This window comes from Saccostrea echinata, unplaced genomic scaffold, assembly GCF_033153115.1.
Source record: "Saccostrea echinata isolate AGI-Se365-2 ecotype Australia unplaced genomic scaffold, CSIRO_AGI_Sech_v1 ptg000057l, whole genome shotgun sequence".
Taxonomy (NCBI): Eukaryota; Metazoa; Mollusca; class Bivalvia; order Ostreida; family Ostreidae; genus Saccostrea; species Saccostrea echinata.
The window spans coordinates 4,912,931-4,980,000 of NW_026889806.1; the positions used below are offsets into that span (position 1 = coordinate 4,912,931).

Here is a 67,070-nt window from a genome sequence, read left to right on the forward strand (position 1 = left end):
ACTTGGAATAATTGTTCTTTGTGATGATCTGTACAGTGCATGGCGGCTACCAAAAGAACCGATGATATATCAGCATTAGGGACAACTGTTTTTTGTGATTACATGTATCTCAGCAGTGGCGGGTACATTAATAACGATGATATATCTTCATTAGGGACGCTTTATTTCTACTAGGGATGGGTATCGGCAAAAATTTTGTATCGTGATATATCACGATTTTCCCCCAAAAATATCACGATAAATCGTGATATTTTTACACGCAATATACACTACAAATTTATATGAATTTCCGTAACATTTCTTAAAAATATGCTATAAAAACATAACTTTACTTTTTAAATTTTCATTTATTTAATATAAAGCATGTTTTGATGCCATTGTTTAATTGTTTTCAACATTTTTTACACTTCCTGTAATTGCCATTCAATAGTTTGAACAAATAAATGAATAATTTCCGGAATCTATAGTTATGTACCAAATACCGGTATTTTAGTCTCCGTATCACGATACGTATCACGCAATAAAAAATCGCGATATACCGGTATACCGATAAAATCGCGCATCCCTAATTTCTACAGTGGTAGTTATGATGTTTTATGATTTTTTTTTTTCCATTATTGTCGACCATCTTTAGTTATGATTTTGTAGAGTGAAGGGTACAATGATAATTGATGATATATTATGATATATCAATATCGTATATGGTGATGTCTTAAACGATGATTTTTACGGTAGTAGGTACAAATATAGTCGATGATATATCATGGTAAATCATCTTTAGTGACACATGTTTTTAGCAATGATTTCTACGCTTGTAGTTACGATGATAATCGATGATATATCATCACTTAACGATTGCTTTTAGTAATGACTTCTACAGTAGTGAGTTGAACGATGACTGATGATATATTATCATTAATAAGTGATGATTTGTACAATGATGAGTACAATGATTACCGATAATTGATATGCTACTATTAAGCATATGCTATCCCCCACTAAGCTTAGCATTGTTATTAACTTGTTAATGTTTACAGAAATCTGGCGTGCAAAAAATACTTCTCTCTTATTGTGATAACAATTTATTTTCATTAGCTAAAAATAATTTCATTTTATGAATTTGGTTACTTTTATTTAGAAATGAAATCATTAAATGGTTTGTACATTCATTTATGATGCCAAAAATAATGAGTATTAATTAGCAACGGCCAAGTGATCATTCTTGAATAAAGTGTACAGTATTTTTCCATGGTTTCTTTTTTCATATATATATATATAGAGAGAGAGAGAGAGAGAGAGAGAGAGAGAGAGCTTGCCCAGACCTAAAATAAAGCATCTTATTAAAATCCCTTATAATAAAATCATATGTTCTCTTAAATAGAACTTTAAGTGCCGCAGCCTTTCTGCATCTGTACTTTTTATAATTATCAATTATGTAAACAATTTTACATTAAGTATTTGAATCACATATAAAAGTGCACCTACCTGAGGGACTAGCTATCCTTCTGACTGAAGTATTCCACTTTTTCCAGTAAACTTTATAATTTATAATTTAACGTTTAAAGCCTTGGTTGTTTAGAATTACTTTTCAGTACACAAAACGATTTTTTAAAATAAAAAACCAACATGATTAATACGACAGTCTTTAGATTTTGAGCCCCCCTCCATTATAGTGTTTCCATTATATCAACCTTATGAGGAGGTACATTTAACTGACAGCTTTTATCCGGCTGATTTTAGCTTATATCAACATTGATTAACCTCCCGTTATTAATGATCCCTGGCTATTTTTCTAAGTGTACTTACATCTGTTACGTAATCCAACAATTTCAAGGATCCCTTTTAAAATCTAAAAGTTGTATCGCAAATATTGTTGCTTTCAGTATAATGTAGCTGATATTTGCTTTAAATCGTATTTTTTGAAATTCTATGCCATGACAGTTAATTAACAATGGTTTTAACAATATAGTTAAATTTCACTAGGTGTCGATTTTCACCGTGTATATTGTTCTGTGAGGTTAACATTTAATGGTTTATCATTCGTAACAAGTACAGGCCTTTAAAAGCGTAGTTAGTGAACCATTTATTACCACGGGGAACAACTGTTAAACTACTCATAATTTTATACAGCACATCGATTATCTTTCATTTATACTGGCAGTCTGGCACTCATTATTTCCAGATAATGGTTTGAATTTTACAATTTACATAAATTGTTTCAAGATCAATTACGTAAAATTTATAAATTCTAAATAAAGGATACTTCGTTAAGATTCCTTTTTTATTATCAGACCTATTTTTGCATTCATATGAAGCAGAATTTATTTTTTTAAAATTCTACATGAAAAGAAGAAGTCTAAATTTCCAATCAATTTTGTTGTATGAACCTGTAACTATATGATGTATTATTATGTATAATTTAAATGAACCTTGTACCTGTGGAGAGGGTTTATATAGGATATGCCTGCTGCCCAGTCCATTTATGTTTCAGTACATAATAAAATATGCTCAAATCAATCAAGAAGTTTCTTGTTGTGGCCTTTCAATTCAACATTTACATACATCGACGACGTTTTATCAATTAACAATATTCATTTTCATTCCTACTTTGATTTGTACGGAAGCCGGTTGGTGCCAGGTAGAAAAGTATTTTATCTGGCGGCCGCCAGATAAAATATTTTTTCTACCTGGCACCAACCGGCTTCCGTAGATTTGATATATCCCTTTGAACTCGAAATAAAAGGCACCACAGAGTCTAGCACATATGTTTCATATTTGGATATTTTACTAGAAAAATGGTAACTTTATAAAACTTTATGATAAACATGATGACTTCAACTTTTCTATCGCCAACTTTCCTTATTTAAGTAGCAGTATACCATTATCACCTGCATGTGGGGTTTATGTCTACCAGTTGAGTTGATGAGCAAGAGCATGGTCTACCTACGAACATTTTCTAAAACGAGGCAAGCCATTGACAAATAAGTTGATGAAACAAGAATATCAACAGTATCGTATGGAGTCAACATTTTGCAAATTTTATGTTCGATTCAATGAACTTGTAAGCAAATTTAATCTATCATTAAGTTGAATGTTGACTGACTTTTTTCATACAAATTGTTAGGCCATCATTTTCACACTGAATTATTGTCTGATTTTTCCGTTTTCCCGATCATGACAGGAGCACACGGCGGGTGTGGCCGGTCGACACAGGATACTTACTCCTCCATGACACCTGATCCCACCTCTAGTGATTTTAGATGTCAGTGTTTGCTCTGCACCAAATTTTTATTGTTTCAATGGACTTTTGAGCTTGATAACTGTTTGTTATCTTTATATTTCATGCAATTAAAATCAATTAAGGATTTTATTTCAATTAAAAATAAGTTTATTTTATAGCTTTAATGAAGATCAAGAAAATATACAATCTGTAAATGCTGCAAGACAAACACTGTTTTACTTTGCATTCATGTCATACAAAACATTGTTTAGCTATATATTCATGTCACAGAAAACAATATTTAGCTATGTATCTATGCCATACAAATCAAACAAATTGAGAAGAGGGCCAAAACACGTACCCTTTGAAAACCGAAGTTAAAATCAGGTGCCTAGGAGGAGTTAGCGTTCCCCGTCGACTGTCACACCCGCTGTGTCACACCCGCTGTGAGTCCTATGTATTGATCAAGTAATCTGAATACTACGGAGTCTAAATCACCTTGAAAACAATGTCCTAAGAATTGGTATGCAGGATGTTAATTAAACTTCCACCCAACAATAGGTTGCATGTTATGACCATAATTAAATATGCAAAATGCATGTAATATAAAAGATGTTATTGCTGACTAACAATTAATGTCAGAAAGAAATAAAACCCGCATTACTATCAATTAATGTCATATCAAAAATAATGATTTACTTTAAATTCACATTATATAAAACTATCATTTCATGTCAGATAAAACATTGTTTAACTATCAGTTTATATTATATTAAACATCGTTAAATTTATTTTATATTATATAAAACATTGTTAAAGGAGGTTGGATCCTGCTATCAAAACAAAAAAAATGAGGGTCGATAGGCTTCTTTAAGGCTATGTTGCATTTATTATGACTTTTTTGTAATGTAATTGTGTCTTACACATCAATCACTTTCCGAAGTTCTTCCTCCAATATCTTTTATCCAAATAAATCATGGGACCAAATAGTCTTATTCTACCTTGAATAGAAACGTTAAATTTGTGACATGCATAACCAATTATTTGACCTATCTGCACTCACAAAATGTCATTTTTCTGGCATTAAGAATTTAACAAGCAATAAAATTATTTTAAAATCTTAAGCTTTTACTAAGCAGAATGGTAAAAGTTATCTTCTATATTCAAAAAAGAAAATTATCTTCTATATTCAAAAAAGAAAATTAAAAGTGGGTTTCTATGATATATTTTTTTTTATATATTACTAAAAACGTGTGGATTTTCACAATTTTAATTTTGTCACACTATGATGATAGAATTCATAATAATTAATTTGATGTATAATTTTGGACCAGCATAAAACATTTAACTGCACAAAATTACTCTGTGTACAGCCTGTGTGAAAAAATAGGAATCCAAACTTTGCAGTACTATAAAAGCTTCGAAAGACAAAACTTTGTCATTTTCTTCTTTAAATAAAACCTTCCATTACAAATTATAGTTACTAACTTAAAGTTTTTAATATGGAATTTAATCATGAGTTTTTAATTAAATATAGTTTTATTAGCATTGTAGATTCAAAATTTATTGTAAAAACTAAAATATGATAGAGAATTTTAAAAATATAGGTTCAGACAAAAATCTGCTCAAAAGCTCAGGATCGAACCTTCTTAAATATCAATTCGGCTCACGACGGATGTGACCGGTCAACAGGGGATGCTTACTCCTCCTAGGCACCTGATCCCACCTCAAGAATTTCCAGTAGTCCGTGTTTCTGCCCTGTTCACAGATTTGTATTGTTTGAAGTTTTTATGAGATCGATCACTGTTCGTTATCTTTACCCTTTTCCATTGACTACTTGTATTATTTCATATCTAAAACACTCCCTTACTATGAATTAATGTCAAATGAAAACCCTGCTTTACTAGCAATTAATGTCATATGAAAACCCTGCTTTACTAACAATTCATTGCATATCAAAAATACTGCTTAATATCTATCACTTTATGTGAGAACACTACTTTATCATCCATTATTGACATACAAAAACACTGTTTTACTATCAATTCATGTCATGTTCAAAGAACATCGCTTTATTAAAATCTATTCATAAAAAAACCGCTTTAATCAATTTATATCATATAAAACAATTCTTGATAAGCTTTGCGTTGAGTACTACACTCGAATTTGAATTAAAATTATATCGTCGATTTTTATCGTTCCAAAGCGTCACATAAATGAACATTGTTAAATCTTTAACATCAGCGAGGTTCAATGTTATCAATAGAGGTTTAACCGATGCCAAGCTCCTATAGATTTTACTCCAGAAGGTGTTCAGATCATATCAAGTCAGTCATTTCTTTTACAATATATAGAAGCTAAGAATTGGTTACTAGTGTTAAAATTATCCAGAATACTCTTTTCGTCTGTTTTATTGTAGTGAATTGACGTCTATTCATCTTTATATACAGCAGTAATAGTCAGTGCTGATTTTCGTATCTAGGATTTGAAGTTGATGTTGACAGAAATCTCGTGTATCTTGTTCAGCTCTCATGGACCGTCACCATTGTGAAGTACAGCATTATCTATTGTTTGTATTTGACATAACTGTGTCATCGCTCCGTCGTGAAGAATGGTTCCCTGGCAGCTCTAGGAGGAGAGGGTCGTATCCATTTGCCTACAGAGCACGACCTCTGGTATAACAAGACCAGATCGAGGCTAATTCAGGTAACACTGTGCATGAAAACACAGGAATGAGGCTCTGTCGTGCCCAACCAACATCTACAGCCGGAAAAATCTTTATAGTGTTTTGTCCTGTACAAATATTTACGCTTTCAAGACTTTACAAGAATGATCACATGGCCAATATTTTAAATTATTGATTAAGTTACTGTTAGGTCATAAATAAAAAGAAATCAACTATAATAAGCAAGATTTTATGAATTTGCCATCATAATTCATGGATCGTTTTATGTTTGATTACGTTAAAAATTGAATTTTTAAACATTTTGTATTTGTACACGGTTGAAACTCTTCAAATGTGTTGGAAGGGAGCTTATTATATGTTTGAATTCTAAATTTATTATATTATTTCACTTCAAATATACAGGAGAGACGATCATTACAAAAACCAAATTTTATTTGGTCAAAATCTAAGAATTAAATTCAGAAATTTTTTTCTCTATCTGGTAATCTTGCTAACTAATGTGAATATTTACATGCTTCAATGACATACGAAACTTATCTTTCTTGTCCGGAACCGTCTATGGAGAAAAGTATCCTTTAGGGTAGAGTGGGGTAATTTCGACCTCTTCTGCTGATTACCCTGACTTACCCTATAGTCGTCATTTTCTTTAGAATATTGAAAACATTTTGTCTCTTTGGCTTCTAGAAATATACAGAATATATTTTTTAACACATACTTTAATTCTAAAGTCTTTGGTCCCACCCTTCACAAAACAAGACAACGTCAACTTTTGTCCCCATTTACGAAAACATGTTGAACCAGATTTTGTTGAAGTGATTCGGGCCAGAGAAGAAGACAAATAATAAAGGTCTCCGGAGGGATTGAAGCTCACAATCTGAAAGAAGTAACATGTACTGGAGTTATAATTGCTTAATTTAAATATGGACAAACAAAAACTTTGAACATATTTTTAAAATGATTTTAGTTTTAATTATTTTAGTTGTAATATGTATATGTTCAGATAGAAATGTGATTGCAATGTATTTTAATAGATGTATGCATATGTGTACTGCAAAAGGAACAATTTCGACACTAGATTAAAAAAATGAAGAGATGTTTGTCAGTATGTAGAAAAGCAGAAACATGGCATATCAATGCCGTGCAAAAATTAATATAGTTAATTATAGTACATACTTTAATACTTTGATTTAGAAGTGATAAAATATGGAGATAACGAACAGTATTCAAGCTTAAAGTCCATTTAGACAATACAAATCGAGACCAGAGAAAACACGGACCTCCAAAAAAATCAAAGGGATCAGGTGCCATGTAGGAATGAGCATCTCCTGCCGACCGGTCACACCCGTTGTGTGCTCCTTGTCATGATAGGGAAGACGGAAAATCCGTAGATCATTCAGTGTGTAAATAATGGCCTAACAATTAGTATGAAAAACGTCAGTCAGCATTTGACTTAATGATAGGTTGCATTTGCTGACAAGGTCATTGTATCGACCATAAAACTTGCCAAATAATGACTTCAAACGAGACTGTTGTAACCTTGTTTCATCAACTTGTTTGTCGATAGCTTTCCTCGTTTGAGAAATTGTTCATACGTAGAGCATACTCTTGCGTATCGAATCAACTGGGAGACAAAAACCTCATATGCAGGTGATAAGGGATATTGCTTCATATGTAAGGGAGGTTGACGATTGAAAAATTGAAGTCATCACGTTTATCATAAAGCTTTGTTGTTAGGTTACTATTAAAGTTTTTTTTTCTAGTAAAATATCCATATATGAAACAGAAGTATCAGACTCTATGGTATCTTTTATTTCAAGCTCACTAGGATACAGCGAGTCGACATATGAATGAAAGTAACTATTGTTAATTGATAATACGTCGTCAATATATCGAAATGTCGAGTTGAAGGCAACAGCAAGTGTTTTCGTCTTCTCATGTAGAAGTTTTTGAATAAATTCTGTTTCATATGAATACAAAAATAGGTCTGCAAACAAGGGGGCGCAATTGGTACCCATGGGTATTCCAACAGATTGTTGAAAGACCTGATCTCCATAAACTACATAGATATTGTCAATCAGAAACTCAAGCATCTTTTTTTAAATATCAACTTCAGAGTATTTGTGTGTACAATTAGATTTTTTTCAACAAAATAATTTTGTAAATGACCTATGACAAGGTAAGTAAATTTACGCAAATGGTACCCATAGATATTCCGACAGATAATTGTTGGAAGACCTGATCTCCATAAACTACATAGATATTGTCAATCAGAAACTCAAGTATCTTTTTAATATCAACTTCAGAGTACTTGTGTGTACAATCAGAATGCTTTGTAACAAAATAATTTTGCAAATGACCAATGACAAGGTAAGTATATTTACGAGTTCCATTTTTATTGAAACAGCAGTTGTCTATGTCTATGATGTCAAAAAGCCTGGACTTTAATTTATCATGAAGATTGGTTGTATAAAGTGTTGAAAAGTCGTACGTTTCAATAATATTGATTTTGTTAAAAGATTGTGATTTCAAATTTTCTAAAAAGTTCCTTGGAGTTTTTACTCTAGAAGTTTTAATGATATTAAGAGCCTTAATTCCAAACCAATGATGTAAATTTTGAAAATGAAATAAATTGAAATTCATAGTAAAGTATTTCAATTTACCATATCAAAACTTTGATTAACAATATAATTATAGTGAAAAACTTTGATATTCTATGGAAAAGTGTAATTAACTGGAGTAACTTTTTTTTGGGGGGGGGGGGGGTGTTTGTTTGTTTCATTGTTTTCTTTTCTTTTTCTTTTTTTTAAATTTTTTTTTAAATTTATTTGTTCAAGTGCAATCATTATGGCTTGACAAAATCAAATATAGATTAAACAGGTTGTTGTTAAAACATTAATGTTAGTTATCTGTGAAATAAGACAGATACAGCAACAGAATGACATTTTTTTTTCTTGTCATAACAATTATGGTGATGCGAGACTTGGAAACCACATGAAACCTGAAAGCTAACAATACAAATTCCAAAGTCGATAACGAGAATTGGGTGGGCATATATAATCTCCAAAGAAGAATGAAAATAGAGAATATTAAAACAACTAAGCAAGTGGAAAATACATAATGGGAAATGGGATAGCAACACCGAAGTCTTTGAGGAAACACCGGTACAACATCACTGACTTGGATCACAATCAGCGGTGTGCAACATTACTCACTTGGATCGTAATCCTTCCACTTAATGAACAATAAGATGAGAAGATATCTTGGGGCAAAAGACAGAAAATTTTTGAGAAGAAAATCTTAGTTTGGAGAGAGGTGAATGTTCTTTCTTTCACATACGCTAAAATCTCTGTTATAACACAATTGTTATTTTTTATTCTATGGGTTAATAAGGGATTGACCAACGTTAAAAGTAAATAATTTTTTTTTTGGTTTTGTTTTTTCATGAAGAGCAATTATTTTTTAACTAATGAACTTTGAAAATTTAACATAATGTATTAATAATATATAAATATAATACATAATGTATTAATATTTACATACAGGATACAATTTTTACATCAAATTTTGTAGTAAAAGTATTTTGTCCATTTCTTCATTACTGTTTGTTCTCGTCATTTTGAAAAAAAAAAAGTTTTTTATTAACTCTGACTTATGTAAGTGTATTGTAATTCACGTTTTATTCGTGAGAACTTTATTTTCGCTTAATTACGCCAGACCATCTGTTCGCGAAAATTTCATTCTCGAGTATATTTTGTATATTTTTATTTGTACGTAAAAATGTGTTTTTCTTTTAAATACCAAGATCCCATCTCGCAAAAATAAGGTCTCGCGAAAACTGGTGATCAACAGTATTGAAATCTTTCCAATTTCTTACCTTAATGTAATAACTAAGGAATGAATAATCTTAGCCGTGGGTCCTGCTTGCTATGCTTGTCCATTCCAAGTGTGTCCTCTTCAGAAGCTCTAAGACAAACTCCATGGGATTTTTTTTTAAAATAATATATTCCACATAAAACTATTAAGCTTGAAATTTATGATTTTCTCAAAATGAGTAAAGGTCTTCATTTTTATACATTGTTAAACATTTGTGTTCAGCAAATCTTCAAAACTAAGTATCTTCATGTGTTATGCACGATACAAACGTAATAGAACCAGTATGTAAATGCTAATCCTGCAGCTAGGTGTATGTATAATACTGTGAACGTACTTATTTTAGCGGTAATCATAGTTAGCGCCTTTGGCACTACTTCTTGTCCGCTAATGTATGTACACGCTAATGTATGATTCAAACTTATACATGTCGTTGTTAAAATCTGTTGATCTAATTTATGATTCCTCCTATCTAGGTGAAGATGACACACGCTTAATTTTGAATGAGCTAATTTACACACGTTTACAGTATAACTTCTAAAGTACATTTTTTTTCTTTAACAATTTAAAAATACTACACAGCAAAATGTTGGAGAAGTAAAGATAAAATGATCAAATAAAGCTATATCATTTCCTAAACATTTTGTCACCCCAAAGCCCTATTTATTTTCCTCTGGTATAAAAGACGTAATAAAGAGCTTTAAAGACTATACATGAGGAAAAATTGGCAGGATTTACGCCTATGGGAAACTGTCTTTGACACGTGACCTCTGGTTTGGGTCAAGTCGGTACCCGGACTGACTTCTCTATTGCCGTTCCCTGATAACGGTTTACACCGAGAGGAGGACTCGGAGATTTCAATCATTCTACAGCATGTCTCAGGTAAAACCATTAAATATTCTTTATATTAAATAAATTTGATTATCTGAAATGTCGGAAATGAAGATTAAGGATTTGAAAGGCTGTTTTTCCACAGATTCGATTGTGTCTTTCACCAATATTTGAAAGAGAAACTTCTAACTGTACACTATAAATATCTCTTGCTTCTGTTTTATTTTGTTTGTTTGTTTGTTTGTTTTCTTGTTGCTTCTTTTTTATATTAGACTTTTAAAAAAATCAAATTCCTATTTCTAAGTTTGCACAAATAATGAATTATGAAGAAAACAAAAATATAAATATTCTCCATTGTTTTTTAATACACTCACCGATACTTGATTTAGAATCATAAAGAATTGTTGTAAGTTTGGTTAAAGCTTAATTTTGCGGGGGTCTTTTGTTTTCTTGGACACCAGTGAATGTGTACCCTGCATTGACCCGCCGTCCACTATCTGTCTCCGGCTGTCAGATCTCGGTTCCTCAAGTGTTTGTCAAACACGGACTGCGCAACAGACACTCCATCAGATTGTACGACACTGTTATAGAACTAAATTCAAACGGATTTATATATATATTCTGAAGCTCAACACCATGTTTGAATATAAACTACATCAGTAATTCTTTTTAGATTATGAATTTTTTTTTTTGAAGATACAAATGTATTTTTAAGCCATTTATGAAGCAGAAATCTTAAGTAAGAGAAAGTCTGTAAAATCTTAATTACAAATACAAAAAATATTTTGATTTTTTTTGACGATTTTAGGGATGGATTATAAACATTACTTTGGTTTGCACCTAATAAATAAGTGTATTTCCGGTTCTGATTGGTATAATGGAATTTTTAGAGTTCTTGGTGGCGTTAGGATGCGATTACCAGGATCACCGAGAGAGAACATGTCTCTCTTCAATAATTTCAACAAAAAACAAAAACAAAACAAAAAACAAAAAAAAAAAAAGTTTTCATCGCCAATTTATACTTAGATGCCAATTGGTTTGCAGCACATCATTCATAATCATGATACACCGGTTCATTTTCCATAATTAATTGACATATAATGAAGAAAATGATTGTTTTTTTTTCTTATATTTGCATGAATCTTAGTTAAACTTATATCATTCTTATACCAAGACAAACAGAGTAACTTCACACCCATAACACTGGAATAATATTGGTGAAGTTTGCAAGTAATTTTGGTGAAAAGGTGTGCACTAATAAAATATTGCCCAACGGTTTTTCTCAGCGATGGTTTACCCCCTGATTTTAAACCTATTTAAGAAAACTTAAGATTATAGAATTTACGTGGTTCAACAAATTTGTCAAGGTATTTTTATAAATCACAAGAAACATCGATAGTTACTGCATCTTATCTTTTAATTGATTACATAGATATACATCCATGCAAAGTTTTTGTTTTGATTACTAGTATTCCAAAACGTTTGATAAAAGATAAATCGTATTACGAAGTGCTCCTGCATTTTTATCAACATTGTTTATAAATATAAAAAAAAGGACACATGCACCAGAGTTTTGTAGCCAGTGTATTAAAGCTGACTGGTCGTTCTTCTCTTCGCTGGAATGTCACCCGTAATAACCACAGATTTACCTTATCTGAGTCTATGGCCATTCATCACTCGTGGAAATTTACCAAAATCTTTCCACTTATTCCCACAGGTGCTAAAAAATGTTTGAATGAAATATTGATTTGTGTTTTAGTTTTCTTAGTCAGTTTCCATTGTAGTAATTTATATTTTGAAAAAAATCAATGTATTATACAGTTAATTTTTATTGATAAGATATCCAAACATGTACCTTTCACGACTTCAATTATCTTATGTTCTGAATTATATTTCATAAACTATGTTACTGACTATCAGTCAAACTCAAATTTATTTGAAAATGATACTGAAATGTTTAATACTCTTTTTTAAAAATGCTGATTTTCATCACCTGTATTTTGCTGCACAACTTGTCATAAATTCTTCAAAACAACCATTTTGTTAGCATATAATAATATTTAAAACATCATAATAAGTATGAATTAATCAGTATTTATTTTACAAAATCAGTTTTACACAATGTGTCTCATTGCCTTTGGATAAAGCTCTTTTTGTGATTTGATACAATTAAAAACACATACCTTGACAAAATACAACTAGTATGTAAAGTCATGAATATGAATAAATCATTTGCATCCGTCTTACACACATACCCTTTATGTTCATTCTGTTTTTGAGATATTTTTGAATATGGGTATACTTAACATCAACTTCGACAACTTGGTTATTTCTCTAAAAAAGGTATTTTTTATATCATTCAAAGAATATCTATTTTAATTTGAAGTGCTTCATAGCAGTAAAATAAAAGTTTATGGAAAGTTTTTTTTTAATTTAAATAAAAATCTAGTTAATTTTGTACGATTTTTTTGCCCATTCATAAGTGGCTCGCAGTATTTATTTTAACCAACAAATCTTCCAACAATTCATTGGAATTCCCAAGGGTACTAATTGTGCCCCATTATTAGCAGACCTTTTTCTGAATTCATATGAAGCAGAATTTATTCAAAAACTTCTACATGAAAAGAGGAAGTCCCTTGCTGTGGCCTTCAATTCGACATTTATAGATATATCGACGATGTTTTATCAATTAACAATAATAAGTTTCATTCCTACGTTGTTTCGATAAATCACATTGATCTCGATATAAAAGACACCATAAAGTCTGACATATCTGTTTCATATTTGGATGTTTTACTACAGAAAGACATTGATGGCAATTAAACTGACCAAAAACTTTACGATTACTTCAACTTTTCTATCGTCAATTTTCCTTATTTACGGACCAAAATACCATTAATATTATCACCTGCACATGAAGTTTATGTCTCCCGGTTAATAAGATATGCAAGAGCATGTTATTTGAACGAACAATTTCTAAAACAAAGCAGGCTATTGACAAATAAGTTGTTGCCACAAAGATACCAACAATCTCGTTTAAAGTCAACATTTTGCAAATTCTATGGTCGAAACAATTACCTTGTTTGCAAAGATGTCGGTAAGTCGAATGTTGACAGTCGTCTTTCATACAAACTGTTAGACCAATATTTTCACACTAAATTGTCTACGGATTTTTCTTTTTAACCAGTCAAGACAAGAAGCACACTGCGGGTGTGACTGGTCGACAAGGGATGTTTTTCCTGTCCTATGTGGGGTACTCTTTAAAACTTTAATTTTGTTTGGTTTTCTTACCCAGGGAGAGGTGGCTATCGGGGGTTGGTCTAACCAGATAAAGTTTTCCTTTCCTGTGTAGAGTTAGCTGTAGAACTTTTATTTTGTTGAGTTTTCTTACCCTAGGAGAAGTGACGGTTGTTCTAATCAGAGTTCTTCCTGCCCTTTGTAGAGTACGGTTTAGAATTTTTATTTTGTACGATTTTCCTACCCAAGAAGAAGTGGCTAGGGTGGTTGATCTAATCAGATAGAGATCTTCCTGTTTTGTGCAAGTTATACTGAAGGACTCGACAATTATATTTTGTTTTGTTTTTTACTCAGGGAGAAGTGGCCCGCGGTGGTTGGTCTAATCAGGTAGAGTTCTTCCTGTCCTGTGTAGGGTACGCGGTAGGACTCGGCAATGTATGGAGGTTTCCCTATCTCTGTTACAGAAATGGTGGAGGTAAGGCTCCTCAGATTCATTCTTAATCTCTACAGTTATGTAGGAAAGAATCTCAAAGACATGAAACACACTACAAATTAATATTGACTTTTTTTCTTTCTCTCATAATGACAATTATTTGAAACATTAATAAATACACCGAGTTAGTTTTTTTTTAATTCTTCAGTATGTTTTCCTACTTTTTTTCTTTTCATTTTAGGGGCGTTTCTTATTCCCTATATCCTATCGCTCGCCCTGATTGGCCTTCCGGCTTTCTTCATGGAACTGGCTTTTGGTCAATTTGCTTCTCTTGGTCCCATTACAATATGGAGAGTGTGTCCTCTATTTAAAGGTTTTTTTTTTCAATCCAATACTTATCGTAATTATGTCTTCCAATATTAAAGATAATAAACAGATCATTTGAAATGTTAATTTTTTTGATCATCCGATAGGTATTGGTTTTGCTTCCATTATCATTTCTGCCATGGTGTCCATCAGTTATAACGTGGTCATTGCATACGCCATGTACTTTTTGATCGTATCCCTCGTAAACATGGACACTAATGTCCCCTGGGCTACGTGTGGTAATGACTGGAACACAATCTTCTGCAGAACAGAGACTCTGAAAGTCAGTCCGGGCATGAACGAATCCGAGAAGATAAACGTCACTTTAGGTCAGTTCCACCATTTTATTTTAACATCCTGCAGTTTTAATTGGATTGTTGCGAAAAAGAAGCATCACAAATTATTACTGATTAAAAAGAAGGAACTTGTCGTCGATACTATAAATGAACACTGGATTAACTGAAAACAAGAAAAAAGAGAAGGGGTTGTTAGAGGCAAAAGTGTGCTCTAAACGTACATGAATAATTCTAAAAGTCATTTTGCTTCTTTTCTAATCGAAAGCCCTCGTCTCATAGACTGAAAGAAAGTAAGAAGCATTTTTTTCACTTTTAGGTAATTTGAATAAGACTTGTGTCGATAAAGAACTTAATGGGTTAGGGATGAAACGAGAGGATCTGACTTATAATTTCACCTCAATGAACCTCACGGCATGCAGCATTAAAGACATGATCAGAACACCTAGTGATGAATTTTTCAGGTACGTTAAGTATCCACTTGAAATCAGCTAAATATGGGAGATGATTTCAAGTATTACCTTAAATATGTCATCTGTTTCAGTTGAGAGAGTCACTGTGTGAGCCAAACAAATTGGTCACTGGAGATGGGAAGCCATGATAGATGATATGCTGGACACCAACAAATAATTATTTTGTCTCTGTTTCTAGTAATTTTGTCCTGGGTTTGGACCAGACTGATGGAATTGGTGGGATAGGAGATTTAAGTCCTAAACTTGTGGCAGTTCTCCTGTTAGCCTGGCTTATTGTTTTCTTCTCGTTGAAGAAAGGTGTGAAATCCTCAGGAAAGGTTTGTCAGGTTTTCTCTAAATCCCAGTGCACAACATCACTAGACGCACGTTAAACCCTTCATTTCTCATTCGTTCTTTTATGTAAAGACGCACGTAAAACAAAGAAGATAAAAAAATTATAATTACTGTATACTGACGCAGCTTTGAACCAGATTTGTACAAAGACGTGGAAAATAAAACTTGTATCACAAACAGGAAAATCCTCCCCAGATCCCTCTGCTCTAGTTATAGTATTTGTCTTTGGTGAAAAACATTAATGCACATTTTTCCTAGTTTCAGATATGTTGATTGTACCTTTTTAATATATTCCAGAACATTCCTTTAGTTTTTACCTTGACTTAAACATTTTCTTTTTTTTTCATTAGGTCCTCTTCCAGAGCTGAAAACCAACTATGAAATTTTAGGATAATGTATTTAAAAATTCTTCTCTTCTTGTAACATTAGCTTGAGACTATTTCCTTTTCTCTTTCAGGTGATATATTTCACAGCTACATTTCCTTATGTCGTATTAATCATTCTCCTGGTTCGTGGGGTGACATTAGAAGGGTTCGAGAAGGGCCTAGAATTCTATCTCGTTCCAAAGTTTGACAAGTTGACCGACCCAAGGGTAAATAATTTAACAAAATATACACCATTATGTGTTCTTTATTGTCTGTAAAAGTTGTAAATTAGAACTCTAGTAGACACATGAATACACTCCAAAAAGTGTAACTAAACATTCAGAAGATAAGATACCTTGAGTTTCCTGTCCTTAATCTATGCATCCATCAATCATCCAATTGCTTTCAAAACATATCCATAATGAGATTACATGGATGAAATAAATGCACTTAAAATATCATAACAAGCAGCAATTTAACTTCATGGCATTTGTAGGCTAACACAGCCTCTTTTAATAACATTATAATACCATTACCTATCTTGATGTCTTACTCACTTGTTATTTGTAAATACAGGTGTGGACTGATGCCGCCTCCCAGATTTTTTACTCCCTTGGACCAGCTTTTGGCAGTCTCATCACCATGTCCAGCTATAACCCCTTCAAAAACAACTGCTATAGGTAAGTAATATACTAGTATATATCTTTGCCAAGTACAAGAGGAAGGAACGTGGGGTGTCTTTGAGAAAACCCATCCATCTCTGATTGAGTCGTGGTGTAAGGAGTTGATCCTTACGTCGCGGGTTCGAATCCCACTGCGGGACGTGGAGACCGGTCCTTCGGATGAGACCACCGGCAAGCTGTGGCGTCTCCATATGAGTGAAAAATTCAGGGACGTTAAAGAACAAACAAACATATCTGATTGCAAATAACTATTTATCAAACCATAACGATTTCATTTCGGTGGGAAAATGACGATTTCCTTGCCTGAGGGACACAAATCAAATGTTCAATTATCATTCAGCAATAAATATTAGTTACATGATTATACAATGGTAGCAATTGAATAAGATACGATAATATGCTCTTTCAGTCCTTGATACCTTTCTAAGTTAGTCTATATGTTGAGTTATTTATGCCATTGACAGAGACTCCATTTTGGTTGCCATTATCAACTGTGGGACCAGTGTTTTCGCCGGACTTGCCATTTTCTCCGTTCTTGGGTTTATGTCCGTAGTCACCAATAGACCAGTGCAAGAAGTTGCTGCAGATGGTAAAAATTATCGTTGTAGTTTTCAAAACCAAACATGTAGAGTTATTTTTAGCTGACTGTTTACTACATACGATCATCTTCTAGGACCTGGTCTGGTGTTCATAGCGTATCCAGAGGCGATAGCCAGGATGCCGTACCCTCCTATCTGGGCCTTCCTGTTCTTCTTCATGCTGATATTACTGGGACTCTCCAGCATGGTAACCAACACTCTCTGTTCTTCTCATTCAAATACACGTGATTTGTTTTCCTTGGAATAACTCTCATAAGTTAATTAAATCCTACTTTGGTAAAGATCAAGTAATTACTGTTCTGTATTTGACAGTTCGCCATGGTGGAAGCCATCATTTCGGCCTTAGCAGACGAGTATCCCAGAACTCTCCGCAGACATAAAAGTGTCCTCACATTTGTCGTCTGCCTTGCGTTATTTATTGCGGGACTTGCTTTAGTAACAAATGTAAGTCAAACTGGACTAACAACACATTTATTGTAAAAATACTGCTGCAAAGAAGCCAGATCCTCAAGGAAGCTTCTTAAATCATATTTATTTAGTTTATTTCTTAACTTTTTAAATTATGTTTGAATTTACACAGGGTGGCATTTATGTCCTGACGCTGATGGATGCTTACTCCGGAAGTTATTCCCTGTTGTTTGTCTGTTTCTCCGAGTTAGTAGCAATATCTTGGGTTTATGGTACGTACTATAATAATGGTAAAATCACTAGGCGGCTTTAAATGGACTATGAATTAATGTTTCCCGTAATATAGGGCGTAGGTTTTAGGAAATATTGAGTAAAATATTAATGTTTGTTTTTACATTTCTTTCGGTTGGCCTAGGCTCTCAGAGGACAATTAGATATATGGGTTTTTTCACCTTTTTTTAGGCTGGCGTAGATTTTCAGAAGACATTGAGTTGATGCTGGGTTTTAAACCCAATATTTACTGGATAGCTACATGGACAGTAATAGCCCCCGTGTTTATTGTGGTGAGTTTCTTAATATACTTCTTATTCTGCAGAACAAGAGTACCTATCTCCAGCTTTTATTGTCTACATAATGTTCTATGGAACAATAGTACCTATCTCTCCAGCATTTATTGTGGTGAGTTTTTCAATACATCATGTTCTATTGAACAATATTTACATTTCCAACTGTTTTCTCTATGATGAATATTGCGCCCCGTTATTAGCATACCTTTTTTGTATTCATATGAAGCAGAATTTGTTCAAAATCTTGTACGTGAAAAGAAGAAAACACTTGCTGTGGCCTTCAACTCGACATTTAGATATATCGACGATGTATTGTCAATTAACAATGGCTATTTCCGTTCTTATGTCGATACGATATATCCTGGTGAGCTTGAGATAAAAGATACCACAGAGTCTGACACATCTGTTTCATATTTGGATATTTTACTTGAAAAAGACGTTAATGGTGATCTAACAACCAAGCTTTATGATAAACGTGATGACTTTAACTCCTCAATCGTCAACTTCCCTTACTTATGCAACAACATACCTTCATCACCTGCATACGGGGTATATATCTCTCAGTTGATACGATACGCAAGAGCATGCTCTACGTATGTACAATTTCTAAAACGAGGTAAATTATTGACAAACAAGTTGATGAAACAAGAATATCAGCTGTCTCGTTTAAAGTCATCATTTCGTAAGTTCTATGGTCGATACAATGACCTTGTCAGCAAATACAATTTATCATTGAGTCAATGCTGACTGACGTTTTTCATTCTAATTGTTAGGCCATTATTTACACACTGAATTGTCGACGGATTTTTCCGTTATTTCCCGATCATGACAAGGAGCACACGGCGGGTGGGACCGGTCGGCAGGGGATGCTCACTCCTCCATAGCACCTGATCCCACCTCTGATGTTTGGAGATCCGTGTTTGCTCTGCTCCTATTTTGTATTGTTTGATGGACTTTTGAGCCTGAATACTGTTCGTTATCTCTATATATTTCATGTGAAAGTTATAAGTTTTGCCAAGTGAAAGGTCAAGTGCCTAATATCCTTGTCAGCATTGTGTTTGGCGTCAGTGGGCGGGCACGATGGAAATTTACATGGAATGCTTCGTGTATTTCAATTCTAATAGATAGCACTTTTTTTGTTGACCTTTTTATTTTAATGTAAATATAAGGAATCACTGTAGAGTTTGTTGGGTATGTCAGGGACATTAACGTCCACTGGAAATATGGGTTCTATGCAATTATCGTTATCGTTAATTCCCTGGCATACCCAACAAACAAGACAGTGATTCCTTCAATACTCTCCATCCCTCCAGCGTTGATAGTGGTGTTTTTCAGAATATTATGTTGTATCACCAATCACCCCTTTATGTATTTGAAAATTCCAAATTCTGCTTGTTACTCACGAAAAACATCATATCTACAAAGAGTTACAAGTATACAGACTGAAAGGATAGAGAATTTTTTTTATACATTACGTACATAAGAGCACCACTATCTCCGATGTTAATGGAGCTTAGTTTCTCTGTACATCATGAATCCCCAGTGTTTAAAGCGGTGAGTCCTTCAGTACATCATGTTGAGTGACTTTAGTATATATCATCACTCCACTGTTTACAGTGTGTAGTATCTCAGTATATTATTTCGGATTTAAAGCGCTCCGATTATAATAGGTGATATTCAACAATAAGAGGTGTTATTCAACATTAAGGATTTTTTTCATCATATGTTATACGGGTGCATTCTCGTTACAGGCCATCTTGATAGCAAGTGCAATTCGATTCTCTCCTTCACATTACGAAGACTATCAGTTTGAACAGTGGGCTCAGAACTGTGGGTGGGGTCTCGTGGCGCTACCCCTAGTATTCTTATTCGGCATCGCAGCCATTCAACTGATCCGATATCGGGTAAAGTATTTTTTGTCCGTATTTATTCTCAAATTAATTCTTAAACTCTCATTGACTTCAATCAATTTAGCAACTATTTGAACTAGTCCAATACTCTTTTTTTTACACGTACAGGGTTTCAGGAACGCTACTACACCTCACGATAACTGGGGACCGGCGCTTGAGGAAAATAAAAAAGGAAAATACGCAGCTGGTCACACAAACAAAGGATTCGAGGAAGACGAGAAGACAGAAAAATCTGAAAATGGAATAGAAATGAAGAAAAACGGCATCAATCATGACTCTGTCACAGTGCAATTTTAATACATGATGAGCTTCAAAGATAATATGACTGTATATACAAAATGATATTTCACTATGCGAGATTTAATTTGATATACTTTATATGTCATAATATTCTAATATATGAATAAACTATTCAATATTGTGATCATTACTGATTGAATGCGAACATTTTACTTTTAGATTTCGGAACATGTAATATTGATTGTTATATTTTATTAAATTTTATTTCTGTGATGTGTTGATTACAAATTTCAATGTATTCAATATAACCGATTTCTCTTCGCTAATATTACACGACCACCAATCGCTCTAACTTATATCCAAATGATATGAAAAGGATTTCGTTATCGGGACTTCCGAATATGCGTTGGAGGAACTTTTTGCAATCGCTTCGGGGGTAAGTTAAGCTCTTTTTCTTGTATTTTGACCATTTTTTACACACAAAAAAAAATGTGATTCGACTCCTTTTATTAAGTTATTGCCTCAATGTAGCAGTTTGGGCTGAAATTAGTGTTGCAAAGCTGCTAGAACTTTTATTCTGTGAGTTTCGTCACATAAAACTAACCGGTCGCTTCTAAGATCCACTAAAACAAAGTTGCCAAGCGGTTTTGATGTATGTTATTTATGTCATTATGACCCTAAATAATTCTAAAACATTTGTTCCAATATACGTCCTTCTATCTTCATTAGATCAACAGCTAGGAATGGACCCCCCTCCCCATGATACGAGTTATCGGAACCAGATATGATTTATCAAAAAAGGGCTCAACTTACCTTCGAAGCGAATGCAAAAAGTCCCTCCAACGCATATCCGGATGTCCAGATAACGAAATACTTTTCATATCATTTGGATGTGAGTTAGAACTATTGGTGGCCGTGTATTAATTACCAGATAATGAAAGCATTATATTAACCGTTTATATCAAAAAAGTTTTAAAAACTTAGAACATCAAAGTAAAGAATCTGACAATTCAGAAATTGCTTCACTGTGAGATAAGGACAAATTATTAGGAAATTCTGAATTATCTACGGATTACGTCGTTTATCTGATCAGGACAAGAAGCCCACGGCGGGCGTGATTGGTCGACAAGGGATGCTCACTCCTCTTTGGCACCTGATTTCACCTTCAAAGCCAGTCGACCGTAACAGATTCAAAGCCAGTCGACCGTAACAGATTTGTTTCAAGTTTCTGAAAAAGACTATGATACCTGTTTTACAATAAGAGTACCAAATCAAACTTCCATTTATGAATCTTTCGTGAGTTTCCCAAGTGTTGATAAAACGAAAGAAGTCGTTGAATTATTCAGATCATGTGAGAGGGTTACGTTAATGCTGGAGATGTATTTGGAATAGGTTTCCTGATGTCTATAAGCCAAACAATTTCATCCTTTTTTCTGCTAAAAATCGGTGAGCCTTCCCATACTTCCTATAACAGGCTGACCTTCGAGTAAAAGAAAATCATACTGGGCAGAAGAAGTAAGACAATGGGACTAGCGACGCTTTACATGTATGATTCAGTAATGCAAATCTTATGAACTTGTACTTGTTCAAGTAGTAACAGGCATTGGATCAGGTCTGTGGTTGTCAGAGCAAATATTTGGATTGGTCATCGTTATGGTCGATGTAAAAGGCAAAAGGCATGCTTCAGTAGATACTTGGTCTGTCAAAACATTCTAACTAACATCTCAGATCTCATCAGGGCTTCAACAAAATCAGGAACGTCATTCCCAATGTTAAGACATATTAGAGAAAACGAAGAGCATTGAAATGCTTATTGCAACTACAATATGTATAAAAAGTAATTGTTAACCTTCTTTGCCTTTAAATTCCGTAAGATAATTAAAGAATCCCCCTGTCCAGACACAATGAGAATGTAAGCAGAAGATATATACGATTACAGCACGAATGTGAAAATCCAACTCGAAAGTAAGAAATTCTTAGGGTGTTAGAGAACGGGTATAAAATCACAAGATCAAGACAAATATCACTCCCTAGAGTAAGAAATACTCAGAATTATAGAGAAGGGGTATAGAATCATATACAATCACAGCACAGAGACAAAAAGCACCGGTCTAGAGTAATATAGAGAAGGAATATACGATTAGAGCACAAAGTCAGAAAGTCCCTACATTCAGGATGAAAAAAAGGGATATGCAATCACAGGACGGAGAAAATAGATGTATATAGTGAACCTTTCCCACATACATCGAAAATCTTGAAAAAGTTCAATTATTTGCTGCAAGAATAGTTACTGGACTTACAATTATTGCTTCAAGAAATTCATTATATTTGGAAACAGGTTGGGAACCTTTGGAATACAGAAGAAACAGAGCAAAACAAATAACAATGTATAAAATGCACAGTAATTTAGTACTTACTTATATACAAAATTTAGCACCTGGTACAATAGGCAATATTTCAGGGTACACTACTAGGAATTCCTTAAACTATTCTTTGCCAAAATACAGATTAGAATTGTTTTACAAATCATGTATTCCTGATACTGTCAGAAAGTGGAATTCCCTTAATTAGTCTTAAAGCAAGGGAGGCAACTCCTATTTAACTTTTTGAGAACTGTCTGCACAACAATTGTAAAACATCAGAAATATTTTTCAAATGGAAAAAGGTTTTTGAACATAATTCATAAAAGATTAAGAAACCATTGTATTTTAATCTCTGAATTATTTCGCTGTAACTTAATAACCAGTCCAAATTGTTCATGTGGACTTTTAGAAGATGCATACCATCTGTTTTTCGCTTGTAAAAGTTATGCAAAATCAAGGAATTCCTTATTGAATAAGCTATTGCCATTTAATAATTTATATGTTATATATACAGTACATTTAATGCTATGGGGTGATCATTCTCTTACTAATGAACAAAATGCTGATTTTTTTTTAAGATTATTCAAACTTTTCTAAATGAATGTGGTCGTTTAAAAAAAGCTCAACTTTTTACCAATGTAAATCTATGTTTGTACATTTAAAGAAGATCTTATTTTTATCTATTACTACTGTGTATATTTAGTAGACAATATATACATGTATTTAATTTTGGCAAATTTACGAAATTTTGTAATAAGAGAAGACTATCTAAGTTTTTGAACTTGTGTCTAATCCTTTTGACTCTTTGTCAATAAGATATGTTCAGTTCAACCTTTCCCCGTAAGACTGGTTATATAGTAAACTGTCTCCTGGAGAAGCCTCATTGTATTAAGCTATTCTTCCAAGGGGGTGGGGTGGGGGATGAGAGACTCACAATATAGCTATCCCTTTCATAGCAAGGCCTCCCCTTCCACTTTAGTTTCCGGAAAAGCCATTTATGAACACAACATGTTCTGTACTGTCGTTTCTGCATTTTTAATAAAATCTTCTCTGGAAAAAGTCTTAGAAAGTTAAACAACGATTTTGCATTGATTAAAACTTATTCTACTACTGTTATCGCAAAGATCAAAGAGATGCCGCGGCCATTATTCTCCAAAGTACAATTTATATAGATTACAAGCATTTTATATAAGTTTAAAATTACATGCAAATATAATATTGATAGTTTTCTTGCAGAATTCGATTTCTTACAGCTGGAATAAACGTTGGTAAATTGTGTGAACTTAATCTTAATGACCCCAATGTCCTCTTTCAAAAACTTCGGTTATATAGATTTTATTTTTATAATGATGGAAATCTGGGTGTGGGATGGGTTCAGACATATTTTAATTATTTTCTTTTCACCTCAATTTACATTGTTTAATTATGATATATAAACATTTAAGTTCAAAGGGGAAAACATGGACAGAAAAAGCGGAAGCTGATTTTATGTCCGTGTTTTAGGTTGCAGAAAGTATTCATTATAATTATATTCTTAATCAAAAGGGATCCTGATAAAAATATTATTATACATTCAGATATATATTGCACGAATATTAAATACATGAAACATGTCTACCTATTTCGTTTTTTGAAGAAAATCAGAAATATATTACCAATGTTCTCAGGAATTATTCTTCATTGTGTGTAATTACTAATTATACATGTATGTTATGTCCACTTGGGCCTCATTTGTTAACAAGTTCTATTCTTAATAGATCAATAATTTGAAAAACATCCAAATCAAGTAGGTAGGGGGAAGCCTCGCTATCGTTGGTTGGTGGCTAGCCCTGTATCCATTCTTTCCCCCCGGGGTAAGGCCCAATATATAGCCAGTCTTCCGGGGGGAGTCTCACTCACAAACACTTGGGGGCTGGATTTTTCGTCTCAATTTGCCCTAATATGCTACACCTACGTTGGAGATAACGTATTGTGACGTTAAATGACATATAAAATACGTTATATGAACGTTATTTTTTTCTGTTGTTGATACTTTTCCTAAAATACAATTTATTACTATTTTAAATCTTCAAAATTAATTTTTCATGTTTACATGTATAAGATGAAGGGAGAAAAAAAACTAAACTGGAAAAAAAATTCTAATTAATACGTTGACATACTGTAGAGGCCCCTGGTGACGGAGTTGGGGTTCATTGGACGTAATGTACACGGATGTGATACGCGTTCTATTTATAGTTGTTTTGTTTAAGCCCAATTACTGAATTTTTTAAAATAATTCTGAAAAGTTCATTACTGAGTGTAACAAATCAAGAAACAAATAATAAAAAAAAACAATTCAGATAGTAACCTGACGTGTTTTCCGCTTATGGTGACGGAGTTTGGGTAGTAGGGGCCGGATATACACACCACTGCATAAAGGGAGATAACTCTTTTATTTAAGTCCAAAAAAATGTCATTCTTAATGTATAAAAGTGCCACGTGGAAATAAATGTTGACAAAACTATATGTTTCACAATTAATTGTATGTTAAAGTTAGTAAATTAATAGCGAGCGCAGCGAGCGGCGCGAAGCGCCGCTCGCGAAGCGAGCTCAATAGACTAACGTGTAAGAACAGAGAAAATTCGGAATGAAATCTGTACATACGTCAGGCAAATTTTCTGGGGCAACATTCCCAGAATTCCTTCGCTACCAGGGTTCCATGCGAAATTCTTACAAAACATTCAGAAGACCAAGGATAATTATTCATTACCGAGAGATACGTTTACTTTTCTTTCTTTGCAGAGGGCTTAAAAGAAATAAAAAATAATTACATCCACTCTACAACGTATTTCATTTATTATTGCACAAGATCTTTAGTCTCGTTCAACCAGACGCTCGGCTGTCTCCGTAAATTCCGACGTCATGTGACGTCACAGTCTTGACTGTGTCTCGTGCGGTTTGACGTTTGAAGAGGCGGATCCATCAACGTTAGAAGTGTAAACTGTGTATAGGTTTTTGATGGTACAACTGCGCTCGCCCCAACGGTCACACCGTAAAACATATTAAATAAATTATTAACGTTAGCTTACCAGAAATGAAATTGTCATAAACCCCTCCCTTATCATCCCAAGGATTTTGTCATGTATTAAGACCGTCCTTATACCCCTGTCTTTTGATGAAAAGATTTTAAAAGAAAACATGACAGAGTTGCGGTCTTATTTAATTATTTTAACATTTGATTTTGAAACGATTGAAGTGCTACTTTATCGGAATTGTTTTGTCCGTCTGTTTACGACTTGTAAATTACAATAAGACGCGCATGTGCAAGGAGAGAAAAAAGTGGCTGGTAAGTGAAATAATATTTTGTCAGTTTACATGGATTAAAAGTAAAAGTCTTGTATTTATTAGTAACAAAAATTTAGATCACGTGTGGCTTAAGTGCTTTGCTTATTCGGGTTAATTCTGGGCCAAAGCTCTTTTTTGCCTCTGGCCTACAATGTGTAACGTAGAAATTCACTAGTCCGAGATTCCTCTGACTCTAACCTCTGATTTGTACATTTTAACAATGACATTCCACAATATGAAAGTAGGGATTAGAGTGGGAAGAATATAGCATTACTTATTCACCAATGTTTTAATCGTAAATTTTGCTTCCATTGAATCCCAGCTTTTTTAAGCAAATGTTCTTGTTTTTTTTAATGTATGTTAACTGTAACCCACGTAACTTTCTAGCTTGTTTAACACCTATTCACCGTTAATCTGTTCAATTCATAGAATATAATGTATTATGTGTCTGCTTTAACAAATTTGATTGACCACCGTCACCATGCGTCCATCTCTACTATTTTTGTGACTTTCACCTACACCTGCACATCTCAATCTTTATTGCATAATACCTATAAATTTCTCAAACGGTCATTTAGACTGACATTTACTTGTACTATCAGTTCAGGCAATTTTTTACCAGCCTTGACAACAAGACATCTCAGTTATTGGATATAATTTGATCACATGATCGCAAGTACTTCAACATTGTGAAGCAAGGCTTAGTTTTTGGACAAATATGAGAACATAAAAGATATTTTCAACTTCAAAAAGTGTTTATAATGTTTGTAAATTTCCACTGTTAATAAACAAGACTTAGAGACTTACTGCCCATTTGCTGCACTCCCACCTTCACAATGTTTAAGGGTTACTTTTTACATTTCAATTGCCTTTTATATATTTGAGTCGCATTGACCCAAGGAATGCAGGTGGTTACGTTCCGATGACTTGTTTGACCCGCGTGGTTTCGACACAAATCCATGTTCGACCCGAGTGGTTTCGTTCCAAAGCAATTAATTAACAATTAATTGCTTCGGAACGAAATTAATTAACACTTTCAAAAGTTTTACATTTTATTTTTTCATCTACAATTTTTTTTTATATTGACCACGTATATTTGTCTTAATTATCATATGTAATTAAATTTGGAGAAACGTACATTGTTTAGACAACTTGCATATGTAATCACTGTACATTTGAAGAAGTATTTGATTAATTTTTATGGAAAACTGTTCAAATATAATTCATTACTAAATCAAATTTATCAACATTCATGCTCCGCGATAGTAGAAAAAAATGTTAGGAAACCTGCTTGTTGACTACACATACGGAAACAACTACCTATTGACACACACATCTCTGAAGCCATACAATATACAGCTACCGGATATCCATTTGTTTACCGCTCAGTGTATACCCCTGTACTCAGGTAATGACATGTAGGGATATATATTGGAGTAGATCGAAACCACTTGGGTCGTAACCACGCGGGTCGAACACAGAATCGGAACATAACCACCCGACACAGACCCAAGGTACAATCCTGATCCCTTGTAACAAAGCATAGGTTAGAATTTCTCATGCAAAATATGAAGATATAAAATTTACGTAGCCTGTTTGAGATATTTATTTTTAGCTCATTTGGGTCATAATAACCCTTTTGGTTCCAACCTGTTTAATCAACATTTTTTTATAAAATCTTATGACTCAGGCTTGAACTGTCTTTATTTCGCAGCAGTGTGTAGTGAAAGACAGCTGTAAAGCTACTTGTGAACTAAGGGTGAAACGATTTCATTCGGAAAAAGTAGACTTTTCGATAAATTGCTCTTAACGTTTACGAAGTGAGTAAACTTGTACACAAAGGTTATTACTATCATGAATAAAATTGAATATTTCTTGTTACAATCTGTTGTTTTGCTTAGTACATAAACTATCCAATAAACAATTTTTTTTAAAGAAATAAGATATCATTTTTAAACTTTTATCGGGATGTAAATACAGGTTGGTCATGTGATCAAATGTGAAGTGAACATTTATGCAATGATTTGAAAATAATAAATTGTAAATTGACATTTTTAATTGTTTGTTAAAAAAAATATATTGAATTTCAATGAATCTTAGAGCAACAATTTGAATTTGATCATAACCTGATGTGTTGGTCTTTATTAAAATAAATACGATTGGAAAATATGTTTATCTTTATATAAATGGAGTTGCACTGAACTCATTTTGTGTTAAAAATGATTTTTTTCAAGATTTTATAAAATAAAAAGTTTGGTGCAATTGCACCTAGTACATCTTTCCTTTTGAGAGTCCTTGGATTTTATTAAAAAACAGTATTATATTTTGATGCAAGAAACACATTTTTGCTGACAAGTAAACTGAATTTGTAGGAACTTGCTTACCACTTAGTTAAACTCTTAGTAAGATATTCCCTAATATGATGTCTGTTTTCCAGAACCATGAGCAGCTCTGAGGAGGTGTCCTGGATTTCTTGGTTTTGTGGACTGAGAGGAAATGAATTCTTTTGTGAGGTGATTAATTATGAGATCAAACATACCTGAATCATTTTCTTCAGTATTACTGCTCTGTTAACATTAAAGAAATATTTTGTGGAAGTTTAAAAATTTTGTTTCTACATTTTCCGTGTAACCCTATTTTCCATGGTACAAGGCTAAACAGTTGTCATCTACCCTAGCTGACACTGTTGATCAGGCATTTATAAAACATTGTCACTTTGTCAGGTTAAACAGGTGCAGTTGTTATTTTTTATGTAGGTTGATGAAGACTACATTCAGGACAAGTTTAATCTGACAGGACTAAATGAACAGGTTCCTCACTACCGACAGGCTTTAGACATGATTCTGGACTTAGAACCTGGTGAGTATTCATCAGGAATAATGTTTTAAGACACCTCAGAAAAAAAGTTTCATCAAGAACCATGGAGAAACATTTCTGAATGACAGTCATATGAATTGAGAGAGATCACAGGTTTAATACCTGGTGACCTAAATATCACAGCATTATAACAAAATCTGAAGGAATTTGGAATCCTTTACATTTCCTATGTTCATTTTAAGAAAATCTCTCATGAAATCCAAAGGTCTTTCCATAAACTCTGCATTGTCCCCTACATCTCCCCTAACTTTCTTAGCAAAACCCCTCATGATATCCAAAGGTCTGCATTGTCCCCTACACCTCTCCTAATATTCTCACAACTTTAGGATTTCCTATTTGATGACACTCTTCCAAACTGGAACACCTCTGAAGAATTGGATAGTCCAGGTATATTGTCCATGCTGAAGTTATTAATTAATTGTTTAGGGCAAAATATGAAAGAGTTTTTCCCCTCTGTAATGATATGGTTTTATTAGTTATGTGTAAGGTGAAAAGGGATGCTCATTTTTTCAGGAGAAAACTACTGACATGCTGAAAAAAATAAAAGGGAATATCAGATTATTTTAAGTAATGAACTGTGATGTCAATACAGAGGTTCCTACATAAATGAATAAATAGGCTATTTATATAAAATTTCAGAGCTCAAAACCTATATTTATATACTTGTATATTCCTTTGCAATTTCGCTGCATGTTCAAATAAAAAATATAAGAATTCTTGTAGTGAAACATTTCGGCAGAGTATTAATTCATCACAGTATTTTTTATCAGTTTGGTATAGTTCAAAATCTCCATTTTCGGTTTGGTTCATTTTTTTGATCAGAATTGTTATTCAATAAGAATTGGCATTTGTGAAGACAAGCTATACAGCAATTACGAAAATTTAAAAACTTGATTCTTGAAGAATATTAGTTTTTAGAATAAACATATAACAGTCAATTAATTTTAAACAATTTCATTTGGTCAATTTGCACATTCATTAAGTAACTGATTTTAGTGAAACAAATGAAATGGTTTGGGCAGTGGATATTGGCCTGGGTAGCTCAATCATTCAGTAGAGCACTTGACTAGTGATGCAGGGGTCCCTGGTTCAATTCCTGGTCCACCCATACATTTTCTCCTTTCCTGTTACATGATTTGGTGCCATTGACCACCCCTGAAAATCCTGCGAGGGGCAGTAAGAACTTGAGTTGTGTCTTCAAGGGCGAAGACAATTTAAGGAGAGAGGAATGTAATGGTTTGGGCCGTGGATATTGGCCTGGATAGCTCAGTCGGTAGAACACCTGACTAGTGATGCAGGGGTCCCAGGTTTGATTCCCAGTCCGGCCATACATTTTCTCCTTTCCTGTTACACAAAACTTTTATTCAAACAACTTAGATTTTTTTTCCTTCAATCAAAATGTATCGAAAATAACTGTACTATGACAACATGAACTCCACTATATTGGATAAATTTTTTTGGCTATTTTGATTGACTCTGACTCTTTTATGTAGAGAAATGGTTATTTGATTTACTGGTTATTTTGAAAAAAATAAGCTGACAATTGATTAAGCTGGACCCACTGTATATCAAGAGATAAACCAGCTTGTTGAATTTATTAAATGTGATTTTGTTTGACAGATGATGAGCTGGAGGACAACCCCAATCAAAGTGATCTGATTGAACAAGCAGCTGAGATGTTGTATGGTTTAATCCATGCCAGGTACATTATGACAAACAGAGGAATAGCTCAAATGGTGAGTCTTAAATAAGAAGTTTTAAACTCAATTGGCATTGAGTAATGATAATTGTAAAACAAAATTGGCAAAGAAACTTATGTGACAACTGCATGTATGTTTGAATTTGTCTTTTTTAGATAGAGAAATGGCAGCAGGGAGATTTTGGCACATGTCCACGAGTGTACTGCGAGAACCAGTGTATGCTTCCAATAGGTAAATAGTAGGGATGTCAAAATATTTATTTTCCTTAGTCGATTATTCGATTCCATTATTCGAACGATAGTCGATTATTCGGAACATTTTCTGAAAATAAAATTTTATTTCAAACTTCACTGGTACATGACGTATTTATAACTCAAAAACCCTTTTACTTAAATATGTTTAAAAAGTAACATAAGAATTAATGCAACGTAACGTTTGATAGCATGATTATTTGAAAAAATTTAGAAATCTAATTCTCCAAAATTTATGATTTCCCCATCAATCGAATTCATAAATTGGTCTGTACATGCAGAGTGAGCATTCAAAAATTGCTAGCCGATATTTTTTAAAGCTTATTATGAAATAAATTGGGGGGGGGGGGGGGTAATTTCACACTATCCAAACGCCAGGTGGTTGTTAAATTATTAAACAGTTAGTAACTGCTTATTCATTAATTGATTGCTCTGGCTATCAGAATGTCCTTAATTATTAACAGTTTAAAAATGCAAGCGAATTGTTTTAATAATTAGCGTCAAAACATATCACAGCTATGGTTTGTTCCTTGCATTTGAGCAATCTTAAAATAAAAGATAATTGGTACAACGTATAAAATCAAGTCCAATTAATTATTTTACAAATAAAGCCCAGTAAATATATTGATGGCTGATTTATTACAAAAACAACACAAGCAGTAACTGATAGATAATTCTCGCGGTAGTGAAGCATTTATAATTACTGTACTTTCTATACACACACGGAAAATCAAGTTTTTTGTAGAGGAAAATTATCTTATCAATTGTCTCCGAGGAAAGACGGTTTCTCAATTTTGTAATGAGAATTCCATATCGTTATCACTCTTTAATTGCATTTTTAAAATTATAATATTCGAATGTCGTTTCATTATTCGATCGTCGGTCCATTCGACTGACAGTCGAATAGTCGACTATTCGTTGACATCCCTAGTAAATAGAGCTAGGTGTTGGCTTTAAACTTTCTCAGGATATTGAAGTTATTTGGAGTCAGTTAGATTATTGCTATTGCTTTACATTGATAACAGGATTGTCTGATGTCCCTGGAGAGGCAATGGTTAAGTTATACTGTCCCAAATGTCAGGATGTGTACACCCCTAAATCCTCCCGCCATCATCACACAGATGGCGCTTACTTCGGAACGGGCTTCCCTCACATGTTGTTTATGGTTCACCCAGAGTACAGACCCAAACGTCCCCCCAATCAGTTTGTACCAAGGTAAGAAGTAAACCAATCAAATTGTAGCAAGATTGTATGACCTGTAAATTCAGCCAATCAATTCATACATGTAGCAATGTTGTATGACTTGAAACATTCAGGATTCAGCCAATCAATTTTTATTTTCCATCATCAATCATGACCAAAACAATAATAAATACTTCATGATTTCTTCAAATAATAAATGTTTTATTTTTGAAATGAAAATTCAGTTATATTGTCATTGATATTTCAGAAATAAAATATATTTTTTAATTGAAGAGATTAAAAAAGTAGATGTATTTTTTCGTTTTCATGAAAAAATTATCGCATAAAATGACAACTTCGTCAAAATTTTGATTGAAAGTGGGTTTTTTTTCTCTTGTAGGTTATACGGTTTCAAGATTCACCCTCTGGCTTATAACTTACAGTATCAAGCAGCCTCAAATTTTAAAATGCCAATGAGAATGTCTCATAGCAGTGGAAAACGATAAACACTGATCAGTTAGGACAAAATGTAACATTAACTCTCGGTCACCAAATAAGATAAACATATAGTTTCCCAGGAACTTAGTCATAAATTGTTAAAAATTACTAATTATTACATTTAGCTAATTTATGATTTATTTGTCCAGTTTGAGTAAAAATATTAGTTAAAGAATGGCCACTATTGTTTTTCTTTAACATACCCTATACATTATTAGTAAGTGCTTTTTTAATTTTGATGTCAAAAATACATCATCTGTCTTAATATGTCAGCACAAATTAAGAAGTACATGTATATTAATTCATACAGGAGATATTATTGTCAGGCTTTGTTTGGAATCAACTTCTTATATTTTCTCTTCCTTTGAAGTACCGTACTCACATTTGCATACTATGTGTATTATTATGTTAAAATAAAAGTGCTGTGAATATCTTATATATTTTATGTTATTATTTATGTAGTAAACCTCAGTAGAATGCTTTTTATCCCCTCGCAACAAAGTTCTACGGAATATAACAATGTGCTTGTGTGGGTTGGTGAGCAAGTGCATGTGCAAAGTATATTACATAAGTAATAATTTATATCAGGATCAATATGCTCTATTGCGAGGGGATGCTGCGTTTTGTGGTGCCATTGCTTTTGTATTTACTACACTTTAGGTTACAAGTAAATTCCAGTTCTATTTGGTTCAGGTAGTATTTTTAGCTCACCTTGATAATCCATTTTCAAGTAAATGTAAGCTTGATAGAGACTAACCTTGCATAAATTAAACGTCTTTGGATGCACACTACCAGACATCTTCAGCATAGGGGCTTGTCTTCCGGATTGTTAAATGTAAAATAAATTAATAAAATTTTGAATCGACTTTAAATACACTTAAAAGTTGAAGATTCTGACACTTTTAGTCAAGAAAAACCACGTTTTAAAAAAGATGTACCACATGTAGAGTTTCTGTATATAGGTGTGGTTTTTCTTGACTGAAAGTGTCAGAATCTTTTAAGTGTATTTAAAGTAGATTCAAAATTTTGTTAATTTACATTTAACAATTTGGAAGATAAGCCCCTATGATCTTCAGCTGGTGGACCCGTCCTACATATTCTGGATGAGAGAAAAAAAGGGTAAAAGATTTGGAGTAGGTCATAGATTAGGACACAAGTATTAAATGGGAGTTTTCAGGTTTGCTGACCTAGATATGGCAAGAAATTGGTACTGCGTTTTTAGGTGATACTTTTGTACCCTAGGGTACATCCTTATGAAATGTATGGACAAAAGGGTACACTATTAAGTCCTACTGAAATTCATATATGTGCTGACCTCATAATGGGATTCGATGTACGTAAAAATGCCGTGTTCACAGTAAACTGGTAAATGTCAAACTACAAACAACTAAAATTATCTTCAGAAGTATATAATGAAACATTAAATAAAGCTTGTAAATGGTCTGTACAAATATTCATTTAAATGTAATTTTAAAAATGAAAGGACGTATAAATTCATTGAGAGCTGATATGTATCGGTCTTTAGGGGGTGGGTGGAGTCCGGATCCCCTGGAATTTACAAAGCTATTAAATGTCCATAGTAAAGCAATTAAGCTTGCAATTTTCAAGTTTTTTTTTTTGTTGACTTTTTATTTAACCATGTAAAGTAAAAGCAAGCATTCGAGGATTTAAAAAGATATGATCTCAAAATTACCCGTTTTCCGGCTATTAGTGCGTCCCGCATTATCATTGTAGGGGTTTTAGTAGCTGCTGTACGTTCCTTTCATCAGAATGTTAGTCTGTATCATCCAGACGTGAGTTTATCCTGTTTATGATATTTGATAAATGTTTGCTATAATAATTGCAGTGAAATGCGCAGGATTTTCAAGTTGGTAAAATGAGTGAAATATGTAATTTTGCAGTATACTAGTGCATTTTGTGCAATTGGTAGATTTTTTTTTTGCTTCTCTCACAAACAGTGTGTATTTTACATCATGTGATTTTATAGCGAGCGCAGCGAAGCGCCGCTTGTCACTGCGAGCTTTTACAGGTTGCACAACAGTATTAAATTTTGCTATATATTCTTACCAAAAATGCACAACTTTGAGTAGGTGGTGTTAATTGAAAACAAACTTTTGAGAAATTTCCTTTTCAGATCTTGTAAAACAATTCTTTATAAAGATTTTAGTACCAAAAAATACATAGCCATCCAGCAAGGCACGCAAGTTTGTTTCGGTCAAAGTCGAGCAGGTGCTTGACAAGTCCAGGACCTAATCACTCCCCATTCATTAGTTAGAATAATCTAACTGTGTCTCGGGACAAGCCCTCACCACAGTTAGAATACGTCCCATATACTTGCAATGTAGCAAATCGGAGTGGATCCACTCCGAAATGATTTTGAAGAATACAAAAGGAGTTGCACTGAAAATAACTACCAAATTAATCATAACAAACCTTTTTGAGATTGTATATGCCTTTTAACCTAAAAAATAATCCATATAAATACGAAAATTCAACTCATTTTCTCAACGTTTTTTCCTCGCTTCAAATTTAACGCCATGTTGACATTCGGAACTCTCTGGATTGTTTATAGAAAATGCACAGAGTTCGAGTTATCGCCCGTGTTTATTTTGCTACATTGCCAATACACGGAACGAATTCTATCGTTAAACCGGGTCCGTAGGACAATATCATTTTAACGATAGAACGTTCTATCTACCCATTCATATACAGTATATCAGGGTTCTCCATGGGCCGTTTAACATGGTGACCCCGCCACAGTTAAATTCTCTAGCGCCACAGTTCCGCCACAGTTAAATATTAGTGCTGCAGTAAGATAAATATTTAAATTTATAAATCAAATAAACTTCTTAATTATGTACCGTAAAGGCGTTTTTCAGTTTCTAATGCTAAACTGTTAATGTGCTCTAATTAGGATCTACTGTTTGGTTTTTACAATTAATTATCTTCCAGACCTCGCTAGATACATGAATGAAAAGCGACAAGCCATTGTTTTCACACTTCACGATAATTACATGTACAAATGAATTTTAAAATACCAATTAATTCATTGCTTTAATAGTTTTACAGATAACTCATGTAAGTTTCTTAAATTGCTTTGACACTATGAGTCAAAACATCGTACGTGTATCGATCGTACATATTCATGTATTTTTGTAATGTTAAAAAATTAACAAATAATGAATACATCCACCAAAATATATTTTGATGACCATAAACTCTTTTTTTAATTCACAAGTTTTCACATGTAAGATACTTCATACTAATAATTGCAAGTATATAGACTAGATGTAAACATGACTGGTGACCTACCAGAATTTCGTCTGAACTTTAATGAACACGGCAGGTAAACAATATTATTTTTTGAATTAGGGTTAAATGCTAGAAAGTTGTAATTACTGGTGCTATTATGTGTATTTTCAGATTCTATAAGCTAATATTTGTTTATTTATAAGTACGTATGCGTTGGGAAAGGGGGGGTCTTTTGTCACAGTTATACATATACATTAATTAATTTGTGTATTAAACTATGGATTCATAGGGGCAGTGTGTTTTTTTCAATTTATTTCGTGGTTCCTTCGCAAATTTGGTCGCGAAATGACCGCGAATTTAGCACTTCGTGTAAGTCTTGCACCACAGTTAAATCTGAAATGATGGAGAATCCTGGTATATGGAAAAATCAGCACGCCCTAAATTATAATGAATCTGGTCAATACAGGAAGTTTAAATATTGTTTATCTCATAAAAAAATTCAGCTCCAGTCTCGAGCCAAAATGCCTGAATTGGAAGGGGAGATTCAGGAATTATTTTGCGTCAGCCATGATTTGACGTGAACCTCAAGTGAAATACTGTTACAACAACTGCAATTTAAATTAAAATTTTTGCTTGCCAGTATACTGCTATTTTCCTGATCTGTAATGAATATTTAATGTAATAATAAAAATCCTTCTCAAGGTAGGAAAAATATTGGCGACACTCTGTGACAGGGGTGTTCGGGTGAAAACGGATTTCTAAAAATATGGCAAAAGTTGAACTGTATGTAATGATCTTGCACATTGAACTTTAGTTGTTTTTCCGTCTCACATTTGTAATTAATGCATACTGATTCACATAAGGATTAAAAATTGTTTAAAATAAGTTTGCTTTTTATAACAGGGCGAAAGAAGTGGTCTTTGTCATAAGGAAGGGGGTGGGGTTAAAAAGAGCATTGAAATAATACATATTATTGAAATATCATGGCGTTTTCTGCTTAATTACGATTGTTTTGCCTAAATAATTCTTTTTTCTAACCAGATTTCTTTATCTGTTACCACTGTGTTCCAAATTAACCGATATTTACACATATTCAGAATTTTTGTTTTGCACCGGGCTTGGTCTAAATTCTTTAAATTTATAGATTTTGAAATTGTTTATGAGTAAATAATGTTAACGAGTGTGATGGCAAGGTATTTGTTAGGTGTCCTCTAATTTTCATGCATTTCTCTCATTCCGATACATCAAAATCAGGCCGTTGTGTGGTCAAGATAAATAATTATTTTAGAGGAAATGTGGACTAATTTTCTATGCTCCATTAAACACGAAAGAACAGCAATGACGGCCAAAAAATGCCATTATTTCTCATTTTCCATCTAAACACACAAAATTAAACCTTAAAATTTGAGACTACAATATTTCTAAGTATAAAATTTGGTTTTACTGCAGGTTGCACAACAGTATTAAATTTTGCAATATATTAAATCAATTAATATTGTAATTATTAAGAGGTTTCATCTCGTAAACAATTTCATTTGGCAGGAAGAGAATGGTGACTCAGGCAAGTGTTGTGGCCCATGGGCTTTGTTTTATTTACAGGCTTCACGTGCCTCAAGCATCTGTACTTTGAATAATGTGTGCACTTATTTGTGCACTCAACTCATTAATTTACATGAATTATCTCTGAATTAAAATGATTTCTTTTTTTACATCTCACTAGATATTTGGACTTGTATCTAACCTAGGAAAGGTAACCATGGTGTCATTGGGCGGCCCACCTAAAAAAAGGCAAGTCACAATATTTAGTAAATTATAACTTTGTTTAGTAGAATTAAAACTTTCTACTCCAATTGTGATAATCTTATGCATGTAACTATGCAAAATTTTTATCCAATAAATATATACATTTGTGGTATCTCTCTATTATATAAACATACAGAGAGCAAATATCTTCACACCTGTATGAAGTTTTTCGAAGGTCATAGGTCATTACGTGACCTAATCACACAGCGCAGTAATATCTACATAAAAAGACTTACTCTACTTAGCAATATAGCATGTTTTTCATGCATAAAAATGTACAAAATACCCAAGAAAATAATAATCATTTTATTTACAATGTAAACAAGTAATTAATACAGTTCTTGATCGATTTTACATAGAGAATAGAAAACTACGTGTTATAAATTTCATGTCTGAGCTGCATAGTCTCAACATTTATCCTTATTTTTCTTGTAGACCTCTGAATATATTTTTTTTTTTCATTAAATTTTACTCACAATAAATTTGAAAATCTGTTGGAAAATATCAATGTAATGCAATCACGCCACAAACAGCTGACAAACACTGCACTTCCGAAGTTCGGTAGGCACACCTCCATCATCGAGATCGTTGTCTTAACAATGTAAGCTGTCGCCTGTGTCTCCGTGTCAACATCATAATAAATATGCATTATTGAAATCGTAGATTTTAAGTTTCTGATCAAATTTTAAACTTGATTCCAAGTTAACTGGTCCGGACAAGTATCTCCATTCATCCCTTTCCGACCGAAATTCCTCCAACTTTTTATTATCAAACATCGGACATGTTTCTTGTGTTTTTTTAACATCGAATATGGGTTCTCACGAATACAAAAATTCCCAGACACCAATATGCTCACTATAATTGATCACAAGTAGCCTTTCTCAGAATGTTACCTTCAAAACAGAGTCCTTTGCCAGATGAATTTGAAGCGTAACCGCTTTTCAAGCCGATTTACACCTTGCGTAATTTGTCAAAATCTACGACGAACAGTTAGTGCAATATTTATATTTGATTATATTCGATTGTCCGTCTCAAATGTATATATAAGTAATAAATAACAAGTTTAAAAACTTCACTGGGAAATGAAGTGGGTCAGTACGTGATCAAATCTTCTGAGAAGGCCTTCGGCCTTCACAGGATTTGATCACGTGACCGACCCACTTCATTTCCCAGAGAAGTTTTTAAATTTGTTATTTATTTCTTAAATAGAATAAGTAATTTTTTGACAGAATCTGTTAATATTACTAATACATGTAATTCATATATTAATAATACAATACAGAGAAATTAACATGATTAATATCATCAAGGTATGTGGCATGTACATGAGAATTTGCTTTAGAAGATATATATAGTTTAATGATCAATAATTATGCTGTGTGCCAGTTAGACTTCCCTTAAATTCTGCCTCTAGGTTGATCTCATCATAATAACTAATTGCTCTTTATTTGAAAAGGTAAAGTTTGATTTAAAAAAAATTGCCAAAACATGTTTTGTGAGCTGTATCAATAGGACTGAATGAAGAAGTAATGTATTTGGAATTAATATTAACATTATTTATCAGCCTCAGGGAACTTAATTAGGGCCCTACAAGGATTTGCGGAGTAATCACTCTGCCTGTCTGTCCATGACGTCGTCATTCTTCAATCCACACATTTTCTGTTTTTTAGCTCACCTGAGCCGAAGGCTCAAGTGAGCTTTTCTGATCAAAATTTGTCCATTGTCTGTCGTCGTCGGCGTTGTTGTCGTCGTAAACTTTTCACAATTTCATCTTCTTCTCCAAAACTACTGGGCCAATTTCAACCAAACTTGGCACAGAGTATCCGTGGGTGAAGGGGATTCATGTTTGTTCAAATGAAGGGCCACACCCTCTTTCAAGGGGAGATAATAAAGAATTAGTGAAAAAAATTAATAGCATCTTTTAAAAATCTTCTTCTCAAGAACCACAGGGCCAGGTAAGATGAAACTCATGTGGAAGCATCCTCAGGTAGTGTAGATTCAAATTTGTTCAAATCATGACCCCCTGGGGTAGGGTGGGGCCACAATGGTGGATCAAAGTTTTACATAGAAATATATAGGGAAAACCTTTAAAAATCTTCTTCTCAAGAACAGCAAAGATATGATGAGTAATATTTATATGGAAGCAGGGTTAGAAACTCCCTAAAATTACAACTCGCAAATAATTGCGAGTACCAAGAAAGTGAACTCGCAATTTTATAAGACTACTCGCAATTTTCATATAAAGTTAAATTTATATAAATTAAATACATGTAACTTAAGGAAAAAGTAACTACTGTAGAATACACAAAATACAACTATAGTCTGACTTTTATTTAAGGATACACCAAAGGCTTTTTTCAAGATTTTCAACAATTTTGAGATTTTTGGCTAAGAAAAAGAAGTTAATCACTGTTTTATAATGCATGTAAAATTCTTTGTAATTATGAAATGGTTTTCTAATTATTTAACAATAATGAAACATAAACACTATGTTCCGTTATTGAAGCTTCTGATTTGATCTCCGACTGCCTGCTCATGAAAGACGCAATAAATCACTGTGACCACTTGGGGAATTCTTCACTAGCCACACAGAGATTATCAGTAATTAAACTACAGGGACTCTAGATTTAGAGAAGGAGATCTAACAGATCACTGATGACCATAACATAGGAGGTGGAGCTTAGCTCTTGCCATTTTGCCGGGAAATCTTTCTAATTCAGAATTGAACCTATTTTACTTCATTAAAAGCACCTAAATACAGAAAAGAACCTCCCATTCTTGTGAATATGCATAGGAAATACGGCTAAGTGACAGGTATCCAAAGCTGAATCTCCAAGGTGTCATATATTCCTAGCTTTGGCAGATTTTGTTGTGTAATGGGTTTTTGCCCTCTACTGTAAAGTAAGATCAGACAGTTTGTGGTATTATTTCAAAGGATTCAGCTCCCTCATTTATTGACCAATTTCTCTGAAAATTGGATGGGCTGCTTCTCAAATGTGTGTTCACAAAACCGTATCTCAGATTTTTGATATCTAGCTTAGTTTTGGAATTATTGAGGGAAATGTTATATTTGGCTAACAAATTGGTAATATTGAAGAGCAAATGGCTGTAACTTTTGAATTAGAAGATTTATCAAAAATCTGAGATACAGTTTTGAAGTTCAATCTTTAATCTATCTTGAGGCCAAATGACCACTTTGAGGGGTTAAATACAAAAAAGTTGATTTGTAAAATATTTATGCACTAAAATTTACATTAATATTTAAATAATTTTTAAATAAGTTATTAATCAAAATTTAAAACTAGGATAATTAAATAGTAAATTTAACAAGCTTTCAAATGATATATACTTTTATTATGTTATCTTTGATAATAAAAGAATTACATGCCAGTTAAATTCTAGCATTTGGAAACCTTTGGTGTATCCTTAAATTACTGATTTAAATCAAAAACATTGTGTTCTGTCATATTATATAATTTTGCTACAGTTTCAATGCAAAAAAAATCAACTCGCAAGTTTTTGCGAGTTACCTAATTTTTAACTCGCAATTTGGGAATTCTAACTCGTGTTTTGCGAGTTGTATATAGTGAATTTCGAACCCTGGGAAGCATCCTCAGGTAGTGTAAATTCTAGTTTGTTCTTATCATGACCCCCGGGGGTAGGGTGGGGCCACAATGGTGGATTTCTATTAACTTTAGTTACAGTTGTCCTATTTAGTTCAAATTTGGTATGTTGGTTGAAAAGGCAGTGAGTAAGACATATTTTGGTACCATTTTTGATTCTTGCCTGTTTGCAGCTGGGATGGTGGGGTATATCCCTAATTTATAGGAACATTACGATGAATCATCTCTCATTGCCCATTCAATCTTTATTGTAGACAGTGAAAGCTTCAATATGTCCCTGTGATTAATTAACTTGCCTGGTGCAGGAAACCCAGAGCCTGATCTTAATATACCACACTAAGATTAATTAACACCTATGTCTTCAAGTGGTGTTTTATTCTGAAGTTAAGGGCAATCTTGGGTGAAGTTTGCTATCACAGAAGGAAGGGTGATCATTTTTTTAACTCGCCTCAATGAAGTTGGGGGGAGCTTATGTGATACCGTTGGCGTCCCAGGTTAAACTTTTTGGTGCAGTTTTCTTTTTAAGTACTTCTATGCCCTACATTAATCAGAGATGCATGGAAGATGCTTCTTGTGTGTTTCAGTATACCAGTCAAGGTTTCAGATGCTGCAATTTCAGCTAAGGAAAGACCAGGTTAATGTTTTTGGAGAAGGAAAAAGTTTTTGGTGCAGGTTAAAGTTTTTTTGCTGCAGGTCTCATTTCCAAGTAACTATAAGCCCTTTTAATATTGACCATACTGGCATGGATGATACATCTAAGGATGCACACTACCAGGCTTGCTTTAGATGCTGGATCTGACCTACATTTTCTGGATGAGTGATCAGCATAAAGTTTTTGGAGAAGGTTCATTCTAAATTAACTATAAGCCCTATGTTGACCAAACTTGCATGGATGATCCATCTTAAGATGCACACTACCAGGCTTGCCTTTGGATGCTGGATCTGACCTACATTTTCCGGACGAGTGAACAGGTAAAAGTTTTTGGAGCAGGTTCATTCTAAAGTAACTGTAAGACCTATTTTGACCAAACTTGCATGGATGATACATCTAAGGATGCAGTATGCACACTACCAGACTTGCTTTGGATGCTGGATCTGACCTACATTTTCTGGATGAGTGAACAGGTTAATTTTTAGGATCAGGTTCATTCTAAAGTAACTATAAGCCCTATGTTGACCAAACTTGCATGGATGATACATATAAGGATGCACACTACCATGCTTGCTTCGGATGCTGGATCTGACTTACATTTTCCAGATGAGTGAACATGAAAAAGTTTTTGGAGCAGGTTCATTCTAAAGTAACTATAAGCTCTATGTTGACCAGTCTTGCATGGATGATACATCTAAGGATGCACACTAATGGACTTGCTCCGGATGCTGGATGTACATTTTCCAGATATTGGACCAGGTTAATGTTTTGGGTGAAGGTCTATTACAAATAAACTATAAGGCCTAACTGAACCAAACTTGCAAGGATGATGCATCAAGGGATGAACACTCACAAACTTGCTTCAGATGCTGGATTTGAATTACATTTTCTCAATGATTGACTAGTTTGAAGTTTTTGGATAAGTCTATTTCCAAGTAACTGCAAGCCTTTTCAGCATGTTCAGATCAAAATTGCAGAAATTTTGCATCTTGGGATGTGCACTACTAGATTTTTTTTTTAGTTTAGTGTGGGACTTTGCCTTACTTAAAGACAACATTCGTTGAGGTGAGCTCTGTAATCTCTGATTACCTAAGTTTTAATGTGCAGTACTTCAATCCGGTTCAAATACATATTTTATTGCAAAATAATTTTGTGGAATTCAACAAAATATGATTAAAGATATCACATTCTTATTGCTGCCTTATGTAAATTCATGGACACTATTAACTTTCTTATGTAGTTGGATAATAACTTAATTTTGTCATTGCTGAAAATATTCATATAATTGTAGACTTAGAATAAAAATATGAGAGAGAGCAGTACAATGGATCCCCTGGGATTATTTATCTTGCCTGCTGCAGAAAATACAGAGGCTTATCCCTATTTCTCACTGTAAGATTAATAATTTCCTCTGTCTGATATCTGTTCTGAAGTTAAGGTCAAGCCTGGGTGATGTTTGCATTCATTATTAAAGGTTGGCATTTTATAGAATGCATATTTTTAATTCAAACATATAATTAATTGAGTCATTATTTTTTAAGATATGATATGTTTTACTGCCTTTTAAGAGGACACTATTAATTACCCACATGTAATTGGATTATAACCTTTTTGAATTAAACTGCTGGTTCACATTTAGACTTGCTCAAGTCTCTATGTTGTTTTTTTTTTAATTAAATAATTCTTTGTTCATTTTTGTGTTGTTGTCCTCTGCTCTCCCTCATAGTTAAATGTTATCAAACATAGTTTGACATTATCAAAAAGTATGAAAGAGAGCACTAAAACATAGAGACTTGAGCAAGTCTAGTTCACATTCTTTTTCATATATTTTAAATTTTCTTTATATTTTTTTTAATGGAATTATCATATATTCATCCCTTAAACTGCATCTTTAGATGTAGGGGCGAAACAGCTAAAGTCTGACAACATCGAATGTCGGACGCTCTTCTTTTTCAGAATAAAATCATTACTATATTTAGTGTCGTTTGTATTTTTCTTAAATATCTCTGTTTACAGGGTGTTATTGGTTGTTTCATACAAATGTAAATCATGAAAATGTTTGAAATAACCTCTAAAATTCGGAGGATACGTACGCATCTCACAGATCCGGATAAAAACTTGCATGCGCAACACATAGTGATCCTTAGGAAAATCTTCAGTTTGCTGTTTGTATTCTGTGATTGCTTAATGTATTTTGTAATTAAAGCATACTTTTACATGATAAATATTAGCTATTCCTTTAATAATAATAATTTGGTGGATATTTATTTATAAAAAACCATTAAAATTAAACTGTCCGACTTCACATTCTGGGTCATTTAAAGTCGGACAGAGGAGAATTTAAAGTCGGACAACGCACAATGTATTGTTTTTAATTGTCAATTTTCTTAAAAAGTAGAACAATTTATTAACATTTCCAAAAAAATAATTTAAAAAATATGGTATGGTATGGGATTTGAACCCGGGACCTTATTATGTAATACAATTTACCGGTAATTTAAGAATATTATTGCATTCGCAAATCAAATTCTGCTGATTTGCTGCAACTTTTAGGAAGGAAGAAATAAAAAAAAGATGCATCTACCTATAGAAATTGTTTCATTTCAGAAAAACAATGAAAAACTCCTATAAAAGCAAAAAACATCTCAAAGAATTTTAACAGCAACAGATGTAATTGCAGAGAAATGAGAAATTATGGAACTGAGCAAAATAAAAGAAGAAAAGACCGCGAGAAAGCCTAAAAAAAAAAAAAACAACACGGAAAATTTTTTCATGGCTTTATTTGAGTTTCATGTTTATAACTCAGCATTCAATTTTATTGTTCATTTTGAAAAAAAGAAGTTTCCTTGTTGAAATATAAATTAGTTCCATAGATAACTGATTCCACTTAAAGATTGAAGGATATATAGTTTTCTTCTGTCTTATCATTATATAAATGGGTTTAATTTTGGAAACAATTTAAACCTAAAAAATTATTTACACAATAACGCATTGGTTTATAGATCGCAAGATACTATATGTTCATTTAACTTTCTTGGTCTAAAACGGAAAATTTATCTTAATAATCCATATGATGACTAATAATTTTATTACGTAAATAATAACCTAAATGTTCACGAAGTTTCTCCAGGCACGTAGTATCGTATTTGGAGGGGGCAGCCAAATAAAAAAAATCAACTTACCTGAAGAAAAAAAATGACGAGCAAAAAAAAGGGGGGGGGGGAGAATTGTCCAAATTCGAAAATCCTATTTTGGGGGTTAGTGGGAGGGTTCCAACTTCTTTCAAAACCAAATTTTATTCAAACATTACCAAATTACCCTGATTTGACTATACTGCAACTAAAAAGGTGACGGTGGGGCAATCAGCCTTTCAAATTGAAAATTTTCAATAGTGAAAAGTAATGCTTGGGGAAAAAGTGAGGGGTGCACACCCCCCCCCCTTCCGATGCTACGTGCCCTACTCCCTAACTAAGATTTAGCCTAAAAATGAAGAAAATTATACTTTAAATGTCGAAACCAGTATGTGTCCGACTTAAAATTCTACATGTCCGACTTTCACTGTCGATGTCTGACTTTATCAGCCCTTGCCTTCCCATGTTTGGTTTCGATTTATAACATAACAAAGCTCTTAACCAATGAAAATGAAGAAAAGAAAGAGGATAAAAACATCATTTTATGTGATGTAAAAGTTTCCGGTTATATGTTAAGAGTTTGGAACGTTCACCAAAGGTTCAGACGAGGGGGTCCCAAAAACCGTCCGACTTTTGCTGCCTCTCCCCTATATCCATCTGCGAGGCCCTTGCTGACTGGTCAGTATATTAGTTATGCTTGTCATTAATTATGTCATGCTTTTGTGAAAATATTGAATTACATGAGATAATGTATGGTTTCCAGAAAATTGCGCCCAGGTGAAGAGTACTGGATTCCACAGTTCTGTAAACAGAAAGGAAATGAATTCTTTTGTGAGGTAATAAATTATGAGATAAAGCATGCTTATATCAGTTTACCCAAATATTAGTGCTCTGTTAACATGGTTAAAGAAATATTCTGGGTAAGTTAAACTTTTTTTTTATATTTTTGTTTTAACCCTATTTTTCAAAGTACATGTACAAGTCTACAGTTTTCATTCAAATCCTATGTCTCTGTTGATCTCCGAAATTACGCTGCGTGTAAGATATTTGTAAAATATCATTTTATCATGTAGCGTTTGTTGTTACAGGTTGATGATGACTTCATTAGTGACGAATTTAATCTACAGGGACTCAGACAACGAGTTCGTCACTTCCAGCGTGCTTTAGACATCATTTTGGACTTAGATGTTAGTAAGTGCAAAAAGTGATAAAGTTTGAAAAAAAATCAATTTTTAAGACAATTCAGAAGGAACATTTTGGGGACACATTCCTGAGAGACTGTAATATACTGGTGACTGGTCATTGCCAATGGTTGCATATTTTAATGATTAGCTTAAAGTGTACTGGAATCATAAAAAACTCCTGGAAAAGTCAAGTTACATGTTGTTGACCTGCAGTGGAACCAGACTGTTGATCTCATTTGAATGTATGGGTTTTTCTCTAAGCATATGCAGTGGTAAGAATTCTTAGTCCATCTGTCTGTCTGCCTGTTCAACTGTAAACAATTTTTCAAAATGTGAATCCTCCTACAGTTTTGATCAAATTCCAATAAAAATTGCTCCACAAATTGACTACATTAATATACATATTTTTTATTGGTTTTGGATTTTATTGGTCATTGTTGATATGGTTACTATACTACAAAAAATTGAAATTGTTGTATATTGCTTTCAAAACACTCCTACAGGCCACATGAGTTGAATTTGATTTCATAAATGCTAAATTCAAGGAGAACTCTTAGATATACAATTGAACTCGTAAGATTCTGTAGGCATATGCACACATTCAAACATGCTTGAAGATCCAATAATTTTAAGTATCACTGCCATTTCTTAAGCGCGGGGCCATTGTGGCCCTTCAGGCCTTTGATCAGATTTAGTCAACACATTCTTATTGATATGTTTTTAGTTTAAAATCATTTGTTTCATATTCATTAATGTTTAATTAATTTTTCAATGAATATGATAATAATTAAAACAGCATAAAACTATCACTAATGCAATTACAGAAGAGCTACAGTCTCCTAGATACTTTTTGTTTTATTCTATACAGTACGCCTTCCAATGACTGATGATTCAGAACTCTCAGACAATTCTGAAGAAGAGGAAATTCTTGAGGAAGCTGCTGAGAGGTTGTATGGTTTAATCCATGCAAGGTACATTTTGACAAGAAATGGAATAGATAAAATGGTAATTATATTAAACATCTAAATCTTCAACATAAATAAAATTCAATTGGTGTTGACTGGTGATTATTGTAAAAACAAAAATAGTAAAGGAATATATGACAACAGCTGACCATTGCATGTTTGCTTGAATCTGACTTTTTTTAGATAGACAAATGGCAGGACGGAGTTTTTGGCAGCTGTCCACGAGTCTACTGCAAGAAACAATTTGTGCTTCCAATAGGTAAATGGAGATAAACACATGCAGGGCATCGATATTTTTTTCTCCTTTGTGGTTTCCAATATATAAAACTGACATTGTGAAAAAGTTTGTAGTAACAAGTCTGTACATTTACAAATACTTGCTAGCAATTACAGTTGGGTAACTGAAGTACACTGGACGTTATATATGGGTATAAGGGTACAACATCATGAAGTCCCGAGACCCTTGAAATTAGAAGACACATTCTTCTTCATTGTACCCTGGACTAGAACAAAATGAAATACCAGTAATTGAATATTTTGGTTGGATATGTGTCAAATGGGTTATTTTAAAAAAAGACAGTTTATATATGGATAAGCAATTTGAAAGATGGCAGTGGTAGACATTAACAGTTGTACGCTTGCCTTGGGTAGACATTAACAGTTGTGCACTTGCTTGGGTAGACATTATTACAGTTGTACCCTTGCTCGGGTAGACATTGCTCGGGTAGACATTAACAATTGTACACTTGCTCAGGTAGACATTAACAGTTGTACACTTGCTCGGGTAGACATTAACAGTTGTACTCTACCAGAGTACTCTTTCCCTGGTAGACATTAACAGTCGTACACTTGCTCAGGTAGACATTAACAGTTGTACACTTGCTCGGGTAGACATTAACAGTTGTACACTTGCTCGGTAGACATTAACAGTTGTACACTTGCTTGGTAGACATTAACAGTTGCTTGGGTAGACATTAACAGTTGTACACTTGCTCAGGTAGACATTAACAGTTGTACACTTGCTCGGGTAGACATTAACAGTTGTACACTTGCTTGGGTAGACATTAACAGTCATACACTTGCCTTGGGTAGACATTAACAGTTGTACACATTCTTGGGTAGACATTAACAGTTGTACACTTGCCTTGGGTAGACATTAATAGTTGTACACCTACCTCTGGTTGACATTAACAGTTGTACACTTGCCTTTGGTACATATGTAGACATTAACAGTTGTCCACATTAACAGTTTTACACTAACAGTTGTTGATAAATAGTTGGTGACATTTTTGATTTATTGGAGAATAATATCTGCATCATCTCTTTGATCTTTGCGATAACTGTAGTAGTAGAATAGTTCATAAATGAAAGAACAAATTGAGTACTTGATTTCAATATCTGGATAAGTGATTTCATATTTCCATGAAATATTATGATATAGTTACACCAGCAAAAAAGGTATAAAAAAGTGAGTATTTTTTGACTGGATTTCTACTCTGTATTAAATACAAGATATTTATGAAAAGGAATGCAATAAAATATATATATATATATATATATATATATATATATATATATATATATATATATATATATATATATATATATATATATATATATATAATTAACTTCAAATCCATATTTTTCTTGTGCTGTATGTAATACTGTGGGAACAAAAGATATTGAACACTTGTACAGATGTTTGCTTTAAACTTTCTGCAGATGTCTTAGGCAGTCAAGATAAGTGTTGATTGAAGTATTAACATTGATTTTTATTTGTCGATGACAGGAATTACCGAGAGCACTGAAAAGGAAATAGTAAGAATTTACTGTCCAAAATGTGAAGATGTTTACCGCATAAGATCCAGCCGCCACCGGTTTACAGATGGCGCTTTTTTTGGAACGAGCTTCCCACAAATGTTGTTAATGTTTTACCCTGAGTACAGACCTAAACGTCCATTCAATCGGTTGGTACCAAGGTAAGAAGACTTAAAATGAAAACCAATCAATTTATAGCAAGGTAGTGTGACTTGTAACATCCAACCAATCAAATTTTTACAAAGGTAATGTGACTCAAAGCAATCAGCCAATCAGTTTGTTAGCAAAGTGGTAAGATTTATGAACTTAAGTCTATCAATTCTTGGCTGATAATATAAAAACTTGAAACATACAATCTGTCAAATTGTTGGTAGCTTCTAAGGATTGATCAATCCAAGCAAGTAGATCGTAAAGACATCAATTAATATTGCAATGTTTTATTCTCTAACAAGAGGCCCAGAGACCTTAATGGTCACCTGAGTATAATACAAATCTGTAAAGGATCCATTGATAAGCATATCATATAAAACAAAATAAATTAATAGTTGAAGATATGTTGTTCAAGCACATGAGAAATAGGATGATAGAAACAAAATAGTTTGTCTACTCCAACAGACCCCCATTTGTCACTATCACCAGACAAAACAACACAATAGTGCTTGAACACAAAGAACAGTATAAAATAAACTCTGCACAATCCCTATTACAGTGACCTCTCTTGATCTTTGAATAAATGTTCAAATACATGTATAAGTATGGTAGGACACCGGTACCCAGTATCCATATCATGCCAAGAAGTTGTTTGAAAATTACAGGTAAAATACATTAAGGCCAAAGTTTTTATTTTTTTTGGTTTACGATTTTCTGTCTCAAAAAAATGCATTGGGTGGTCGAAAAATAAAAATAAAAATAATTTAGGATTCAACAGTTTCATTTTAAAATACCAGCAATGTTTATTTTAATAAAAAATAATACACGTCAATAGTACTTTTAAGTTTTATTGTCTAGATCACATAACTCTTTTTATTAAATTTTGATTCATTTCTAACTTTAGACTGAATGTCATTTTCATTTACATATAGTTCTGATTTTTGTTTGTCAATCAGTGCTTGGTTCATGATGTTCAACTTCTTTTTGTGCTCTTCAGTGATATGTGATGTGTTATAAACCTCGGTATCCCCACAAACTAAAAATAAGGATCCAAATTTAAGTTAAATTTAGATTGATGAAAAATACGATTTAATTGTTTAACAATATCAAAAGTAATTGACACTGTTGAAATAAAGGTTATAATAATTTGATCATGCAGCTATCAAATTTAAAGTTCAACCTGCGGCACAATAGCCTAATAATTTCTCCATCAAGTCCTTCTTAAAATTTTTGTTATGTACATGCACAGTAGGCAATGCTCATTATTTACTTAGTAATTCAAAGGGCTTTGATCTCAATTGAGTATGAAATTTGCAAAGATTTGTATATTGAATTTACTTCTATATAAGAATAACAAATGTTTTATACACATTTGAATTTATCCAGTGAAATACCAGTCAGCGTTACTTCAACTAAGATGTATCTCTCAACACTAAATTGGCCTAACTATTATCAATGGATTTATCAGCCTATTTTGGGAAACACCATTTTTGGGGAATTGGGAATAAATTATCGGCTATTTGATGAAAATGGAAAAAATTTAAATCCTGTATTCAGGGGTAATTCATTTAACATTTCAGCATGAACTCTAATTTGGGCAACCAAACGACAATTAAATATGATCCATCTTCATCATACAAGATCAATTATGAATAAAAGACTAATAAAAGTAAATTGGACTTCAATGAGTGTAAAGCATTTATACAACTTAGGGTAGTACATGTGTGTATGAGATTTCAATTTAGGTCATGTAGTATCTGTTTCTGGAGATTATAAACCTCCTGCAAAAAATTATACCAAGTACACATTTTCTAAAAGTCCTCTTTTAATATGTATTAATGCATTGAAAATATATTTTTCTATCTGAAATAATGCCTAAAGTCCTTACCATTCACTCGCAGGTCAATTGAGTAGGTGGAAATAACTTAATAAATCTATATAATTACATAGTATCATCTTTTTTAGAAAAACGGAGGAAATTCGGATTAAAAGTTGGCGATGTTTTTACAGTGTTTTTAAACATGTGTTATGACTGTAGCTTTGCTAAATGAGTTAAATAGATGAAAATTACAGACAGTCTGACAATTTTACTTTGTGATTTTTCAAGATAATTAAAAATAAAAGCATTGTTCACCAATTGGCAAAAAATACTGCCAAATTGGCAAAAACTGAACTCATTTTCAATTGAAAATGGGGCCGAATTTCGGCCCCTGAGAAGGCACTGATAAATCCTTGTTATCTATAGGTGTAACCGTGTCTGCTAGGTCGATCAGGGTTGGGCATAAACTCTCCAATATTACGGTATGAATTTAGCCAATTGAGACATTGCAATTGGAGAAAGGGATCATGCATCCAATATTTTATTCACTTTTTCATGCAGAAAAAGTTCTTTAAGTGTGTGTCATTGCTTTCAGTGAGGAATTACCTTGTTACATGACAGAACCGCCATTTTTGCTTTGCACATGTGTTTATTTACGGTCACCTAAATGTTTGTAAAGGTCTCATATATTTATAAGCGCTTATTCGACTAAGATGCATTCTAAAATTTAAAACCCACCAGTTCAGCTGAGAAAAATCCGGAAAAATATGTCGGAAAAAGTCATTATTTTTATTTTCATGATTGGTGAAAATTAGGGTCGGCGGAATCGTAAACAAATGGAAAAAAAAACTTTGGCCTAAAGTCATTAAATACTGGTACCATATTGGTATTTAATCCTTTTTTCTATGGATATTTGATACATCCTAGTAAATTCAACAAACCTGAATTGTTTTTTAAAAAAACTTTACAAATGTGTTTGTGGCAAGGTAAGGTTGAAATGAAGTATACTAATCCTTGCTTTGTGAGTTATCTTTTTAATTATAATGATTAACGAGTTCACAATTCAATAAAGTATACATTGACACTGCCAATTCTGTTTTGTTTTCATAAAGGATTGCAGATTATATTATCCAATTCCAGCTTGCTAAAAACTGAAACTGGTCACTCCCAAAATTTCCTGTATTCTCTATCAAGTAGTCTTTTAGTGAAATCAGGGTCTTAGACTCTTAGCAGTTGTGAGAAGCAGTTTATATCAAACTTGTTATAATTGTGAATCTAATTATATTGTACATCATTGTTTTAGATCATAGTTTACTTACTTATTAATTTCTAACTTTGTAAGTTGTTTCTTCCCAAAATATTTCAAGGAAAACAAAAGTTATAAAGACATTTATATAATAATTACGTCCTAAAACCAAATTGTTCCATGTTTTCCTGGAACTATAAATAGAAATTGCAGTGAAATTCTTTAAAAAATTACTTTTCATACAGTTTTGGTCGAATTTTAAATAGATTTGGTACACAGACTAAACTAAGGTACTGTCAATTTACTCAATTTGGTGGGGGGGTTAATTTTCGGTGTTTTTGAGGTATGAAGACACCCACAAGTTTATGTCCTCCATGAAATTTATATGTAATTCTTCACATATATTTCTCAACAATTCTTCATCCATCAAATCAAATCCCCACAAACCGGTATTTTATCCTCAAACCAGGAAAATATGTGATTTTACAGTACATCTTTATTATAAATACACACCAACAGAGCTACAGTATCATTAAAGACTTCTGGTTATATTCACAATTGAGATTAATGACATAATTTTCATAGGTGAATAACAAAGGGGAATAATTTTTCTCAGAGTAGAGTACAACTTTCCCTACTAGATCAGTGGAGCCCTGCCCAGCACAGGAAACATTGACCCAGTGGTCAAGAATTTCACAAATCTGGTAGGAACACCCTTGCTCATTACAACATTAATTGTACTCTGTTTGCCTCCTAGATGCCCAGGAGCAGAGAAGAAGATTTTCTCAGAATTAATGCATTTTCACTGTATAATCTAAAGTGCCCAGCCCTAAAACCAGGGGTCAAGAATTTTATCATAACAATGCACTTAAATTGTTTGCTTAATACTCAAAGGCAGAGAAAAAGATTTTGAAAGAATTGATGCATTTTCACTCTATAATCAATCGACCCCCAACCTAACATCAGAACCCCTGACCTAGGGGCTGCAAATTTCACAAATTTGGAGGAGGCACCCTTGCTCCTCATAGCAATGCACTAAGCTTCTCTGCTTAATATACAGAGGGGGGAGAAAATTAAAGCTTTTTTTCAGAATTTATGCATTTTCACAACATGTGTATAATCAACAGAACCCAATCTATTAAGAAAACCCATGACCCAGGGACCACGAATTTCACAATTTTGGTAGAGAGCTCAATGCTTATTGCAGTCATGCCAGAAATTGGACCTTTCTTACATATAATGCATAATATATTGGTAGTATTACTCATCACGTTATATTTTGAGCAAAGAGTCTATTATTGTATTTTCATAATTTGCATCAAAGTGTGAAAATAAGTATTTCCCCCAACAATCCTATAGTAAATGTAACAGTACTGTATTTTGAGATTGTCCTTAAAAATATCAAGACAGTAGATTTTCCTGAGACATTCTGCGTGCACTGAAATCAACGTAGGCTACACATAGTATAAGAGCAAGTTTATCTATTGTAGTTCTTACACACACAAAACCCTAGTTGGATGCCTTTATTGGACTTTTCAGCAGGATCTTTAAATTTCATGAAAATGAAAAAAATCAAAATGTCATTGATCAATCTTTTTTTTCTTTTTTTCAGGTCAAATGGTTTGAAGATTCATCCTTCAGCACATAATGGACAGGATGAAGAAGCTGCAGATTTAGAAAAGAAAAAGAGAAATTCCCATGGTAGTGAAAAACGCAGAAGAGATAGTTACGCCGAATTAAGTTCAATTGAAAAGAAAGTTCTGAAGAAGTTTAGAATGGAAAGGGCAAAAGAGGAAGTTCCATAAAAGTGGAAAAAACAAAAGAGGAATTCCATAGAAGTTGATAAAAGTGAACATTGATCAATGGTTCAGTTAGGATGAAAAAAACAATGCAACATTATCTGACATTCACCAGATAGAAACATCATCAAGTCTTGATGTAGTTTTCAGGGGCCGAGTCATACATTGTTGCATACTAATTATTCCAACTTAATCGAAGATTCAGGGACTTATAGTTTTTGGTCTGTCCATTTGTTTGTATGTTTGTCCATAAATACATTAACCTTGGCCATAACTTTTAAAAGGTTGGTGCTATGGGTTTCATATCTCACATGTGTATCCTTTATGTAAATATTTTTTTTCCTCCTGACCTTGACCTTGTAAGTTGACCTATTTACAAAAAAAAAAAAATTAGCCTTGGTCATAACCTCTGAATGATTGGTGCAAGGGCTTTAATATTTCACTAGTGTATTCCTTGTTAAAAAAAAAAATTAAAATTTAAGTACCAATATTTCTGACCTTCATCTTTGAATTTGACCTACTTTTGTAAAATTTTAACCTTGGCCATAACTTTAAACAGTTGGTGCTAGGGCTTTCATATTGCACATATATAAGCCTTGTGACAAGACCTTTCTCTGGGTACCAACATTTTTTAACCTTGACCTTTGAGCTTGACCTACTTTTGAAACAGCTGCTGTACAGGGTTAGGGCATCAGTGTTTCACAAACACATCTTGTTTTTTTTAAGCTATTTTATCTTTATTTGTACAATATGAGTATTAAAATGAATAAATAGTCTTGATTTTTTTCCCATGTAGCATATGTATATATTTGTAAAGAAACTCTTTTATATGCAGTTAAGAGTTAAAACAGAAATACAACATAAACTCCTTTAAACTATGTTTTACTCTTTATGCTTTTTAACTCATGGGCTTTTCTGATCACCTGTCAACCATCAACTGTCTGCCAGTTCATCTGTTAACTTTTTACATTTTCCACTTTTTCTCCAGAACCACTGGACATTTTTCTCCAGAACTGCTGGACATTTTAACCAAATTTACAACTAAGCATTCTTTAGTAGAGGGAATTCAAAAATGTGGTGGTCATTTGAAAGGAAAAATAATCTTGAAAAGCCAGAAATAGGGTATTAAATCTTCTAAAGAACCACTCAGCCAGAAAAGATGAAACGTTGTAGAAGCTTCATGAGATAGTGTAAATTTAAGTTTGTCAAATCAGGCCATCTTTAAAAAAATGTTTGTTTGCCCTCTCCCAACTGACTTACTAAAAACAGCCCGACTCAAAACTTTTCTATCCTCCTAGAAACAATAATTTTTTTTTATATTCATTCCCAAATTTTCTCAACCCATAATTAAAATTTTAACCTCATAATTTGTAAGTTTTTTAATACCCCCCCCCCCCCCATTTTTTATTATCCTGAGTCAGGATAAGGCAACCAAACATTATTTTAAAGACAGCATCAAAGGTAGGTTGGAGCCACAATAGGTGGGCTAAATGTGAAGTGATGCTCTCAGTAAAGGTGAGAAAAGGTTTATTGAAAAGTCCTCTTCTCAAGAACTATGAGGTAAAAAAAAAAAAAGAAAATTTTCTGAAATGGAGAAAATGCAAGTTTTTTTCAAATCAGAGTTCTCAGGGTATAGTGGGGCCAAAAGTACATCAGAGTTTACATGGGAACATATCGGAAAACGTCTACTGCTTAACAACAGCAAGGCCATGATTAATCTTATTAATATGCAAGCATCTTCAGCTAGTGCGACTTTTCAACATTCTACCATTCTCCAGATAAAGTCCAGGCTTTATAGTATAATTTGGCTATATCGTGGTAATATTTTATGTTAAAATTATGTTTTGGATTGCTGTAAGTTCTTCATTTAAAATACACATTTCAAAATAGGAATTATATAAATAATAGTGTTTCTTTAAAATAATAGTATTTATTCCTCTGTTTGAATTGTCAGTTTCATAATAAGACAAGCCCTATTGATAATCAGAAGCTCCGTCAAATAGAAGACTTTATCACTTTAATGGATATAATTGACAAACTTTCAATTAAAAATTTATGCAGTTAAACTTATTCATTTTATTTGCATCAACATGACTTTTTATAAAAGATTGTTTGTATATCATCTGTCCTTAAATTATTTTATATAATTTTTTTGTATTTTTTCAAAGAAAAGGTAAAAATTGTTTCATTTGCAAATATCCCAGATAGCATGACTATGTTGGGCCAACGTTGGTAAATGGTTGTACAGTTGGCCCATGGTTGGCGTTGGCTAGACAACGTTGGACCAACGTTGGACCAATGTTACCATGTCAATCTTTTCTTAAGTAGCCAACCATGTTGGGATTCTTACGTTTGCCCAACGTTGGTCCAACATTAAGCCACTGCTTTCAGCTATACTTTCTACGGAAGTTGGGATTCTAAAGTTGGCCCAGCGTTGGCCCAACGTTTGTATATGAAACCTTAACAACTTTCATACAGTATATGTTCGGCCAGTGTTACATGCGTTTTCTCTACATTGGTCCAACGTTGTCTCATCGTCGTACTGCGAACTATAGGACGATGTGCATATAAATTGGGAGTATTACGTTGGGTCATTGTAGGCCCAATGTTTACTAAGCCATTAAAAAGATGCATGGTTATTTAAGCTGGTAACAGCTATGTTGGTCCAGCGTTGGCCCAATGTTAGCATGAACATGGTCACTATGTGCTGGGAATGTAATGCTGGCCAAACCGAGGTGCATTTCAGTTTCAAAATTTTATTATAATAAACTGGCTGTTAAAAGAGAAGATATCTTTTTAATTACTCACTGAATTTTGTTTTAAATTGAAATGAAAAAATACTACCAGAATCCAAGTTATGAAAAATAGCAATCAAATCATATTAAAGATTATAATAATGTACGAAAACTGCAAGTAGAAGTTTAATTCCACACAATAAATAGAGTTGTAGATTCTATATTTAGCATCTTGGAACTAAAGTGTTGTGTTTAAGAACTCCAAATAATTAGGTCAGTGGTGAAATTCACTTGCTCAGCAGGGGACTGGCCGGTTACCTAGGAGACGAGCATCTTAATCAGATCTTGCAAACTCAGAGCGGTCATTTTCTTATCACGCCCGCACTGGAACAAAGCATACTTTGTTACTCAAAAAAGAGAAAATGGATTATTTTAGCCCTTGAATTGTAAGTAAAATTGTTATGTGTGATTGATAGAATTTTATGTTTTGTTAAAACTTAACTTACATACAATGTAAAAATTATTGAAGAAGTTATTAAAAAATAACACTTGTTTCAAAATGTTCATTTATATTTACTAATCTGTTTGTAAGAAAAATACTTTATTTAATGGTTTGGTATTTTTAACATTCATAGCAACTGGCAGAGAAAAAATCCTCTGTGTCATATGGCCTTTGATGTAAAAGTATTTTCCTGAAAGACATGGATCTATCATAAAAAAACAACAATCGCATGGACAGGAAAAAGAAGTGGACAATTCAAATGTGATATATGGACAGGAGAAAATGCACAATTAATTCACATTCCTACATTCTACAAGTTTGAAACAGTGGATTCCTATACTAGAGAAATTTAGAAGTGATTATTATTAATAGTGATGTGGAAAATACTTGGAAAAAAAAACAAAAAACATTTGAACTATCCCTTTCCCCCGCTGATTGCATTCAATAATTTAGATTTCTTAATGAAAGTGACCTGAATTCTCTAAAACATTAGTAAGAGGAACAAGTTGATTTTCTAACATTGATTAAATTCATTGTATTGAATGATGGAAATTAAAACAAATACAGGAATTGTGTTGTACTTCTATGATTGAAAGCCAATCATTTACCACGTAAGTTGAATGCGTGTCCAACGTTGGTCCGATGTTGGAGATACAATTACTATATACATGTAGGCCTTATATACATGTACTTTTACAACGTTGGCCCAACGTTGGCCTTTCGGTTACAATGCGACACACATTGTTGGCCCAATGTTGGCCCTACAATTACATGATTACATTACTATGTTGGGCCAACATTGCGCCAACATGTTGGGCCAACAAAGGGCCACAGTGCACTTAGACATTGCGCCAACGTTGTTTGCCAACGTTGGGCCAACAAAGTGTGTTACGTTGGACCAACGTTGTCCCAACGTATGCATGCTATCTGGGTATGACGCTTTAGAGTTTAGAATTGCTGTTAATGACGCACAGTATGAATATGTAATAAAACATGTCAAAAAGATTTGTATAGACTTATGAAATTTACTTTATAAAAAATAATTGGTTTAAAAAATATGAAAGTCATATATGGCGTATTTTTTATAAGTTCAGACTAACTAAAATTAAAAAAAAAATTATATTTGCTTTATTACTTTGTATAAAGATGGGACAAAACTGGCGTGTTTTTCTGATTTCGATTTAATTTCAGGTTAAATAAAACGTTTTTGATTGGTTCATGCAAACTTGTATGAGGACAATCAGAGAGTGCATTTCTAACCCCGTCAAACTTTGTCTATTCGGCAAAGGGTTTATGTGGATCGGAGTGGATCAGGAACCCTTGACTTAGGAAGATGAGTTGAAGACCACAGCTAGTGTTTTCTTCTTCTCATGTAGAAGTTTATGAGTAAATTCTGCTTCATATGAATACAAAAATAGGTCTGCTAATAATGGGGCGAAAATGGTATACCCATAGAAATTCCGACAGATAATTGTTGGAAGACCTGGCCCCAGGATCATGAAACAGACTTAAACTTAAGTCAAATTTTCAAGCCCCTGTAAAATTTTTATTAATTATTGAATTAATCTCAAAATTTGCATATAACAACATTTTTGTGAATCAATATTGAAACATTTTAATTTTGGTCTGCTTGACTTCTACAACATCATAGTATGATCTAAAGATTTTGACTTAAGCTCAATATGTTTCACGATCCCGGTAAAAAATTGATAAACTTATGTCAAACGACAGGATTACGCATTGCTAATGGTAGAAAGGAAAAGGATTGTAAGGGAAATATTACTTTCTTCAATGCAAACGGTATGAGTACCATAGATTATTTACTGACAGACGTGAATAGATTAGATACTGTTTTTAATTTTCAGACAGGAAATTTCAATATCTTTTCTGATCATGCGCCACTTACTTTTGTCATAAAAACTAATTTTTTAAATACAAGTGTCGTATACACTGAAAATATCCAAATATCAGATCCAGGATTTTGTGTAAATCAGTCAAATGGAAAGAAGGTTCTGAACTTGAAGCTATTAGTACAGTAAGAGAAAATCAGGATGTATTTCTGTCATATGTTCATAATTCATTTAATACACAAGAGGGGGTAGATATTTGTGTGGAGAATTTCGGTAAGACACTGTGTGATATTATGACCCCCTTTTGTAAGGTCACTGACGGTCTGATACATACAGAAAGGAAAATAAATAATGACAAACCCTGGATTAATGATATCTGCAAGTCTAAATATCAAGATTACAAAGAAAGTCTACACATATTTAATACAAATAAATCTACTGTTGATAGAAACGCACTTCGTGACAAGAAATGTGATTATAAAAAAAACCATAAAGAAATTTAAGCACATTTATGAACGATACTAGGGAAATAACATGGAATATTTAAGAAAGTATAATCCAAGACAATTTTTCAGGTTATTTAAGAATAAGAAAAAAATAGGTAATGATATAACAGCAGATCAATTTTTTGAACATATTGTAAGAGTGTTTTTGAGAACAAGAACGAATCTAAAAATATTGATGACAGTGTTGAACAGCACACAGCATCTTGCTATGAGGAATTAGATATTCGTATATCTAAATTAGACATAGAGAAAGCAATTTTGAAACTTATAAGTGTAATAAGAGTAATGCAGATGATGGTGTAATTAACGAATTTTTTATTAAATGTAAAGAAGTTATGATTCCTATTCTATGAAAATTATTAACAATATTTTTGATTCTGGTATGTATCCAGATAGTTGGTCAAAGGGATGTATTGTACCAATCTTCAAAAAGGGCGAATTACATGACCCAAATAATTATAGAGGTATAACTTTGGTTAGTTGTTTAGCAAAATTGTTTACATGTGTTCTGAATAATAGATTGTTAGAATGGGACCAAAAATATAATATCATTGCAGACGCTCAGTTTGGTTTTAAGCCAGGTGCAAGTACAATTGACGCTATATTTATTCTACAAAGTTTAATTCGCAGGACATTGAGAAACAAAAAGAGATTATACTGTTGCTTTGTAGATTATTCAAAGGCTTTTGACAGATCTAAGTTATGGTACAAGATACAAACAGAGGGTATACAAGGAAAAATGTTATGTATTATTAAGTCTCTATATAAGAATGTTAGAGCCTGTATAAAACACCAAGGAATATTGACAGACATTTTGTATTTCTGCCGGTGTTCTGCAAGGGGAAATATTATCACCTGTATTATTTTCCATGTATCTGAACGATTTTGAACGGCATTTTGTTGAAAATAATTGTGCTTCAGTTGAACTCCAAATGGTTAATTTGTTTCTAATTATGTACGCAGATGATACAGTCCTAATAGCGGAATCAGTTGAAAGTTTACAAGAAATGTTAAACACTCTTTATAGCTATACAAAAGAATGGAATTTAACTGTAAATGTACAAAAAACAAAAATTGTAGTTTTTAGAAATGGAAAGTATGTAAAAGATGAAGAAAAATGGAAATATATTGGTAACAATGTGGAAGTTGTGAATCAATTTAACTATTTAGGAATGTTATTTAACTATAATGGTAAATTTTTATCCACACAGAAACATTGTACAACACAAGGTAACAAGGCAATGTTTAGTATTTATAGTAAAATGAAAGATTTAAATTTCAATGTTGAGACTCAGATTAATGTGTTTGATACTTATGTTAAAAGTGTGTTATGCTATGGAGCTGAATTATGGGGGTTTCATAAAGGTCAAGATGTTGAAAGAGTGCATATTAATTTTTGTAAAGGAATACTTGGTGTAAGAAAAAATACTTGCAATAGTGCTGTTTATTATGAGTTAGGTAGAATACCACTAGATATATACATGTATAGAAAGCGCAGAATATTACAACATTGGTTAAAATTAAGAAAAAGTAATAATTGTATATTGAGTGCATGTTATCAAGATATGGTAGAGAATAAAGATCCCTGGATTATGAGTATAAGAAATGAAATGTACATTCTAGGTTTAGGTGACTTGTACCATAGTAATCAAAAAGATAGTATTATATTAGACATAACATACAATAGAATGTGTGATGTTTTTAAACAAAAAGCTACATCTGATATATGTAGATCACCAAAATGTATGTTACATACATGTAAGCATTTAGTTGACTATTTTTGTTTGCAAGGTTATAGAAAAGCAATTAACAATCTAACTATTAGTTTATTCAGGATATAACTTTGGGCAATACAGCCCATCAGTTTCCAAAAATAACATATAATAACATATATTACAAAATTTAAGACTCTCAGTGAGCCTAAATTGGGGGGGGGGGGGGGTGAAACCCCTGGTCAAGTGTTCCTCAGTCCCACAGTTCCACTCATTTATAGTATACAATAATATATTGAACAAATTAAGTACAATACAATAAGCAGTACAATATATAATTCAAAGTTATAATACAATATATAGCAATGATGTTTTAATGTACAGACATCTGAAAATATAAACCTTACACAGATAGAATTTAGGTTAACCTGATTGATCTTCGTTACGTAATATTAGAGCATAATGAATATATTTCCCTAAACCAACCAAGGTAGATATGCGGTTGTTACCCAACAATTGGATTAATTTAAAAGTACTTGGCGATTTGTAACCATATTCATTTATATATTTTTTCTTAAATTTAGATATCTAGGGCAATAAAGAATGAAATGGAATTCGTCTTCTATTTCACGTGTATTACAAACGTCGCATTCTATGTAAGATAGTGAGACGAAAGTCTAATGCGGGAAATATGTTTTTTTAAATTACTCTGAAAAGGTTTTGTTAAATAGGATTGCATTTTACAGAAGTCAGATTGGACAATATGTTTATATAGAAAGCATTTTGACGAATTATCCATAAATGCAGTGCACTCTTGGAGGTATATATCTAGTATTCTATTTTTATACACGTGCATAAAATGAGCAAAGTTTATTGCTTGCTGTTTTATCCAAAATTCTCCCAGACCCAATCTAAATAGTTCAAGTTTCACATCACGCGCCCAGTTTATACTTGTTCCCGACCCATTCTCTGCATCATATCGCAGGTATTCATAAGAAGATTTTAAAATGCAGTTTTCTGTTTTTAATAATTTACACCAGATTTCATAATTTTCAATTTCCTTTGTATAATAAGTGGATATCGTCCCAATTCTCTATAAATCATATAATTGCATACATTGCGCCTAACACCGAGGGTAATTTTACAAAAGGATAAATGCAGTCTTTAAATTTCCGGAGATTTATGAAAACCCCAGATTTCGCTTCCATACGAGATAACACTTCCAACATATGTATCAAAGAGTTGACATCGGGTTTCGACGTTGAATTCAAATTTCTGTATATTACGGTTTAATTAAACCAAATAGTGCTTTTTGACCTTGTTCAGCTAATTTCTTTTGCGTACCATTGAATTTACCGTTATAATTTAAACATAATCCTAGGTAATTAAAAGAGTCGACAATTTCCAAAATTTCATTGTTATATGTCCATGAAAAATTTACGCATCCTCCTTTTCTGAATACTAAAATTTTGTTTTTTTCAGTGTTAAGTCAAATTCCACGAGGTAACATATCCATGTAACGCGTCAAGCATATACTGTAATTCTTCGGGTGAGTTAGCGAATATTACGGTGTCATCTGCGAACATCAAAACAAAAAGATTTATCTCCCTTAATTCTACGGATGGGCATTTGTCGTTTATGAAGTGATTTTCCAAGTCGTTAACATACATATTGAATAGTATATTGGTGATAACACTTCCCCCTGGAGCAACCCGGTGTTTACTGGAAATTCTACGGATATCTCTCCAGCATTCTTGACACAAGCGCGCACGTCAACATAAAGCGATCGGATGATTCGAAGGAATTTTCCGGTAATCCCCAATTTAATCAACTTATACCATAATTTTTCTCTGTTAATTGTATCAAATGCCTTTTTATAGTCAATAAAACAGCAATGTAAACGGTGTTTGTTATTCAACTTTTGTGATATTTAAGGAATAACTGTCTTTTTTTTTGGATTCATGATGTGATCAATCGAGTGGCTTGCGTGATAATTTGCATAAACGCCGAAGGCGTTTAAATGCATAAAATTATCACGCAAACCAATCGATTGATCATCGTCATGAATCCAAAAAATCTGACAGTTATTCCTTATATCTACATGCTCCTGATTCTGCAAATTCCCGTGCTAATAGCCCCGCTTCTGTCTCTATTTGTCCCGCCCCGCACGTGATTTTTTTTAACCGCGCCTATCGATGAACCAGTAGATTTATGTAGAAATAAAGTATTTTTACAATTTGCAATTTTATCTCGGACAAAGACATTGGAAATGTAAATATTTTACTTTGAAGCGGGAATATCGCATCAGTAGTTGATCGGCCAGTCTGAAATCCAAATTGCGCACCAGTGATAAAATTTTCTGAATTGTTCCATTTCATTATTCTTTCGTTAAGAATTGATGTAAAAAGTTTTCCTAGACTGCTTGTGATGCTGATACCTCTGTAATTTCCGGGATCGTCAGTTTTTCCTTTTTTATAAATTGGAATAATAATTGCTTTAGACCACGATGTAGGAAATATACCGGAATTGAAAATTTTGTTGAAAAGGGTCAGTAGAATAGGGAGAATTATGTCACTAAACTCGGAAAAATATTCATTGATCAAATAATCGTTTCCCGAGCTTTTGTTCGTTTTCAATCTGCGTATGCAGGTTTCAATTTCCTTTGGAGTAATTTCAGTGTCTAAGAGCTCGAATACAGGGCTATTTAAAATATCAGTATCCATATAATTAGCAATCGAAATATAGATAGATGGTGAATCATTAGCAAGGTTACGAAAGTGCTCAAAAAATTCTGAAAGTGTGACTTTTGAGGTTGATGTATTTCGTTTGCTAAAATGTTTAAAGAATTCTTTAGGGTTGTTTTTCTTAACTGCTGCACCATATCACCTTGTTGTCTCTTGTATTGATTTTTTAGTTTCTTCTGAAGTTTTTTGTATTCACTTTTTGTTTTAGTAAGTCTATTGTAATTTATTTTACTATGAAATTTATTATATTCTTCTAAAGCAGATAAATATTGGTTGTATAAAATTTTACATTTGTGATTGAACCATGGTTTACTGTATCCTCTGTATTTCTTGCTTTTGCTGTTCTGTATGCAATACTTCCCTAAAACACTGCTTAAGTTTTCGCTAAAGTTATTTACACAAGAATATAAAGCGTCTAAATTGTTTATAAGATCTCTTCTCATTTGAATGTTTTAGACTCTCAGCACATAATTTAAAGATAGAAACGGGAAGGTATGATAATTTAATAAGGAGTAATAGGAAATGTGATTTATGTAATTTAAATTATATTGAAGATGAATTTCATTTTTTATTCATTTGTCCAGTTTTTCATGATTTAAGAGACAAATTCGATCATCAAACATTACTACTCCCGAAGACCAAGTGTCTTTAAACTAATACAACTATTTTGTAGTACAAATACCAAAGATGTAAATCAGTTAGGGAAATATATATATCATGCTAATAAATTACGATTAGAATGTTTAAAACAATTAGCTAAATAATAGAATGTATGTATCACAAGTTCGTAAGTGTATATCATGTTATTGTATTATGTATGTAACTGATAAATATATTATATTGTACTGTAATGCCTATGGGATGTACGTCCCACGGAATAAAGAACTGAACTGATGATGTCAAAAAGCCTGGATTTTAATTTATCGTGGGGAATGGTTGTATAAAGTGTATTAAAAAAAAAAAAGAAAAAAAAGTGGTACGTTTGGATGTTATTGATTTTGTTAAAATTTTGTGATTTCAAATTTTCTAAAAGTTCCTTGGAGATTTTAAGTATGATCCAAGCTTTTTAGCCATTTATATTTAGATGTTTAGGTGTTATAAAGTTTTTTTTTAACACTGGCTAAATTATCGATGCTTCAAAAAGAAATGATCAATATGTATATAGAATGAATTCAAATCTGAGTCTCATTTTCTGTTGATGAAGCTGGACGCCATGCTGCAATCATTATGTTAACATTCCAAGCGCATGCGAAAAATTACGAATTTAAGGAGTAGACTAACGGTGTTTTTTGTATAGATCGCAAAAAATTATTAATTTTACTGATAAAATGAGAATTTTTAACTTTCGAAATGTTTAATTTTCGAAAAGTTCATATATACATTGCGAAAATTAAAAATTTCGAAGGCTGCATAGTGAAAAGTTCATATATACATTTAACTATGCAGCAAAATTTGAGAAAGTTACGGGAAAATTATTATTTCATGATTTTTGTGCAAAATGGAGCCGTATAGTGTCTCTTCAATTTTCCTTGATTCTTTGAAAAGGAATTAATATTATATCTAACTTCTGTCATGTTGTAAATTTTTTAATTTACCAAGTGGCAGTAAGTACAAAATTTACCATATGAAAACGATGTCATGTAAATTTTGTATTTGCTTTCAACCGGTAAATTCAAAAATTACAACATGACATTTCCACCCACATTGTTAATTGAGTCTTTTCAATGCATTTAAAAATTAAAAAAAAAAAGGTCAAGGACACGGCATCAAAAAATCATAGTATATTTGGAAAGGTCTTGTCACATAAAATGTCTGTCAGTCTGTCTGTCATAAAAACTTTAACTTTGGTGATAGCTTTTGAATGAGAAAAGATGGGGCTTTCGTATTTCACATGTATCGTCAATTCTCATTATATCGCGGGTTCCATTGTATCGCGGTATATTCCAAAAATTAGGATATATAGCTCATATCCTTTTAGTTATTGGACTATCTGTCTGTCGTCTGAATGTTGACTTTTGTGATGATTAAAATGCATGGAACACCCGTTTGAATTTTTTTTATTTAAATAAAACGTAATTTTACAGATTTCAATTCCCGTTTTTATTTTATTTAGACCATTGAATTTATATCCTAGTAAAACCCATAATAAAGTTCATATTTTGAAAGTCTTAAGTTTGTATTATTGTTTAATTTTCTTGTAGATTTACATCGTTATTTAACAATAAGAAATGTTCTTCATGACAGCGTCAAGCTTCCATGTTTTTCAGTACGGCGATGTGAGACTCTCCACTTCAGGGAGTAAATAAGACTTCTTTTTTAAAAATAGACTGCAAATATTAAATGAAGCAAGCCTGGGAAATGATTAGTCACGAAAAGTTAGGTCATTATTAGGTTTATGAATAGCATTTGATGAAAAGTTTAGTAAGAATTTGGAATAACTTATTTTTACGCCAAAAATTAAGTACCGCGATACCAGTATATACATGTACTGGTGTCTCATTATGTCGCGATATTTAATTTTTTTGCATAAAAAGTGTAATTCCAAATGTTTACTTCAACCTTTCATCAAATGATATTCATAAACCTAACTATGGCCTAACTTTTTAGTGTCAAATTATTTTCCAAGCTTGCATCGTTTAATTTGTAGTCTATTTTTAAAACAGGAAGTGTCATTTACCTCCTTAATATTGGAGAGTCTCATTGTATCGCGGTATGGGAAAAGATGGAAGCTTGTAGTTGACATGGACTTCAATTTCTATTTTTAAATTTACGATGTAATTCTACATGAAAACTAAACAATAATACAAACTTAAGGATGTACAACACACCTACCACAAAAATTTCCTGTCGTTTAATTTTCGGTATTTTTGT

At 32.9% G+C, this 67,070-nt stretch overlaps 3 protein-coding genes across 4 annotated transcripts; all 3 read left to right on the forward strand.

Moving 5' to 3' along the window:
* The first annotated feature begins 10,634 nt into the window (after positions 1–10,634).
* LOC133174168 (sodium- and chloride-dependent glycine transporter 2-like) lies at positions 10,635–20,786 on the forward strand. The gene is made up of 15 exons (XM_061309232.1): positions 10,635–10,658; positions 14,199–14,319; positions 14,519–14,650; positions 14,751–14,972; positions 15,256–15,400; positions 15,588–15,726; positions 16,200–16,334; positions 16,684–16,787; positions 17,255–17,379; positions 17,464–17,576; positions 17,702–17,833; positions 17,970–18,069; positions 18,260–18,360; positions 20,115–20,267; positions 20,382–20,786. Exons 1-15 carry the CDS (start codon positions 10,650–10,652, stop codon positions 20,568–20,570), a joined length of 1,920 nt encoding a protein of 639 aa, XP_061165216.1. The 5' UTR covers positions 10,635–10,649; the 3' UTR covers positions 20,571–20,786.
* A 7,851-nt stretch (positions 20,787–28,637) lies between these two features.
* Positions 28,638–33,144, forward strand: LOC133174301 (casein kinase II subunit beta). Its single transcript, XM_061309398.1, has 6 exons — positions 28,638–28,713; positions 28,957–29,059; positions 30,698–30,813; positions 30,933–31,008; positions 32,054–32,243; positions 32,611–33,144. Exons 1-6 carry the CDS (start codon positions 28,642–28,644, stop codon positions 32,714–32,716), a joined length of 663 nt encoding a protein of 220 aa, XP_061165382.1. The 5' UTR covers positions 28,638–28,641; the 3' UTR covers positions 32,717–33,144.
* A 1,306-nt stretch (positions 33,145–34,450) lies between these two features.
* LOC133174388 (casein kinase II subunit beta-like) lies at positions 34,451–54,945 on the forward strand. Of its 2 annotated transcripts, none has more exons than XM_061309518.1 (8): positions 34,451–34,501; positions 37,681–37,748; positions 45,933–46,005; positions 46,258–46,360; positions 47,222–47,358; positions 47,502–47,577; positions 49,108–49,297; positions 53,964–54,945. In XM_061309518.1, exons 2-8 carry the CDS (start codon positions 37,717–37,719, stop codon positions 54,154–54,156), a joined length of 804 nt encoding a protein of 267 aa, XP_061165502.1. In that variant the 5' UTR covers positions 34,451–34,501; positions 37,681–37,716; the 3' UTR covers positions 54,157–54,945. The 2 variants fall into 2 exon arrangements, with proteins under 2 accessions (XP_061165502.1, XP_061165503.1); XM_061309519.1 differs by lacking the exon at positions 34,451–34,501 and adding an exon at positions 36,003–36,054.
* The last annotated feature ends 12,125 nt before the right edge of the window (positions 54,946–67,070 follow it).

Coding starts and splice junctions, on each gene's coding strand:
- LOC133174168 (XM_061309232.1), top strand. Junction 16,788..17,254: donor TTCAAAAACAACTGCTATAG/GTAAGTAATATA, acceptor TGCCATTGACAG/AGACTCCATTTTGGTTGCCA. Junction 17,380..17,463: donor GCAAGAAGTTGCTGCAGATG/GTAAAAATTATC, acceptor ATCATCTTCTAG/GACCTGGTCTGGTGTTCATA.
- LOC133174301 (XM_061309398.1), top strand. CDS start 28,642: ATGAGCAGCTCTGAGGAGGTGTCCTGGATTTCTTGGTTTTGTGGACTG. Junction 28,714..28,956: donor GAAATGAATTCTTTTGTGAG/GTGATTAATTAT, acceptor TTTTTTATGTAG/GTTGATGAAGACTACATTCA. Junction 32,244..32,610: donor CCCAATCAGTTTGTACCAAG/GTAAGAAGTAAA, acceptor TTTCTCTTGTAG/GTTATACGGTTTCAAGATTC.
- LOC133174388 (XM_061309518.1), top strand. CDS start 37,717: ATGGTGTCATTGGGCGGCCCACCTAAAAAAAG. Junction 37,749..45,932: donor GGCGGCCCACCTAAAAAAAG/GCAAGTCACAAT, acceptor TATGGTTTCCAG/AAAATTGCGCCCAGGTGAAG. Junction 46,006..46,257: donor GAAATGAATTCTTTTGTGAG/GTAATAAATTAT, acceptor TTGTTGTTACAG/GTTGATGATGACTTCATTAG.